Source organism: Vicia villosa, linkage group LG5, assembly GCF_029867415.1.
Source record: "Vicia villosa cultivar HV-30 ecotype Madison, WI linkage group LG5, Vvil1.0, whole genome shotgun sequence".
NCBI classification, from domain to species: Eukaryota; Viridiplantae; Streptophyta; class Magnoliopsida; order Fabales; family Fabaceae; genus Vicia; species Vicia villosa.
This window is the reverse complement of record NC_081184.1, coordinates 118,029,400-118,090,347: the sequence shown is the minus strand read 5'-3', so window position 1 is coordinate 118,090,347 and position 60,948 is coordinate 118,029,400. Positions and strand designations below refer to the sequence as shown.

General features: G+C 34.8%; 5 protein-coding genes across 8 annotated transcripts; 4 read left to right on the top strand and 1 right to left on the bottom strand.

The window, feature by feature from the left end:
• Positions 1 to 1,245: 1,245 nt before the first annotated feature.
• On the top strand, positions 1,246 to 5,731 carry LOC131602180 (pentatricopeptide repeat-containing protein At1g50270). Of its 2 annotated transcripts, XM_058874203.1 has the most exons (3): positions 1,246 to 4,626; positions 4,832 to 5,111; positions 5,207 to 5,731. In XM_058874203.1, exon 1 carries the CDS (start codon positions 1,325 to 1,327, stop codon positions 3,155 to 3,157), a length of 1,833 nt encoding a protein of 610 aa, XP_058730186.1. In that variant the 5' UTR covers positions 1,246 to 1,324; the 3' UTR covers positions 3,158 to 4,626; positions 4,832 to 5,111; positions 5,207 to 5,731. The 2 variants fall into 2 exon arrangements, with proteins under 2 accessions (XP_058730186.1, XP_058730185.1); XM_058874202.1 differs by having other exon boundaries at positions 1,246 to 5,111.
• A 464-nt stretch (positions 5,732 to 6,195) lies between these two features.
• Positions 6,196 to 8,521, top strand: LOC131602179 (H/ACA ribonucleoprotein complex subunit 4). Its single transcript, XM_058874201.1, has 2 exons — positions 6,196 to 8,078; positions 8,386 to 8,521. Exon 1 carries the CDS (start codon positions 6,291 to 6,293, stop codon positions 8,043 to 8,045), a length of 1,755 nt encoding a protein of 584 aa, XP_058730184.1. The 5' UTR covers positions 6,196 to 6,290; the 3' UTR covers positions 8,046 to 8,078; positions 8,386 to 8,521.
• Positions 8,522 to 28,282: 19,761 nt separating this feature from the next.
• Positions 28,283 to 40,207, top strand: LOC131602178 (ADP-ribosylation factor GTPase-activating protein AGD4-like). 3 transcript variants are annotated; one of them, XM_058874199.1, is made up of 20 exons: positions 28,335 to 28,485; positions 28,649 to 28,787; positions 29,453 to 29,529; positions 30,259 to 30,359; positions 30,891 to 30,961; positions 31,617 to 31,679; positions 31,805 to 31,849; positions 32,700 to 32,765; positions 33,600 to 33,647; positions 33,740 to 33,835; positions 33,924 to 33,965; positions 36,508 to 36,702; positions 36,825 to 36,956; positions 37,030 to 37,248; positions 37,515 to 37,601; positions 37,689 to 37,961; positions 38,322 to 38,443; positions 38,551 to 38,629; positions 39,314 to 39,732; positions 39,800 to 40,207. In XM_058874199.1, exons 3-20 carry the CDS (start codon positions 29,462 to 29,464, stop codon positions 39,912 to 39,914), a joined length of 2,241 nt encoding a protein of 746 aa, XP_058730182.1. In that variant the 5' UTR covers positions 28,335 to 28,485; positions 28,649 to 28,787; positions 29,453 to 29,461; the 3' UTR covers positions 39,915 to 40,207. The 3 variants fall into 3 exon arrangements, with proteins under 3 accessions (XP_058730183.1, XP_058730181.1, XP_058730182.1); XM_058874200.1 differs by lacking the exons at positions 28,649 to 28,787; positions 39,800 to 40,207 and adding an exon at positions 39,060 to 39,129 and having other exon boundaries at positions 28,283 to 28,485; positions 39,314 to 39,422; XM_058874198.1 differs by lacking the exon at positions 28,649 to 28,787 and having other exon boundaries at positions 28,287 to 28,485.
• Positions 40,208 to 42,001: 1,794 nt separating this feature from the next.
• On the top strand, positions 42,002 to 43,920 carry LOC131602177 (uncharacterized). Its single transcript, XM_058874197.1, has 3 exons — positions 42,002 to 42,202; positions 42,470 to 42,906; positions 43,109 to 43,920. Exons 2-3 carry the CDS (start codon positions 42,472 to 42,474, stop codon positions 43,412 to 43,414), a joined length of 741 nt encoding a protein of 246 aa, XP_058730180.1. The 5' UTR covers positions 42,002 to 42,202; positions 42,470 to 42,471; the 3' UTR covers positions 43,415 to 43,920.
• A 509-nt stretch (positions 43,921 to 44,429) lies between these two features.
• On the bottom strand, positions 44,430 to 47,263 carry LOC131602176 (gibberellin 2-beta-dioxygenase 6-like). Its single transcript, XM_058874196.1, has 3 exons — positions 46,678 to 47,263; positions 45,490 to 45,814; positions 44,430 to 44,897 (listed from the first exon to the last, which is right to left on the bottom strand). The coding sequence occupies exons 1-3, from the start codon at positions 47,139 to 47,141 to the stop codon at positions 44,640 to 44,642; spliced, it is 1,047 nt and encodes a 348-aa protein (XP_058730179.1). The 5' UTR covers positions 47,142 to 47,263; the 3' UTR covers positions 44,430 to 44,639.
• Between the last annotated feature and the right edge of the window lie 13,685 nt (positions 47,264 to 60,948).

Below are 60,948 nucleotides of genomic sequence, written 5' to 3'. Positions count from 1 at the left end.
TTGCTTGCCAATCACTATCTTACTCCTTACTAGAATTATGAAGAATAGTAAGATCAAGCCACATCTGCAAACTCAGGTGAAAGAAACAGTCCCAATAGTTCACCTTTATTGATGAGCACCAAACATGTTTTGCATTTCTGCAGTCCCTCGATGCATGAATTGTTGTCTCTATTTGTCTAGGGCAGAACAATAAGGCTAGTTGAGTTTAATATGATGCAAAAAAAGAGGTTTTTAGGTGATAATTCTCTACCTATCTCTAAAATTTAGTTAGTGTATCTCCAACAAATTGCTTATGTTATTTAATTATTTATAATTTTTTTAAAATTTGGGAGGTTTTCAAGACAATGTACACTATAGGTAATATGAGACCCTTCTCAATTCCCTTTCAATCACTACATCGATGAAAACTCTATTACTTAGAAAGATTCAGAAGTTATACTTCAAGAACACACAATCACTTTATACTTAAAAACTTAAGAATGATTGACAACACTTACAACTCAAAGAGACAATCCTACTCTTATATCAAGATGATATTAGAGAGGCTCACAATTCACAAGACACAAACCCTAAAAGATTACAGTATAACTCAATACGTTCCACACGATATTTAGGTTTGCAACTTTCTTTTTATACATGTCTGGTTAGATTTGAGCTTTAAAAACGCAGCAAATCAGTTGCTGAAAATCTACAGAAACTTCTGCATAAAAATAGGACTTCACTCAAATGTTTTCTAAAATATCTCAACATTTAGAAAAACAAATTAATCTTCTAAATTCAAATAGAATCTCTAATTCCTCATTCTTGAACGCCACACAGGATAATAAATATTCCCATAATATTCTGAATTTGTTATCTATTAAATATAATTGATTTTACATTTGCCGCAGACACAATGTCGGATCACTCTGATAGGACATCTTGTTCAACATGTATCTTACATGTTAGAACATTTTGATTGACATGCTGCTGTCAAGTTAGTTTTACCAAAATTAATGTCAGTAATAAAAATAGAGAAATAACAAGCTCTAATTGTTTTTGTTTAGACGATGTTGAGCGGTTCAATCTAAATTATTTTTTTTTTTACTCCAATTTTTTGAATCGGATGGTACTGGTTTTTAAAACATTGCACAAATACTTATTTGTGTTTTGAATTTTGTTGAATTTTTAATTTGTGTATTTTAACATAATTTAAGAAAGAGAGAAAGAGAGGTAACATTTATGTTTATAAAACGAAAGGTTTTTGAAAGACAAGTGTTCTCGCTCTTTCTTGGGTGCTATGTTTCCGTGAAAGACCAAGACCGGTACTACAACAAACGACGCTATGCTTATTGTTCATTTGCGCAATGCAATTGTTTCTCTATCAAACAAACACCAGAACTTGAAGCAATGGAAGCAGGTTCAATCCATCATCATCACATCCTCTCTCTATTCATTCCAAGACGCCATTTTCCTCACCAAACTCGTCCAATGCGCTCCATTTTCTCAAACACAAACTTCCTCTCTCCGCCTTCTACTCAACACCATCCACACTCCCAACACTCGCTTATTCAATAAAGTTATTACATCTTTCTCTATTAGCTCTCACCCGGAAACAACACTTCTTTGTTATGCGAAAATGAGAGAAAAGGGTGTAGAGCCAGATAAACACACGTTCCCTTTGCTTCTCAAGATGTTTTCGAAGGGTGTTATTGTTCATGATCATGACCCTTTTATGGTTTATGCTCAAATTTTTAAACTTGGGTTTGATCGTGATCGTTTTGTTGGTAATGCTTTGATTTCGGCTTTTGGGTGTTCTGGGTTTATGGAAAGTGCGTGCCGTGTGTTTGATGAAAGTCCTGAGAAGGATGTTGTTGCTTGGACTGCATTGATTAATGGGTATGTTAAAAATGGTCTTCCTGGTGAGGCGTTGAAGTGTTTTGTGGAGATGAGATCAAATGGTGCTGTGATTGATGGTGTCACTGTTGCTAGCATTTTGCGTGCTGCTGCGATGGTGTGTGATGATTATTTTGGAAAGTGTGTTCATGGGTTTTATGTGGCAGCGGGGAGAGTGAGTTTGGATGGTTCGGTTTATTGTGCCCTTGTGGATATGTACTTCAAGTGCGGTCAATGTGAAGATGCCTGCAAAGTGTTTGATGAGATGCCTTACAGGGATGTGGTTGCTTGGACAGTGCTGGTGGCTGGTTTTGTGCAATGTAACAAGTATCAAGATGCACTCTGTGTCTTCCAGAGTATGTTGTTAGATAATGTTATACCGAATGAATTTACATTGACTAGTGTTCTTAGTGCTTGTGCTCATGTAGGGGCATTGGACCAAGGAAGGTCGGTGCATAGATACTTAGACTGTAACAAGGTGAAGCTGAATGTAGTTCTAGGGATGGCATTGGTAGATATGTATGCAAAATGTGGGTGCATAGATGAAGCTTTAAGGGTATTTGAAAACTTGCAAGTCAAGAATGTGCACACTTGGACGGCAATGATTAATGGGTTAGCTGTGCATGGGGACGCCTTAGGAGCATTGAATGTCTTTTCACGCATGTTGGAAGGTGGTATTCAACCTAATGAAGTTACCTTCCTCGGTGTTCTTGGTGCGTGCTCTCATGGAGGCTTTGTAGAGGAGGGCAAGCAGTTATTTGAATTGATGAGACATACTTATCATTTGAAGCCAAACATGGAGCACTATGGATGCATGGTTGATCTCCTTGGTCGAGCGGGATATTTGGAAGAAGCAAAACAAATTATTGATAATATGCCAATGAAGCCTAGCCCTGGGGTCTTGGTAGCTTTATTAGGTGCCTGCGTGAGCCACAAAGATTTCCTAATGGGTAAACATATAGGGAACATTTTGGTTAATCTACAGCTGAACCACAACTCTGGATATGCACTCCTGACAAACTTGTATTCAATGTGTCAAAACTGGGAAGCAGCGGCGCAGGTCAGGAAGCTCATGAAAGGAATGCAGGTGGAAAAGACTCCAGGATATAGTTGGATAGAAGTGGCCGGCTCAGTTCACGAGTTTAAAGCATTTGATCATTCACACAGCAAATTATCTGGTGTTTATTTGATGCTGGAGAATTTAATATTGCAACTGAAACTGGTCGACCCAGATCCATGGAACGGAGACCTTGACCTTGCATTTAACACTAACACAGGTTGAGACCAACAAGACTACAATACCTCTAGTGATTTAATATTACAGCTCTCAGTGTGTAATTGCCTTGACTGTGAAAGAGCTATTATTTCAAAAGAGGATGAGCATGTAGAGGGTGTTGTGAACTGGCAATGTATGTGACTAGTTCCTAATGATTAAACAGCTCTGCATTCCTATGCATCTGGCTAGTTGCATCTGAGCAGTTGGCTGAAATTCGCTTGTACAGTTAAAAGTAACATTAATGACTGATTCACATTAAGTGTCCCTGATCTTTTGCATAACTTCTTGTGAGATTTTGAAGCCAGAAATCATCAAGCTAATCAACCCTTAACTCACCCCGAAGGAAGTTATAGTTAAATGTTTTGGTGTGAAACCTGTGTGTTCTCTTTATCATCAAGCCAAACTAGAATAAAATTGTATTTGATCCTTTCTTGAGATTTGGCTCCAAGAATATCGCGGAACATGCTTTATTCATTATCGCAGTTCAAGTATGTCTTCTATTTTCTGGTATGGAAATCTTCCCTGTCTCTGACATCTCATTCTGCATGGTTGTGTTTGCATGTTGATTTCAGCGTATCATAAATGACTAGCAGAAATGACAGGTGGTTTCCAAAAGGCAATGTTCTTATCTGTCTCCTCTATCGTGAAGATGCGATTCAGGATTAAAAAGATGAAACACTTAACAATAAGAGCTATTATGTAATCATGTCATGTTGAGTAGTATTAGAACTTAGAAGATATGAAAATATCTTATATCTTAATATTATCTTAGAGTATCTTTGATTATACTGTAGGATTGATTTCTGAGATTAGATTATCTAAGACTAATTTCATATTTTGTTTGTAGTAATTATCGTTATTTGTTTCTCTATTTAATTAGGATTTTGAGTCTTGTATTGGTATACATAAGAGTTAGTATGTAGTCATGCTATATCATCAAATAATTATCAACCATATTAAAGCATAATTATATTTCAAAGTTTATTATTTCTCCCAACTTAACAAAGAGGTAAGGATGCTGTCAGTTTCAACCCTATATTATTTGTATTGATGGGTTAACTAAAAGTATCTAAAGCTGTGTTTACTTTTAGATACTCAATGATATTTTCGGAGATGTATATCTGAAAATATCTAGCGGAAAATTGAATATATGACCATCTTGCATGATCATCTTCCTCACTCTTCAAACTCTTCAAACTCCTCCATTACAAGAAAACCCTTGAAAAAAACTCATTATCAATCAACTTTTCGATTCCACACTAGATTTCATGCATTTTATCACATCAAAGAGAGCATAATAAGTTACAATTTAAGGTAAAGTTCTCTCATTTCATCCCTCATTGCTTGCATTGATCTTCAATTTGTGCTGAAAAAATGTTCGCTTTGTCTGTAAATAAATATCTGAACTCACCTACATTCTCAAGAGGATTGGGCATTGTTGCTTAAAGCTAGAGCTTTGAAGAATGGGATCCCATGTAAGTACCACATTCATTCTTTCATCTGGTGCAACTTAAAGAAAGAGTTTGAGGTTATAATGTCTAATTCTTCCAGTCTGATTGGCAATGGTTATTTAACCCACTTCTAGTTGGACTCTTTGTGTGGGCCCCCATTGATTAATCATATTCATAATCATATGCAGATTTCCATCAATACTAAGTATGATGATTTTATTGTGGATAGGGCCTGGAGTTTTCCTGAAACCATTTTGAATTTGGTACTTGACCTATTTCATCTTTCCAGCAAGGTAATTATTCCCATTGATCATACTAAGGATGCTAGAGTTGGGAATCACAACTCTTTAGGACATCTTACTATGAAAGAAGCTTATCTGTTCAAAGATGGTCCAACCAATCTCATTCCCTAGCTCAAGCATGTTTGGAATATCGACATTTCCCCTTCAAAGGCTTTTATGGTTTGGAGACTTTTCCATAATAAAATGTCGACTGATGACAATCTAAGTGTAAGAGGTCGTTGCTTAGCCTATATGTGCAATCTCTATAACAAAGAAATTGAATCTTCCTCCTATTTATTCTTTCTGTGTGATTTTTGTGACAGAAGGTGGAGTCCCTAGTGTAAGGTGGTTATTCAAGCGGACATTGTGTCAATTATTAACTACATTTGGTTTTCCAGAAACTCTTGCAATTTTGAAGACAAGCATATCAATTGGGACAAAAATCTAAATTGGATCAAGACTGAGTTAAGGTCATTACTGAGTTGTCAAAATGTGTTTTTTGGGCTTGGAGACTCACACCCCGTTGGTTTGGAACAATGTTCCTCCCTTATTGATCCCTCTTGTAATTTATGATAAGTTAGACCTACCTAATTTTAGGTTTTGTTCTATTGTGAAGCAAGTTCTTTGTCTTCTTTTTTATTTATGAAAGTTCTTGCTTAAAATAAATAAATACTCTTAACACATTTTTAAATTTTTAAATACGATGCAAGTTTGAAATTGTTCTAAATAATACACACATATTTAACATAACACAAATTAATAGAATAAAAATTATGAAGTAAACAATGAAATAATTAAATATTACTAAATTAATTATATTGATTGAAAAGATAAAAAGAGATAAAAGTTAATGAAGTGAAACACTCAATAATTTTTTAGTGAAACAACATAAAGATTAGAATAATTTATAAAAAATTTAGTTATGCAGTCCAAACGGGCTACTTGCGGCTCATACGAGCTATTCTTAATAGGTAGTGAATTTTTTCGAGTCGGACTATATAAGCCGACATCAATTATAGGGCCCAAATCATATAAATTATTGAATTTAACGGGTCAGCCCATATAGACAAACCCATTTTGACAATCTAACTCATTTTGACAGCTCTATTTTTGACAATAAATTTAACTTTATACTACTAGAAAAATCCTCTATATTCCAAACAAGACTAAACCCTAAATAGAACTTAAGTTGTAGTACCAAAACACAAGGGTGCAAAACATCATTTTGAGAGAGAAAAAATGAAGCCCAAATTAGTTGAAACCCTAAACCCAACAAAAACTAGGGTTTCATTTCCAAAAACAAAAATGAGCGCTATTATTTGTAGCTATTAAAACGCACACTCTCGTCGTGCCTCTTCCCTAAAACCCTAGCTCACTGCTAAACCCCATTTCAACAACGGCGAGGCCATGACGCTATCCACCGCGATATCTCCCTCCCTCACCGACTCCAAGAAGAAGAAGAACCGCAACAAAAATGGAGGAGCAGAAGAAGACGAATCAACGGAGCAACAAAAACAACCAGACTTCATGATCAAACCAACCTCAGGAGGTTCATCAATCGACACTTCAGAGTGGCCGATACTCCTCAAGAACTACGACCGCCTCAACATCCGTACCGGTCACTACACTCCTCTTCCCGCCGGTCACTCTCCGCTCAAACGGCCACTCAACGATTACCTCAAATACGGTGTCCTCAACCTTGATAAGCCAGCTAACCCTTCTTCTCACGAAGTTGTTGCTTGGATCAAGCGGATTCTCCGTGTCGAGAAGACCGGTCACAGTGGTACTCTCGATCCTAAGGTTACTGGGAATTTGATTGTTTGCATTGACAGAGCAACGAGGCTTGTGAAGTCTCAACAAGGTGCTGGGAAAGAGTATGTTTGTATCGCGAGACTTCATTCGGCTGTTCCTGATGTTGCTAAGGTAGCTCGTGCTCTTGAAACCCTAACTGGTGCTGTTTTTCAAAGGCCACCTTTGATTTCTGCTGTTAAGCGTCAACTTAGGATTAGAACTGTTTATGAGAGTAAGTTGCTTGAATATGATGCTGAGAGGCATTTAGTTGTGTTTTGGATTTCGTGTGAGGCTGGTACTTATGTTAGGACTATGTGTGTTCATTTGGGTTTATTGCTTGGTGTTGGTAGTCATATGCAAGAGCTTAGGAGGGTTAGGTCTGGGATTATGGGTGAGAAAGATAATATGGTTTCTATGCATGATGTAATGGATGCTCAATGGGTTTATGATAATAATCGTGACGAGACTTATTTGAGGAGGGTTGTTATGCCTTTGGAAGTTCTTTTGACTAGTTATAAGAGAGTGGTTGTTAAGGATTCGGCTGTTAATGCTATTTGTTATGGGGCTAAGTTGATGATTCCGGGTTTGCTTAGGTTTGAGAATGATATTGATGCTGGTGAGGAGGTTGTGCTTATGACAACCAAGGGTGAAGCTATTGCTCTAGGGATTGCTGAGATGACTACTGCTGTTATGGCCAGTTGTGATCATGGGGTTGTTGCTAAGATCAAGAGGGTGGTTATGGATAGGGATACTTATCCGAGGAAATGGGGTTTGGGTCCTAGGGCTTCTACGAAGAAGAAGCTGATTGCTCTAGGGAAGCTTGATAAGCACGGGAAGCCAAATGAGCATACTCCTGAAGAGTGGGTGAGGAATGTGGAGGTTGCATTGCCTGCTGGTTGGGACAGAGCGATTGCTGCAAAGGCTGCTGCTGCCACCGAAGCTGTCGAGGTGAAGAAAGAGGTTGCTGAAGATGGGGAAGGGCGTAAGAGAAAGAAAGATGAAACTGTTGATAGTCCTGCTCCTGCTAAGAAGGTCAAAGTTGAAGATGAAGAAAAATTGAAGACCATAAAGGTAGAAGAAGCTGATGCGGATGTTGAAGACGAGAAGAAAGAAAAGAAGAAAAAGAAAAAGAAGAAGGATAAGGAGAATGTAGATGCGGCATCTTCTGATGAGGAGAAAGTTGTAAAGGAGAAGAAAAAGAAGAACAAGGAAAAGAGTGAAGATGAGAAGTCTGAGAAGAAGAAAAAGAAGAAAGATAAAGAAGCCAAAGACAGTGCTGCGGATATCGGTAACGGAAAGGACGAAGGCAGCGCCGATAAAAGTGAAAAGAAGCACAAGAAAAAGAAAAACAAAGATGCCCAAGATGAATAGATGATGGTGTCATTTTATGATTTTGGTTGACATGTAATGCCATTTCTTCTTCATTCATAGTTTACTTTATTTAGTTTGCTGTTTTTTCTTTAATGTTTAATAGTTTTCTTGCACCTTTTATATCCCTCTAATTATCAAGTTTTGGGCACCTTGTAGTACGTTATATCTTATGAAAGACCTTTGCTTAAGATTGTTCTATTAGTTTTAATGTAAAACTCTATTACCTACTTGGTTGAAGTTTATCTTATGATCATTACCATTTTCAAGCAATTTCGTAAATTCATGCTGATAATGGAATGGATGAAGATGAAGATAATTAACTTCACTTCTGATTATGCAGTTGATTTTTCATTTTCTGTCGAAAACCAGAGGGCTGGTTGCTGCCTGGAAATACTTCAACTGTCTTCCACTTCCTCTGGCGGGTAACTATTTGTAGGCAAGGCATTGCCTCATTTTTGATAGAATGGATGAATTTAGTTATGTGACTTAATTTTTATTTTTGAATGATTGGTATGAACATATTAAACTTTGCCATGCTTCTGACTAAAATATAATTATGGTTATTTATCATTTATTCGGTCATTTCAATTTAATTTTGTAATTATTCTGTTAAATTGGAGTTGTGCTGGTGGATAACAATATAGTTGTGCTGGTCGATAACAATATTATGTGGCACCTGGAAAATGAAATGTCATAAACATTGCTGACGGGACACCATTATTTTTCTTTCATAATTTTAAAAATTAAAAATCTAGAAATTTGATTGATAACTTGATAATGGAGGAAACAAAAGTTGGAAAAAACGAGAAATAAAAAAAAAAGGTATGGATTTGAAGTTTGTTATTTTATGGGTTAAATAAGTTTTTAGTCTTTATAAATATTGCACTTTTCGTTTTTAGTCCCTCTAAATATTTCCTTCAAACAATAGTCCCTGTAAACATTTCCGTCCACAAATTTAGTCCCTCCCGTTAAAAAAAACTAACGGCTGCATACGTGTCATTTTACATGTGGCATTGTTTATTAAAATTTTACCTACGTGGCGTGTACTAACATTGAATCAGAACCAATCTGTTTAGTCTATCCACACTTAGGGAAATCTTCATCCTTACCACAAAATCTGAGCTCTCACTTAGGTTTTTCAACACTAACCATTTTCGCCCTAATCCCCAAATCAATCTTCTTTCTTCGTGGCCCCAAATCCCCAAATCCACAGAATCTGCCTTTTTAAATCGCCGGTCCCAGTGGTGGTCCCTGTGCGCCTTGGATTCTCTGAAAGCAACATTGTTTAATCGGTGGTGGTCCCTCTTCTTCGTTTACTGCATTCAAAGGTTTGTCTCTTTTGCTCCGTTTTTGGTTTGTTTAACAATATTTGTGGTCCCAATGTTTTTCTCTGTGCCCTAAATTTGTCCCAATTTTTATTTCTGTGCCCTAACTATGTCCCCCATGTCCCCTTCACGTTGTTGCCCTAACTTTGTTTTTTCTGCATTATTAATGACCCCACAGACTTCAATGGGCAATTTTAAAGTGATATTCTTCACAAAGGGTTCATTTGTAAAAGATCCCAAGATACGATACGAGGGTGGAAATGTGTTTGCCGTTACTGGTCAAGATCCAGATATTTGGTCATATTTCGAAGCTATAGGTTTAGTTAAAGGGATTACTCCTGATTTTGATGCTAGCAAAGTCACGATGTGGTGGAAACATGATGGTGGCAGCTTTGAAGCAGATTTGAAACCATTTAGGGATGATGGAGATGCTGTTAAGCTGGGTGTGTGTGCGTATGCAAACGATGTTGATGTTGAAATATATAGTGAGGAAAAACCAGAGACAGGAGAGGCAACATTCATGGAGAAGGTTATAGATAAAGGAAAGGGAAGAAAGAGAGATGAGGTTGAGTATGAATCTAGTGATGAATCAGTCAAGGATGTACACTTTGAAGACAGTGAGGAGGAAAAGATGAAGGAATCTGATGATGGGATTGAAGTTGAAGATGATGGTGTAGATGAAGGTATTCATGGAGGTGATGATGGGCAGGCAGAAGGAGCTGATGATGGGCAGGCTAGTGAAAAGCCAGCTAACATTTTTATCACAGATGAGATGGGTAAAGAGCATGTAATTGATGAAGAATACCTCACTGATGAACTGGATAGTGGGGCAGATGATGACAGTTGTGATGATAGACCAACTACAATTAGGTTCAAAGAAGATGATGGTTTGAGTAAGAACTTCAAATTCAAGGTTGGGATGGAATTCTCTTCACTCAAACAGTTTAAGAAAGTAGTCCTAGAGCACAATGTGTTGAATGGGAGAGAAGTGAAGTTTGAAAAGAATGATGCTGATAGGTGTAGGGTGGTATGTAATGAAAAGAAGATATGTAACTATACTGTCTTGTGTAGTAGGGTTTTGAAGACTACCACTTTTAGGATCAAGACTTTGTTTCACAAGCACAAGTGTGGAAGGCATTTCTTTAACAAAAGTGCCAAAGTTGAATGGGTTGCAAAGGTGATAGTTGATGGTTTGAAGAACAATACAAAAATGAAGTTGAATGAGGTTGTGGCAGATGTAAGGCTTAAGTATGCAACTGAAATTCCTGGATGTAGAGCTTTCAAAGCAAGACAGTTGGCTAGAAGAATAGTGGAAGGTGACTCTAGCAAGCAGTATAGTTTATTATGGTCATATGGTGCTGAGTTGAGAAGAGCATCATCAGGAAATACTTTCAAGTTAAACACTATGACACCTGCTCCTGGGCTGCAACCTAGATTTGAGAGATGTTACATGTGCTTTGATGGAAGCAAAAAGGCTCTGATAAAAGCTTGCAGACCTTTCATTGGTTTAGATGGCTGTCACTTGAAAAACAAGTATGGTGGTATACTACTAATTGCAGTTGGACGTGACCCTAATGATCAATACCTGCCTATTGCTTTTGGTGTTGTGGAGACAGAATCAAAGGACACTTGGAGTTGGTTTATGAAGTTGCTCATTGAAGACATTGGAGAACAAAGTTGGTGTTTTATTTCTGATCAGCAAAAGGCAAGTGTGTTTTACTATGTTCAATGATTTATACATGTGTTTTACTGTGATCAATGCTTTATACATGTGTTTTACTTTGTTCAATGATTTATACATGTGTTTTACTGTGATCAATGCTTTATACATGTGTTTTACTTTGTTCAATGATTTATACTTGTTGTTTACTAGGGCCTGGTAAATGTATTTGAAGAAGAGTACCCAGGGCTGGAACACAGGTTTTGCCTACGTCATTTGTATGCAAACTTCAAGAAGAAGTTTGGAGGAGGTACCTTATTTAGAGACTTAATGATGGCTGCTGCTAAGTCCACTTATTATGAAGCACATGAAGCTAAAATGCTTGAAATCAAGAATGCAAGCTTGGAAGCATATGAATGGTTAGAAGCTATCCCCAAGTCCAAATGGTGTAAGCATGCCTTTCCTTTTTATTCTAAATGTGATGTCCTCATGAACATAATGTATTTGACAAGTATTGTGACTGGGATGCTGAAACTTTGGAAGCTATTTTGAGTTGTGAAGGTGTGTTGGACATTCCACCAATTAGAGTTGACACCACACCTGTCAAAAAAGCTAAGTCAGTTCCAATCCCTGTGGAAAAAAATCATACAAATGCAACTTCATCTACAACAGATCAGTCAAAGAATAGCCCATCAAAAGCAACTCAGTCAAGGCTTAAGGTGTTCTTTGGTAAAAAACCACCAGCTTCTAAACAAGTGCCAAGCAAAAGTGATCCTGTGAGCATAACATTTTCTTCATAGTTTTGGTTATTTCACTATTCCATTTTTGGTGTGTATTTAATTATTCTTAAACTTCTTGTTTTAGGTTAAAATTTTGAGTCCCACTAAAAAGGCAAAGAACAAGACTGGATTGGCTGCCACACAATCAAAGAGACAGAGTGAGAGACTTAAGACACTCAAAGTAAGGGACATTCCTGGCCCAGGTCGAGAACCTAATAATCCAGTGGTCATCAATGAAGATGATGGTGATGAAACCAACTCCAAAAACTGGGAAGATATTTGCAAGAGTATGACACAGTGAATGTGGAACTGTCATGTTTTATGCCTTGTCTGGTCTTTTAGTTAATGTAATGTAAACTTACTCTTTTGGTCAAACTGAGAAGATATGTGTACTACAAGCATCTTTTGGTCATGTGTTTTGGTTAAACATCATATTTTGGTTAATTTCATATTGTAATATTGACAATATTATGTACTGTGACAATATTTTGGTTAATCTACTTTTTTTCATAACATACTACTTGTCTTCAATACAACATAAACAAACATATACAACATGTCTTCAACATGTATTCAAAACAACTTTAACAACAATATAACCATAGTTTTATAACAAAGACAATATTACAAGTCTTCAAAACAACTTTTATAACAATACTTAAACCAGAATATTAAACATCATTACATGTCTTCAACATCATTCATTGTTTCAAGTAAACTAAAACCAACATTCAAAACAACATTGATAACAATATTCATAACAATATTACATAGAACTAAACCTATTACATAGAACTAAATCAAAAACAGCCTCAGCAATTACATTTCCCTAACAAGTAAATATTGATCAACATTGATACTACAAGTAACATTAGCTTCAATTTTCCAGAAAAAGCCTCAGCCTTCATCTTCATGTTCAACTACTTATTCTTCTTCAGTGAAGATTCATAGAGTTCCTTCAACATTGCTTGCATTTCTTTCAGTTTGTTCACATCGTCATGAATCTCTTCTTCTTTACCCAGGTCTTCATCCCAGATGAACAAATTGCAGGTTTCTTCTTCACTTTGCCATAGAGGGCATCTCCAGAAAAGCTTCCCTTTGTTAAATCCTTGCTTGCAACGGTACGAAATCAAACGAAGGTTGCAAGCACACTTTCTCCCTTGAACGAAATTCCTTCCTGTTGTGTCCTGGGATGAGGCCGCCTTGCTACGTCTGGTTGAAGAAGCCATGAACTGAAAGAGAAGAAGAAGACTTTGGGAAAGAAGAAGAACACGGGGAGAGCAGAATAAATTGGGAAGAAATAAGTTTGGGGAAAAAATTAGGGTTACTATTTTATGTACACAAAAAAAATAATTAGTTACGTGGCAGCAACACTAAGCATTACGTGGACAACAAAAATAACTTAAGCGCTGCCACGTCTGCAGCCGTTTGCGTTTTTTAACGGGAAGGACCAAGTTTATGGACGGAAAAGTTTACAGGGACCATTGTTTGAAGGAAATATTTACAGGGACTAAAAACGAAAACCAAGATATTTAGGAGGACGTCAAACATATTTAACCCTTATTTTATTTATAGAAGCAAATGTTGGAATGGTTGATCCGGTAGGTATGAATATAAGAACGACAATTTATACTTTTTTTGGGCGATATCTCTCTCATTCCTCGTGTGTGTTGTTTCTGAAACTTAAACTATAGAACATTCTTAAATGGAAAACTTGTCCAACCCAACTCAAATTTCTAGTTATTCATCAAGAGAATTTCTTTATTGACCCCCTATGGGGTCACGCCAGCGAAATTCCCAACTTGCCCCTATTTCGGAGATGTATTTTTGAAGTATTTTTTTTTAGATTTTTTCAGACTTCGGAAATGCAACTCCGAAATCTCCAAAAAATTGGTGTTTTCGGAGATGCATTTCCGAAATGCATAAAATTTCAAAAAATACGTTGGTTTTAACAGTCAGCTATTATTTCAGAAGTACATTTCCGAAATAATGTGTTCATATACCATTTCCCCTCCTTCACTATTTCATATTTTTCTCTAAAACAAACTCAAACCCTCTCCAAAACTTTCATCAATATCAATCCATTTTTCGTCTCAAAATCAAGTTTCAAACCGTTATCACGTTAAAGGGAGCATAGAAAGCTACAATTTGAGGTAAACATATATCATTTCATCCCCTATTTCACTACATTGTTGCTGATTTCTGTGATGGAAACTCCGTCAGTTCGGAAGTTCATTTTCGAAATAAGTCACCTAACAAATTTCGGAAATGTACTTCCGAAATAATGCCTGACAGTATTAAAAAAACAGTTTTGACCATTTTTGCTAATTTTTGCATATGTTAGGTATGGTGCATCCGGAAAACATTGTCGCCGATGACGTAGTAGTTTCGAAAGATGTCAACGTTAATAACGATCTGGTTAACGATGTTAAATCCATGATCGATGCAGTGGATGTACGACAACAATTTATAAATGATTCGAGCTTCGCTTGTCGTGAACAATTGCTTGATTGGGTTCGTAGTGAAGCTAGTAAACTTGGATTTGGCATTGTTATTTTAAGGTCCGACAATGGAAATAGTAGACGGAAAGCTTTTGTCGTTTTGAATTGCGAGAGGGGTGGGAGGTATGTACCAACAAATCGGGTGTTAAAACACGAAGACACGGGATCGAGAAAGTGTGGGTGTTTGTTTAAGTTGCGCGTGACTCGGAGGATTAATGATTTGTGGCGTTTAAGCGTCATTTGTGGAATTCATAATCATGCATTAGATGCCAAGCTACACGGGCATCCAACAGCGTGTCGGTTTATCGATAATCAAAGTGGCGCCGAGAAACATACTTGCCGATTTGAAGCAAAAAAACCCGGATAGTGTTTCAAATATCAAGCAAGTATACAATGAACGACACAATCTTAAAGTCTTGAAAATGGGCCCTCGGTCGGAAATGCAACAACTTTTGAAACTATTAGGCAATAACCAATACGTGTCAAGCTTCCGAACGTGCGAGGACAAAGTTATGGTGCGTGCCATTTTTTGGACTCATCCCGAAAGTATCAAATTGTTCAACACATTTCCAACCGTTCTTGTGATGGATTCGACGTACAAGACCAACAAGTATAGGCTTCTGCTTCTAGAGATTGTCGGTGTGACCTCGACGGACAAGACATTTTCGGTCGGATTTGCTTTTTTGGAATGTGAAAAAGAAGATAACTTTACATGGGCTTTGGGAATATGCAAGTCTTTGTTGGTTGATCAAAAGAATATGCCAAGTGTGCTTTGATGAATACGGTCGATACCGTCTTCCCGACATCGACCGCATTACTTTGCCGGTATCACATAACGTGCAACGTGAGAAGTAAGCTCAAACTCGCGGTTGGCACGAAAAATAGGCTGGATGAAAATGGTAAAGTCATCAAAGTCGGTGTTGTGGTGGATAGGATTATGGTCGCATGGAGGGAGATTTTAGATGCACATTCCGAAGAGTTGTATACCGAGAAGTTGGTACACTTTAGGTCTTTGTGCGTTTCTATTAAGACTTTTTGTCATTATGTCGAATCCACAATCCTTGACAAAGTAAAGGAAAAAGTTATTTGTGCTTGGATGGATCGAGTAAGACATCTTGGTTGCACTACAACTAACCGAGTTGAATCCGCACATGCGGCGTTGAAGAGATGGTTTGGTGATAGCAAGGGGGATTTGTGTCGGGGATGGGACACCGTGAACCAAATGCTCGAAAATCAACACAATAAAATTCAAACATCTTTCGGTCGGAGCAAGACGGTTATAGAACACCGGTTTAAGGGCCAAAATCTATTCTCGCAATTGATTTACATCATATCCTGTTCGGGATTGAATTTTATATTTCATGAAGCGAAGCGGGCGGAGACAACGGGTCCGGATAGTTCTAAATGCGGGTGCACAATTAGAAAAACATACGGGCTTCCATGTGCTTGTATACTTTCTAAAAAGATGAAGTTGAATTCACCGATATGCATGGATGAAGTAATCGACCATTGGAAGAAGCTCCGTTTTGATGATTTCGAGCCGCCGAAAGAAAATGATTCCAAAATCACCATCTCCGACGAGTTGGAAGTGATAATGGATAAGTTTGCTAAAGCGGATGACACAATGAAAATGCACATAAAAGAACAATTGCGAAAAATTGCATTTCCGGAGACCACCGATTTGAAATCGCCATCTCAACCGGTTAAAACGAAAGGTGCACCGAAAAAATCGAAAAATACCTAAGAAGATACATCAACCAAACGATCTCCTTCCTACTTTAAACATGTTGATGCATTGATCCCGGATTCACCAACACCAAAGTCCAAGTGTAGTGGTAACAAAGGAGCGCGTATTTCGTAGCCGCCTCGCACACCTCCGATCAAAAAATCTCCCGTGATCTACATTGATGAGATGTCGCTTTTTATGCACAAATATATTGATAACATAGTTGATGTTGGCACCGACAACAATTATGGATATCGGGCCGTTGCGGGTTTGCTCGGGAAAGGAGAAGAAAATCACACTCTTATTCGACGGGCACTTATTTCGGAGTTGATTTCGCATAGGGACATCTACGCCTGACTCTATGAAAATCAAGAAAACTTTGAGAAACTTCATGATTCACTTGTTCCATCACTAAGCGGTATCGCCCCGGTTTCGAAGTGGATGTCATTCCCCTATGTGGGTCATCTCATAGCAAGTGTGTACGATTGGGTGTGTGTCAATTTGACGAGATTTGGATTATGTGAGACATTCTTTCCACTTCATAGTCGACCTCCTTTGGACGCGTCGAGCCGCATCATATGTATCGGGTATATAAGATCGCGCCACTTTGTGCAAGTTTTTTTGAAACCGGGGTGTCCTATACCGCATCATAGCCGACCGCCTTTCGATCGATTTTCTTCGAAGGATCCGATCGAGTTGGATGCGAAACTTCAAAGATCGGGGGCCGACATTATCAAAATGTTGACTCATCCTCACCTACCCGTGTTTAACAATATGTAACTTTAATTTTATATAATATAATCTTTGTAATCTTCATCCTTTAAATAAATCGAATTGTTGTTGTTTGTTATTTTTCTTCTGTATCAGACCTTATTTCGGAAGTAAATTTCCGAATTCTTCCAAGGGGGTGAATTCGGAGATGCACTTCCGAATTCACCTATTTTCTAAAGAAAAAAAACATTATTTCGGATGTACATTTTCGAAATCAGTTTTTTTCATCAAAAAAAATATGTTTTCGGAAGTGCATTTCCAAAACCACATTTTTTATCATAAAAAAGTGACTTCAGAATTGCATTTCCGAAATAAAGGGGCATTTTGGGGTTTTCGCCACGGGTGACCAAGAAGGTAAGAGGGTCAATAAAGAAATTCTCTTCATCAAAAATCAACTTTTAAAACATCACAATTTGGTAGCTTACAATTGGAGAATTCTACTTCCACCCCCCAAATTAGCCATGGCACCCCCAAAATACATGAAAAGACCAAAATGTTCATCCAAACTCATTTATCATATTTTTCCAAATTTGTGGAGAGCACCGATTTTTTCAAATTCTTGGGAGATACCGGAAATTTGAGGAGCTTATCAGAAATTTTGTGAATACTTGTAAGTTTCCGGTATTTTTATGCATTTTCCGGTTATTTTTACCGGAAATTTTGAAATTTACGGTATTTTGTACTGGGAATTTCACAACTTTTGGTAACTTAATAAATTCTTAAAATACCGTAAAATTTGAAATTTTCGGTATTTTGTCCAGTACCAGAAATTTTGAAATATTTGAAATTTCTGGTATTTTTATTTTTTAAAAAATTTTATTTTTCTTATATTTTTAATTTTTGTTGAAGAGAAGAACGTTAGGTCATTTTGTTGCTGTATCTACGGAATATAGAAAAATATTTTTTCGTTTTTCTAATTTAATTGTATCTAATTCGACTTTATTTGTACTACGCAGACTTTATGGCCGACCAGGAGGATTGCACAACATGCATCAACAGCAAAACATAAGTTTCATATTCAAACAAAATAAGACCCCCAAAAGCCTAGCCAACATCAACAGTAAAACATAACTTATTTGACGTTATCTAAGATAGCTGAACTCTTCTGGAGCATAGTCGACCAACATTACCATGTGTTGTATGATGAAATTAGATTCAGTGTAGATCAGCTACAAAGTTTTACTAATAACTTATGCTAAACGTAATTTAAAACAACTAAAACTTTAGAGTTGTTCTCCACTGAATCTATTCTCATCATACAACACATGGTAATGTGTTGGTCGACTATGCTCCGGGAGAGTTCAATTATCTTGGATAACGTCAACAAAGTTATGTTTCACAGTTGATGTTGGTTAGGCTTTTTGGGGGTCTTATTTTGTTTGAATATGGATTAGAACTACTAGTCTCATCGATGTCAGTTTGAGACACTTTTGATGTCTGTGTTTTTATTAGGTTGATGTAATTTTATTTTTACTATGTTTAACACTATTTGTAAGATTTATTTGATGTTTTCTTTACGTGTACTATATATACGATTACATTTACATTACACTACTATGATATACTGTGGAAAAATCATGATTCTTATGTGTGAACATCTTATTTATTGCATAATCTTTTTAACGAACATCAAATGACAAATAACAAACAAACATAGTTAAAAAACATCAGATGACAAACAAGCATAAACAATACTCCAAATACATGAAAACCTAGGCATTACCGGAAGATGGCAAAGGATTCAGGCCCATATAGAATCTTGATTTGAACAGCAAGGTTGCGGCCATTGAAATACACTTCTACATTGATAAATACTGAGGAATAGGCATTTTGTTGAAATGATGTGTAATCACATAACCCTAACAACCCTATTTATACAAACGGTGGTGCATTCTAGACCACACAAATGCGTCGGTGCAATCAGGACCCTCTAAAAGTATCGGCAAAATCTCAACCGTTTAAAAAACAAAAAATTGAAACATACCGGAAATTTAGGAATATTGAAATTTCCGGTATGTCGAAAATTTGAAAATTCTGGTATACCTGAAATTTCAATATTCCAGTATACCAAAAATTTCAAATAAACTAAATATCTTGTATGTTGTACCGAAAATTTAAAATTAACTGAACTTTCGGTATTTCGGACCAGAAATTTTGTGATGCATACCGGAAATTTATTTCAAAAATTCTTTGTTTTTCACATTTTTTAATCAGGGGTAAAATTGAATTAAAATAAATTGGGAGGTGACAAGTACAATTTAGGGGGTGACAAGTTAATTTCTCGTACAATTGCCAAAGAGGGTAAGTGTTGATTTTTTTCGTTGTCATTTTTCATTGGTGCTTTTTTTCACGTCTGGTGTTGTCTAGTGTTAGAGGGAGGAAACTACCCGATATCCTCTGTCTTGTATTTGGCACCCTCACATAATCCTTCATTTGAGGAAATTATCAAGTCTAAAAAATCAAATTTTAAACTTAATTTTGGTTTTTTTTATTTTTGCAAAAAACTTAGTTTTATAGCGAATATTTGTTAAAAGTATAAGATATTTACAAGTTTTGTTTTTCATTAAATTTGTGTATTTTTATCGAATTATTTATAGAATACCGGAAATTAGTGGGGGAAATATGCATTTATATTTAATTTTTTAAATTATCAGTATCAGATTTATGGTTTTATACTGGCAATTTAGAAATATCTGATAAAAATGTAATATGTTGGTTGCATTCTTTTAAAAAAATTCTGAAAATTTGGTATGAACATGGTTTGTTTTTATCGACAATTTTGAAATATTTGATAAAAATGCATATATTCATATTGGATATTTACAAAATGTCGGTAACATGACATACATGCATACCAAAATTTTAAAATTATTGGGAGATGTGAGTGATTCATTGAATATTTCAAAAAAATTGGTAGGTTTTTTTTAATTTAATTTTTAGGTCTATTTTTCTATAGTGAGGAGAAGAAGAAGACATGACAGGATCATTCATAGATTGAGCGAGAGAGCAATTGCAGAGAGCTCTGGTGGAGGCGACAAAGATGACAGATACAATCACCATATGGCAGATAAAGTAGTCCCCACTAACTCTCTTTATAGGAGGATTGAGCAGTCACACATAACGTGTACTCTCCAGCATAAAGGAGGTAGAATTGGTGGTTGTGGAGGACAATAATGCATATGAGCTTCCATTGTAGAGGAGGAGAGGTTGGCCTTCAAGGTTAGCACATCAGCGCCTAAGTTAGTATGTGAAGGAAAATAGTATATGAGATTTGAATTTGAAATTTTCTACCTGAATTTTTCGTGTGTATCCTTTATATAATGGGGGCATTTATAACAACCGTTATATGCTAGGTGTGTGATGTGGAGGGTTGTTGGATGTATCTTGGATTTTGGATCGCCTGTACTCATCTTCAGAGTAGCTCTCTTGCATTGCGAACAATCTAGACAAATGGTAACTCTCTTTGAGTGGTCAACTGATGGTCATTGCGGTCAGTCAGGAATAGTTTCCCCTCAAGCCCTTCTCTTTGTATGACTACACATGGGTTTGTCGTATCTCTCTCGTTCGCCTAAAAAACCAAGAGAATATGTTACTGTTTCTTAGGAATTTGTGCTTTGAATTAACCTCATGCTTCAAATATCTTTTCGAATGTACACTCAAAATGAACTTGAGTGTTTCACATAGGTGGTCTGAAGTGTTGATAGGTTTTACTTCCTTTAGTAAGCCATCATATGATTATTGAGGACTTACTTTCACATTTCTTTGAGACATTCTTTCTGCTTCATTCATTGTCATCTGCACTTTCACTTACTATACTCGAAGAAAGTAATGCTTATCATGAGTAAAAAATTAAAAGAAGACACTTGTGCTTCATAGGCGATAATGCCATAACATAACATTATTTTTTGATGAAACCATTTAAGCACCCTTAGTGGGTCCAACTTCATCATCTTATACTCCAAGAAGTTAGAGCCCTGCACATTCCTTAGCATTGTCAATCTTCCTCCCCGAATCCAAATCCTGAAATTCACATATGTGAGTAAAAAATTTAATAACAATTTGAATCCTCAGTCAACTTACTAATTGACAGCAACTTGCAATCTAAATTTGGGACATTGTTTACCCTGAATTTTAGTAAACAACCGCTAGTTTCTTATTAAAGTTTACTTTGCAGGATCAACTAGTAAATCCTATAACTTTATTTTGCTATATTGTGTTTCCATTGTTTTTTGACTTGTATTTAATACGTGAAAAGATGATTTGTAAATAAAGAGTGTGCACCGAATTTAAGAAATGACAAGAAGTAAAAGCATGAAAAAAGAAAACGGCAGGAAATGAAAAGCATTGAAAGCCATAAATCATATGTAAAGTTTTAGGAGAAAACTATTACATAATAATTAAAATGGTACGCATACGTACATTTCTAAAAAGTGACACTCGTTTCTCATTTTTGCACAGAGATTTAGAGTGTTCTTTTTGTAACATAAAAATGCGGACCCCTAAAACCTACAAACAACACTACTTATATAGATTTCTAAAATAAAATTGTCCTAACGGTCGACTAAGCATCCGTCAACACGTGTCTCGGCCATGCAACCTTCATCTAGGGAAACTCCACGTGTCATGAAAATAACTGTCTAGTCTTATCCATTTCTTTCGACCTCGACTAGCCTTTGAGAAAAACGAATACTTATAAGTTCTTTCTTCTTAAGTAATGCACAAACGAGAGCTTACTTTCGACCATATGCCTTTTTTGAAGTCGAACGCTCCTCGACTCAAATGCCTTATCTGAAGTCGAACGACTCTTGACTCAAAAAAGATCTCAACACCTCTCTTTTGATCAATGTGCTTTCACAATCATATTTTAAATAGTAAGTCGAAATTCCTAGGTAACAGACATATAACACAAATTGAGGCGTAGTATCTTTAGATATAATTACAAAACCTTTACCAACCACTTTGGAAGTGGTCCTATCTGCTATGAAAACAACATAATCCTTATGATAGGGATTGTAATTGTGAAATACATTAATGTCCCCTGTCATATGATCACAGGCTCCAGAATCAACAATCCAGGAGCTTGGTTTTTGGTGATTGACATTGAGAGCAGTAGAAGAATCACCTTTTTGGGCAAAAGTAGCAGTAAAAGAATGTGTACTAGTATTTATAAGAGTTTGTTGGAGCATCTTCTGAAGTGTATCCATCTACTCTTTACTGAATGGACTGGACTCAAATGTATTTCCATATTTAATTTCACTTGAAGTTGCTGCATGAGTGTGACGATCCTTGTAGCGAGGCTTCCAATTAGCTGGTTTTCCATGTAGTACCCAAAATATCTCCTTTGTATGTCCTGGCCTATTGTAGTGATCATACTAGCTTCTAGTCTTGATATTTTCTTGAGGCTCTCTTATTGCTAGAATAGAAATTTCTATAGTGGTACTTAGATTATGGTATCCCAATATAATGTTTCTTCTAGTTTCTTATCTCCTCACTTTAGCAAAAGCTTCACGAATATTGGGAAGAGGTTTAGTTGTAATTATTCTTTCTTTTACCTCATCTAGATTCTTATTCAATCCCAATAGAAACTGATAAACACGATCTTTCTCTATCAATTATTTGTACAGTTTTCCATATTCAAGATTCTTCCAAGTTATGTCCTCGTAAGAATCAAGTTGCTGCCAGTACCTTGTGAGAGAGTGATAATACTCTATAATAGACACTTCTCATTGTCGCAAGTTATATAGGAGACTTTTTATTTCAAATATGGCCGAGGTGTTGTCCATATTTAAGTAGGTTTCTTTTGCTGCATTTCAGATCTCTGCAATAGTAGCATAATACATGAAGTTTTATCCAGCTTCATTTGTCATGGAGTTTAGCAGCCAAGACATGACCAGGCTGTTTTCGCGCTTCCACGTCTGATGGGTTTGGTCTTCTTTCTCCAATTTTTTTCCATCATTGCTGATGTAGTCTTCCTTCCTTTTTCCTTGTAGGAAGATACATACTGATCTAACCCATTGTAAATAATTCTTGCCATTAAGTTTATGGCCAGTAACTGGGAGAATTATTTCAGTCAGTCTGGTGATGCTATTGCTAGGCATCCCAACTGAGACGTTTTGTTTTGAATATGTGGTAGATTTGTGCTGGTTAGCCATGGGAATTTTTCTTGGATCAGAATGGTGCTCAGATACCATGTGAATGTTATTTTTTCCCTTGCTTTCAAATGTATTACAAAGTGTGTGTGTGTGTGTATATATACACATTATAGGAAAAAGACATACTAATATAATAATTAATTCATATATATACAAAAAGAAATATTTATGAATGTTGTGGTAAATAAACGGGATATTAATCCATAAATTACTCCCGAATCATTGACAGTTGGCTGCCATGATATGTCATAAAAGGACACAAATCTGTAGAGGATATGAAATTAATATTCTATCCATATTCAACACTTAGTGTCTTGTCAGGCATGATTCTATAGGCGCCTCACCCGAAAGACTATGAGTCTCATTTTATAGGGTCAACGTATAATCTCTTCCGAGGGACTTAGATTCCCATCAAACAGGCTTATATAACACCTCGCCTGAGGAGCATAGAGTTTCATCATACAAGTTCTAGCCTGAAGTCTTGCCTAAGGAACTCGACCAAAGTCGGCCCCGAGAGACTTAACTTTAAGTCTTGCCTGAGAGTTTCGATCGAAGTTTTGTCTGAGAGACTCAATGCGTGGCATAGACATTAAAATAAATTTTTGTAATTTTTAGGTATTAAAGGTGCAGTGTCAGTGAGTCTGTCCTACCTCTCCATACCACCATTATTTTTGTAGGACGACCCAAGGTTTTAGGCTCATGCCCTCGACTATGTTCGCCCCGTTTTTGTGCGGGACGGGCATGCCCATTTAATACCCCTACCCACATGGCCTCATACTATCACATGTTCCAAAATCAATAAAATGATAATAAGGTTTAACTTATTTTTGTTTATCATTTCCTTCCCGTGACCAACAAAAAAAACACAGTGAGTAAGTGAGTGAAAAACCATGCTTCTTAAATTGTGCGTGTGTGTGTGTGAGAGAGAGAGAGAGATAGATAGATAGAGAGAGAGAGAGAGAGAGAGAGAGAGAGAGAGAGAGAGAGAGAGAGTTGCTTCAAATTGAAACACACAACAAAGCATAGAGAAATTGATGAACTCATGAACTGGAAGTTATGAAGTGGTGAATAAAAATATTGAAGCAAAAGCAAGTCAAAGACAAATTGTTCATGGAATCTTTTAGCAATACAAATAAATAACATAAATTAATGTTAACTAAACATGATATTCTTATTCTAAAGTCTCTGATTCTTTTGTTTGTGTCTGAGATTCTTCTGCTTGGGCCTAAGATTCTTCTGCTTTAGTCGTATAGAATATAAATTTGTATTGAATATTAACAATTGGCTGTTGCAGTTGAAACACCGTTATAATTTGTTACTTACTATTCAATTGATGTGGTAATGCAGGTGTTGTAAGTAATTTCCTTTTACACTACAATTGCAGTTTATTGCCAATGTGTTGTCGACTGCAACCACAATATTGCGCTCATATAATGTGACACGGTTTATACAACTTCAAAGGGAAGATTATGCAGACCTTGGGGGTTATGCTTTGAAAGTGGCTAGAATGTTGCAAAATTGAGGCTATTTAGTCTCCTTTAATACTTCAAGTATCCCATTATTTATTGTATTTTATGTCAAATTTATTTTCGACTTTATTGATCTAACTATCTTGTGATAATTGAAAGATATCTTGAAAATGATCTCTAGGTATCAAAATGTTTAATTCAAAAGAGGCGTCCCCAAAATCTTTCATCCCTAAACTTTTGCTAGAGATTTATCGGTTTCACGTACTAATTAAGCTCATATCATTGTTGACTGAATAAAATAAAATCGTCATATATTATTATGAATATATACTTACTAATGACTTTACCCATAATTTCCCTCATATTTATATCTCTAAACCAAATAAGACATCTAACTCCATAATATTCACCTCAAAACAAAACAATCAACAACACAATATTAATTTCAAAATCAAATGAGATAATTAAATGTAATAAAATACAATCACTTACGTAAAGTCGCAAACTCGAAAAATACATCTAAAATGATACACTCATTTACATAATCTATGTAAATTCGATAAATAAAGAATTTATCTAAAATTAAAACAATGTATATAAATAATATACTATTGAAACAATATGTATGACTTAATTGCAACTCCGGTTCTCCCTATTTTCCTTTTTTTCTCTTTAATTTAAGTCCATCCATTTTAAAATTAGTTTTTAGTCCAATTGTTTAGTTTTTTTTCCAGGATTTTAATCTTCACCCATTTTGAGACCAAGTTTAATGACATGACACTGGATGTGATAATGTGTCATTTTCACATTTACCAAATTTAAATCCAGATCATTTTTATTTATAATAATAATAATAAGTTATTAATATTAACAATTACTTATTACTTTAATACTTTAAGATTACCCGTTTATGCAAAATGTGTTCTTTCCAGAATATGAAACCATAACCTATTGTGATTTCCAATTTTGCGTTTGTTGACAATGAATCATAAATCTTACATTTTTATAGTCTTCAACAACTCCATTCAATCTCGTGTTAGGGATTTCCTCTTGTGTTTGCTAAAGAAGTTGCTCAGTGAAGCAAACGTTCGTCCATTTTTGTGTTTTTCTTCAAAAGTGCCATGCCCGTCGTACGTTTCAAGGTATGTAGTTTTGCAGATGTTGTTTCAAAGTTTTTCTTATGTCTATTATGAAGTTTTGCTTATATTTTGTAATGAGGGGAATAAGGGTTGTTGTTGTCCCACTTACTAAAATCAATGCTCGTGGTCCTTAATGTCTGTTATGCTTGTGGTTATTTTATTATTTTATTGTGGTCCCAGTTTTGTTGTGGTCTCTATTTTATTACTAAGTTGTGGTTATTTTTCTGCTTTGTTTTGTATATACTAGGAGAAAAACAAGTTGTTAGACTTAGAATACACCAAAGGGGTCAATTTGTCTATAATTTCGTGAAGTGGTATGTTGATGGGACAATTTCTGAAATAGATTGGGATTGGAATATGGACTTAATGTCTTATATGCAAATTGTAAGTATGATAAAAAAGGAGGGGTATGGTAATATAAAGGGGTCCATGATATTGGAACCCTAAGTTTTCTTTTGCTTGTTGACTTAGGCCATTGAGTAATGACCAAGATGTGATAAGGTTCATTGAAGATGTTAGAGGAAATAAGGTCATTATTGTTTATATCGAACACAATGTTGACATACATGAAGTCACCAATGATAAGGTTGAAAAAGTAAATGTTGAAGAAGTAAATGATATGAATGAAGATGTTAATGATGTTGATTTTTATGTTAATGTGTATGTTAATGAAGAAAGTGATATTGATCCTGATTATAACAGGAGCAATGAGAAAGATGAGTATGGTGGGAATGATGATAGTGACGAGTGTGATTTAGATCCTGATGTTGATATAGATTGAACGACACTTCTTTTTAATAAGCCAACAAATCAAACTTCAAAACATAATGTTATTTTTTATAATGATAATTGCAATTCAGATGACCTGCATACTCTACTAGAGAATGGCATTGAGTATATATTGTGTGTTAAAAATTTATATGACAGTTGGAGGAAGAAATATCATGGGATAGAAATGAAGGAAGTTTTATAGAGTGCCCCTAGGGCCAACGATACCTGGATAGGAAAGAAAAATGAATCAAATGTAAGAGCATAATACGAAGGCTTATAAAGACATGATGGATGTACCTGCTGCATGTTGGAGTAGAAGAGGGCAACTAAAGGATGAAGTGCAACATGGAATTATGAAAGCGGCTTTGCAATATTTTGGGTGTCAAAATGACATGGAAACATATGCTATTAATTTAATGCAAAATAACTATGCTCGTAGGAGGTGAGATTTCACAAGGATACCATGTTGTCATGTTATCACATGCACATGATATAACAAGAAGGAATCAAAAGATTATGTTTCATCTGACTATAAGTAACACATTGTAATATTGTATGTATTTCTTAATTATGCAAAATTTGTATGTTAGCTCACTAATGTATTTGTATGTTCAAGATATCTAATGTACTGACTACTTATAGCTATATCATTCCGTCAACAAATATTCCACAACTATAGCCCAATGACAAAACTGAACCAACCAACCATCCAGTCATGAAGAGAACAATTGGTCAACCACTATCCATAATATCTCCACCTTATCCATACTATCTCCACTATCCCTTCATCCACTATCCCTTCATCCACCGCTCATCACATCACACACAACCCGATTCAATTCCCTTCTTCCCAATTTTATCCATAAGCCACCGTTTGTTTTCTCTGCGTTCACATTACTTAAGTACATGTGTTGCAACTAATGCAAACACAAGTAACACTAAAAACACCAATGACAAATCCATAAAATAACCTATAAATCTATTCTTCATCTTCAACAATTCTTCATTTTTTATCACTCATTATGTTTAAAAGTTTATCATTATCGTCCTTCAATGATCTAATCACATCCTTTACTCGATTGCTCATTTCTTCATCAAACCATTAAAAAATTACACCCTTTTTTCTCACCATCTTAAAATGATCACAACCATTAAACCTTCTTCCAGAGTTCTCCTAAGCTTATAATGTCATCAATGACAACTCAGAGTCAAACAAACATCAATTCTTTATTCTTCTTAGACCGCCACAAGAGAATCTTGATTCAATAATGAAAACAAAAAACATGAAGCTTATATGACACAACTAACAAATAAAAGAGGAGAATATGTAAACGATGCAGAAAAAGAATCATGGTTTAATATTATTTAATTGATTTTTGAATTTTAATAATATTAAATTATTTTTAATAAATAACATGATTAATATTACTAATGAAAATGAAGTAATTTTAATTTGATAAATGTGACAAGGATAGATGATCACACATAATTTCATGTCATTAAAATTTAGTTTTAAATGGGGAGGAGATTAAAATCTTAAAAAAAACTTAAAAATGAGATAAAAAAATAAGACAATCTAAAGGTTCTAACTTTTGAGGTTTCTTACGCACTATGTGTATTTCCAAAAATATTCTGTTTTTAGAGATGTATTTTCGAAAACACTTTTTTTATTTAACGTTGATTTGTTCAGTATGTGCATCTACGAAACCTTTATTTAACGTTGGATTTTGTAGATAAACCTACAGAATAACTCAACATTAAATAAAAAAGATATTTTCGAAAATAAATCTCCAAAAACAAAAGACAAAAATAAAATTTCGATAAACGCATAAAAGTATTATGTTGTCAAAATGAAATGGCAGAATAAAAATATACAAAATAAAGGGTGTACCTAACAACAACACTAATAATGCAAAATTACCTTTTAGATCTATTGCAACACAAAATAAATAATTACCAAATATTGTTAACATTTACCAAAATTTATATGTATGTTTGGGTTCTTCATATGATCTAAACTCAAACCGAGCTTGACACAACCAACCACACGCAAATCGAGAGCAAGAGATCACACACAGAGTGCGCACAGAGTAGCAATGGCATCTTCTTTCGTCAAGCTTGACGATTCTCCAATGTTCCAGAAGCAGGTTCGCATCTTCACATCGCAATCTACTTTTCTGCTCAATCTAACTATCCAGTTTCAATCCAGATTTACTTTACTCTCACAACATTATTGTAATATTATGCTATCCATTCACTTTCTCACCATAGCCACCTTTTGGATTTCCATTTTCCTTGATTTTGAATCAGAAATAAGCAATTTTGCAAGTGTGCCAGGATTTAGGAACAATTTGCTACCATTACCAGTTTTATAGGATGCATAGAGTTCTCTTAATGGCTACTTTAAAATGATGATCATTTTCCCCTCCTTTGAGGTGTACTTACTTGTGTGAGTGTCCTATTTAATATCTATAGGTTTTGCTGTTTTCCCCTGAAATAGGCATGTGCATTTCCGTTATTTATACTTTTGGATACTATATCATAGGAATCAACTGGGTAGCTTATCTAGCAAAAGGATTGGAACTATGGATTCTTGCGCAATGCATTTTTTGTGTATGAATTTAGTAATTTGTCGAGATCTATCTGTTAAAATACTTCCAGCAAATACAAAATCCAAAAATTAGATTCACACCCTTTTCCGAACTGTGTTTAATAACTTTAAGTCTATCCAGATGTGGTAAAAGTAAACAAGTTTTACTTTTACACATACACATCTAATCAGATTTCACCATCTTTTCACTTTGTAAATGGGTTTCTAGAAGCTGTATTATGATTTTGGCCAGAAGGTGAGATTTAGCTGTATATCTACACAAAATTGTTTATATTGTTTTTCTAAGTAGTGATGTTTATATCAATCATTTTTCTTGGATTTGTAGTTTTTTTTGAAAGAAAAAAACGGGCCTTTACCTGGTTAAGAGTGATGGTACTTTACAGTGATTTATTTATATTGATCATGTTTCTTGGATTCGTAGTTTTTTATATAGAAAAAACAGTCATTTACCAGATTAAGAGTGATGGTACCTTGCAGTGAGTTATTTATTTTCCATGGAACAGTTATTTTTTATGGAAGACACAGCAGATGAGTTAAAGGATCGGTGCCAGAATCTATTCAAAGGGTGTAAGAAGTTTATGTGAGTGCTCGATGGTATTCCTATATAGAGTATTATATGTTATTTTTTAACTTGCTAAAGCAATCCTAGATTTTGATTTTATGAATATTTTACTTTAGTACAACAGAAAGAAGTACACGGATTATTTTTTTGTTGGCTACTCATGGTTGTTTCAAGGGGATTTATATTATCGTTAATATGTGGAAAGAAAAGGACAACCCTGTTGCATTTGTGAGCTATTGGCTCGCGCTTACCTTTTTTATTATTCTTTTTAGGATAATTTCTTATTCCACTCCAGTTGTAGTCTCTCCCCTTCTTTCTAATAGTATTCTTTCATGATTTTTTAAATTTATTTTAATAAGGTTTTCAAATAAATTAATTTTTTTAATCAAATGCAAATGTTTTTAAATGTAAAATGATGTTAGTGCCAGTGTGCCACCAAATTTGGTCCTGAAATGGTGTATGTGGAGTATCTAAATACTAGTTTTCTTCAAGTTTGATCAAATGAAAATAAAGCAGAATTGGTTTTTAATGATAATAGTTATTTTTTGGGTCTAACCGTTGAACTGGAAGATTATTGGTGAATGACTATGTGGTGTTTGTTAAAAGACACGGCTTTAAAGTTTAAACACAGAAGCACCGTGTTTTAGTTGAAAATTTCACCAATCAAATTAGCCTGTTATTGCTTAAACCATTTTCTGGAACCACACCAGGGGCATTTTATTGACGCTTTCTTCTATATCTCCTCAGGACAGCTTTGGGGGAAGCACATAATGGAGAAAACGCCTTTGCTGATTCATTAGAAGCATTTGGAGGTGGCTACGACGACCCTGTTAGTGTATCAGTTGGAGGTTGTTGAAATTTATTAATATATTGTTTTACTTCATCTTCCTCGTACAAGTTAAGGATTTCACGTGGCAGTTCTTTTGTACTTACAGAAGAACTATATTTTTGTTTAGTGTTAAAATTTGTTAATTACTTAGTTTAGCATGTTAAAACACTGAGTTTGTTTATCAACATGGTCCTTTTTAGCAATCTACAGCTTAATTTATTTTTCCTTGTAAAAGGTTTTTACTTCACAGAACTTTGCCCTAATTAGTGAAGGACTTTTATATCTTTTTTTACAGCAAAGGCAAAATGAAAATATTAAACAACCGCTCCAATGTATTTTCATCTAGTTCTTGATCACGCCTTTTCTTTTGATGATTACATAATGCTGTAGTCTATTTTTATACCATTTGACTTACTTGAGGACATCTTTGTCACCATTCAAGCTATGCATAAGCTGGCTTTGTTATTTGATGATAAGTGGGATATCTGATATCCACCAAAGATAGCCCTGACCATTGCTAAGAGTTAATTGTATTTGGCTTTCTAACCAGGACCCGTCATATCTAAGTTTATCACTGCACTACGTGAATTAGCGACTTTTAAAGAGCTTCTTCGCTCACAGGTGAGTCCTTGAACCAAAATGCTGCACTTTTTTCTTTGAGTTTCAATAGATAGTAGTGACTGCGAGACTTGCCTTACTTAAGATGTGTTTACCTTGAAAGAATTTTGTTTAGCCTGCTTATTCAGCTTGTTCAAATTTACTAAAACAAAGATCAAGAAAACAATCCTTTTGATTTCTCTTTCATAGTAAGTTTGATGAGTTAGATTTATGTATTCCTGTCTTTTTCTGCTGAATATATTTTACACTTATCATTCATGTAGTAATTAAATGAAAATCATGCAACTGGTTCTGTTTAACCCCATTGTGCATGAGTTGTGTTTGTCAAAAGACCTAAGTTGAACAGGCAAAAACATATTCAGTTTTCCATTCCTCTAATCCACATAAAAATAAAGTGGAACCCCAACTACAATTTCCTCATCCAAAAAATTTGAAGCAGTGTAAGCGATGACTTAACCTGTAGAGGTTCCTAGTTTATGGTAGAAGGAAAGTTTTGAAGGCTCCAATTTTGTAAAATAAAAATTGAATAATAGTTGAAAACTCCTTCCCTGTTTAAGATCTTCTTTTCACGAATCTTTGCTGGACAAGATAGATCTATTAGGTTGTATTCTTAGTTTTTTTTTTTTTTGAGAAATTACTTGACATATTTCTTTTATAGGTAGAGCATGTATTGATTGACCGGTTGTCAGAGTTTCTAAATGTTGATTTGCAAAATGCAAAGGTATTTACTTTTTTTTCCACTCTCAAGTTGATGTTTCTACTGTAAAGGTTTTATGTACCTCATCTGTTTAGTGAAATTTCTTAGACTTTCTCTCTTCTGTTTCCATCCATTTTTGCTTATATCAGGAATCTCGTCGTCGTTTTGACAAGTCTGTTCAATCGTATGATCAGGTATTGAGAAATTATAAGCTCTATACTCAAACTGTAAAGTGAGTTTTTAACATTATTCTATTTGCAAATACATTCAGTAATTTTGGTAAAGCAAACTGGCATTCATAAGTGAATGTTATATTTTCTTGTGTTGTTTACTTGATTAGATATTCTTCTTACAAATCAGTTCTTGTGTTGAATATAAGCTAATTGGTAACTTTTGTTTGTGACATCTATTTTTGGGTATTCACCCTGTTTATTTTACTCTTTTCCTTCTTTAAGCCATTATTTACTGTTTAAAAAACCTCAAAAGAGTTACTGGGTGTCTTTTAATCTTTTGATGTGATTGTTAAATTGTGTTGTTGGTGCATAAGAATTTTATCTTTTATCGTAATTGACTGTTGTTTGTGCGTTATTTTTGCAATTTATATTTATCACTTCATTTTATTTGTCTCTTAACTGAACTGGCAGTTGTTTATGAAAAATTATATTTTGGTTAGAGTTTAGTTATTCTTACAGTAGTAATCCTTGATATTTTGAGGTAAAATGAATTTTAGAAAATACACCTAACTGCTATTTTAGCAATCAAAGTACTCTTGTAACCATCGTGATAAGGCTTGCATAAGTTCAAAATGGCCTAATTGCTAATTTAAATTATTTAGTTTCGTCTATTAATGCATTTCTACTTTGTACATGTATGGCACTTTTGAAAGCAGGAACTTGCATGCATCCTTGACTTCAACGTTATAAGTCTTCCATTTATCTGATGTTTATTTTATTTTTATTTTTATTATATTGCACCCAGATACCCAATTGCTTACCGTCGATATCAGTATTGGTTTCTAACAGTTTGTGTATCTCTTTTCTACAGTCACGAGAAAAGTTTGTTTCTTTGAAGAAGAATACTCCTGAAGATATTGTTGCTGAATTAGAAGAGGTTTGCCGTATCAATTAGTAAATGATCAGCTGCTTCTCCCTTATATTATGATGTGCCAATGATTACAGATTGCAGTGAAAAGTTTGCCGGTTCAAGGGTTATGCATGTGCACTTATTTTACTTGCTGGAGTTTATATTTGAGACCTAGTTTAGAATATATTTCATCACATTCCTGCTTAAATATAAATTTTGTTACTGTTATGGTAGTAAATATTGAAGTGATTTGTGTTCTTTGTCTTGCTGACTCCTTAGTTTTGTATTTAGGGGTAAAAGGTTAAAAGAGTTTCACCATATTTATATTCTTCATCATCCGTCCTTTAGAATTAAAAAACAACCTCAATCTACGATAGTTCATTATTTTTTCTTTATTAAGTAAATTGAAAAGAGACAACCTAAAAATGGTATTGCTGAGATTTGTCTTGTGAAACCTTGGAGCAATGATTGGCGCCGCTTCTGTGTGAGAAATAGTTCATAAGTTTGAGTTATGGAGTTAACTTCTTACAATTGCAGGCTAAGACTATGTATAATAGATTTACAGTGAGTTTGATCCTTTCGCGGGCCTTGCCATTGCAGGAGCTTTATAGCTCTAGGTTTCCCTTTTCACATATCTTATGAATTCAGCAATACCGCTTGGTCCATGTAACAAACTCACCTAGTGGAATAAGGCTTGGTTGATTGGTTCTTCTTGTTATTGTTGATATTGATTCATAGACGACTCTGCACTTTTGCTCACATTTATAATCCACTGCGTTCTCTGTTTGTTTGTCATATTCTTTCACGACTATTGGTAAGTCCAATATTTAATCAATTATATGATACTTTGATCAATGGCAGGGTCTACAAAATTCGAAGTCATCATTTGAGAAAAGCCGCTTCAATCTAGTATGTCTTTTACAGTTATGGATGTTTTTTGCTGATATTTCAACAACCTTATTTATGGTATGAATTTGGCTATTGGGTTTTAAGGAGTGCAGGTACACTCTCTCATGAATATTGAAGTGAAAAAGAAGTACGAGTTCTTGGAGTCAATAAGTGCAATAATGGACGCTCATCTGAGATACTTTAAACTGGTCCGTAAATTGGTTCCTTATTCACGTGTGAACTTTCATTGTTTTTATTATTATTCTTTTGTACTTAACATGTCACCTTATGCTTTAGGGTTATGACTTACTGAGCCAAATGGAGCCTTATATTCACCAGGTAACTAGTGTTTTTGTTCATTTCTTACAAGGGAAGATATTTTCAAAATATGATTATGAGCACATTCGATCATGTTACGATATGGTATAAAACTATTCATGCCTCTAAACCTAGTAACGTAAGCTTTTAGGTTCTGGCATTGTATTAAAAATAAAGTTTCTATTATTCATTCCTACAAATAACAGAAGAAATAGCCGGTAAAAGTGATAAAACAGTAACAGAATTAGAGCCGAGTGTATTATTTGTATTAATAAAAATGAGCTCAGCGGTGTGTACTATAGAATGTAATGGAATATCAGGGAGCCTAAGCTCCTAACCAAGAATGATTTGCTTCTAATAGACTTAAATAAAATGTCATAATTGCATCTCTCATTCTGTCTCATATTTCAACTGTGAGCAAAAGAGCACATGAAAAATAATCCTCTCCTACATGTTATAATAGATCCCTCAGTTTAGATGATCTATAAGTTACTCCCTTCTCCATCAAACAAATTGCTTCCTTACCTTTTAGAGTATCTTAGATTATCTTCTAGGATTAGTTTCAACATTACTAAACTATTATCACTTTTTCTAAGCAAGGAGATAAAGTGCAACGACATCCATGGCAGAGAAGGCATCTCAACTATATTGGCACCCCTAAACCACCACCTATTATTTGCAGCCTATGAAACATGGACACCTCGAATATGACATTGAAACTAACACAGCGATACCGGTAATAATTTTAAAAAAATGATAAAATTAAACGTAATCACAAGTATGAGTGCCGGTGTCTGACACAGACAAAGACACACAGCTTTTTCTAGATGTGTCAGTGCTACCTAGCTTGCAGCACTCTAAATATATTAAAATAAAAATAACTAAAAAAGTGTTTGAGGGTACTAGGCTAAAACTTAAGGAAACAAGATAGTGGACAAATAACAACCACCAACAACAACAACCAAGCTTTATCCTACTAATGGTGTTGGCTACATGGATCAAATGACGACGCTAAGACCTTATTTTTATCCAACTCGTTAATCTCGGGATCTTTTTTAATAGTTTGGCTTATAGTTTTTCTAGGTCTATCTCTACCTCTAGTTGTTTAACTACTCTCCATTTAGTCTACTCTCTCCATTTAAATTTGTCAAGAAAGAAGTCTGCATTGGAAAACTGAGGCACAAGATTCCACCTGATAGAGCAGAGTATCAATTTACAGGAGCAATCAAGAAATAATGGAAATGATGAAGTACTTATTAATATGAAATGGTTAAAGCTGAATGCTAAGAGTTCCAGAGCTAATAGCTCCTCAGCAGAGTAAACAATTCCCTATTTGCCTAAATGTAAGGTAAAAATGCAAATAATTGGATAGAGTTTTCCTCCCCTTACTCTCATTTTATTAGGGGAATATTCGAATTAACGAGACATGATTCAATTCAAGATGTGAGTTGATAGAGATGTCTCTGGATGAATCTAGATTTAAAAGTCATGTTTTTTATGGATGATGTTAATGGAAGAGAAGAGACTCAATCAATTAATATTAGACAAATTTTTTGAGTTCTTTTAATGATGCTTTTGTTGATATCCTAATAGGGATGAAAATAGATTATAATTTATACGAAAACTCTACACTATCTTTTGATCACAAGTATTATTTTTTGTAAATTGTGATCTTTATGATTATATACTAATGAAGAATGATCAATACATATTTTATTTAATTATTTTACATGCACGAGTCTTATTCAATTTTTTTTAAACATATCTTAGTCGTATCATATCCCGAATTTAATATTTTTTGCGTAACCACATCCGTATCGTAACCATACTACGTATCCGGGCTTCATCTGAATGACCAATTCATAAATTCAGTTTATACTTGAATGGCATAAAGAGATTTCACCTCCTGATTTCTCCACCACTTCTAATAAAGTACTTTTCCCATATTAACTACTCAACACTGGGAACAATCATATATGTGGATCATGCTGTGTATCCTATATTCCTGTTATATGATCCAAACAAAATGATTTTTGAAGGCTAGTGATTACCTCTAATGTTTCATTTGATATTTACTTTCAATGTTACTTGTGGGTAGCAAAAAGTGATGATTAATCCTTGCCCAAATAAAATTTATTATATATTTTATTAAAGAAGTTAGTGGATGTACTAAATCAAGGGATCATCATTATAGGGGCCAAGTGTTTTTTCTGAGTTTGAATTTCATGTATCATGTATGTAATTTGAATTCCTTGCAGCTTGAGAAGATATCTCCTGCGAGTTATTATCTTATACTTTTACTCGGAATGCATTATTCTGCTCTTGTTTTGTTTATTATATGCTGTTGATTCTTCAAACTGGCTTGGGGGGCACAGTATAAATAATATGTTGTAATTGTACATTGTGACTGTTGAATATATAAGCTTTGAGGAATTTTATTTTATAATAATCAAGTTTGACGTAATCTCTTTAATATTTGATGCTGGTGGCTTTGAAAACTCAACTAGACAGCTTCATTCAAAATCACTATCTATTTTACATTTGGTGACTGTCCTTAACTTAGGTGCTAACGTATGCTCAACAATCTAAAGAAGTGGCTAATATTGAGCAAGATAAGCTTGCAAAACGGATCCAGGAATACAGGACGCAGACAGAGGTTGAAAATATACCCATGCCAGGTGCTGATGGCACCCAACCTGTAGGTTTGAATTCTTATAAAAACTTTGAAGCAGGGATGCAGTCTGCAACCAAAGGCGAGGCAAGTAATTCACATTTTCTGGTTAATATTGATAATTCTCCAGTTGACGATAGATATATTGTTTTTTATCTTTACCTTGATGTTTTATTCTTGCAGTGTAATTTTTTTCTTCCTGTTTTTAGATTCAAACAGTTAAACAAGGCTATCTGTTAAAACGATCATCAAGGATGCGAGGAGATTGGAAAAGGAGGTTTTTTGTACTTGATAACCATGGGAGTTTATATTATTACAGATCAAAAGGACCCAAACCCGCGGTAGGAATACTTTTTTCATATCTGTTTCACCTCAAGCGATCTACTAATGTTTTTCTTTGAAATCTGTTTACAGGGATTTCAGTCATATAATTATAGTCGTTCTTCTGAACAAAATAGTGGCATGTTTGGTAGATTCCGTTCAAGGCATAGTAGGGCAGCGTCACTAAATGAGGATATTTTGGGTTGTTGTACAGTTGATCTGTGCACATCCACTATAAAGATGGATGCAGAGGATACAGATCTACGACTTTGCTTCCGTATTATTTCTCCCTCAAAAACATATACACTGCAGGTGACCAAGAAAATTATTTCATAGTTTTGAATAAGTCATATAATCACTGTAATGTTTAAAATTATCTTGGTGACAACCAAAAAAGTTCTTTGTACCTTACCTCTCATTTGTTTGATTTTTTTTTTCAAACGTAAATATTAAAAATGGACATACTGTTTGTTAAATTTGTCAAAGTTTCATAGATCTTTTATCAATATATGTATCCTAGTCTGTTTTACTTTTGGATTGATTTCTTTGTTAGTTTACTTTTAAAGTGATTTCATCAGGCTGAAAATGAAGCTGATAGGATGGACTGGGTAAACAAAATTACTGGAGCTATCACCACGCTTTTTAATTTTCAGTTTCTTCAACAGGTTATCCACTCAACTTTTTTGAAACATATACCAATATGTCCATAATATGATGTGATTTCAACATTTTTCCATTTCTAATTGCTGCAGCCTCATTATGGTAAATTGCAATTACAAAATAAAAACTCACCAACTGGTTCTTCCTTGACAAGTCAACAAGAGGATAGTAATAAATCTTTGATGGATGATGTATATTCCAAAGAAGTGGGTAGTGTCTCTAAAATTTTAAGGGGAGTTCCTGGGAATGACAAGTGTGCTGAGTGCAGTACTCCTGAACCAGACTGGGCATCTCTAAACCTTGGTATACTGCTGTGTATTGAATGCTCTGGAGTGCATCGCAATCTTGGAGTTCATATCTCAAAGGTGCATTCTTTCAGACAAATGCAAACCATTTATTTTGCTTCTGCGTACTGGATTGAAATTTTTAATCTCTAACATTGAAATCCATGGGTTGAGATTTTAAAATTCTAGTTATTGATTCATTGTTCTAGTATATTTATATAGTATTGAAGTGCTTACAGATTTTTTCAAATCTTGGGTAAAAAGCTCTCACCTTTAGAATCTTATTAGTTTTAACTTTTGAGAAATAATCTACACTTTTGTTTGTCTTTATAGTTTAACTGAACCATTTTTCATATATAACGTGATTTCTGACTTAGTATTTATGAATCATGATCGATAACCATTTCCTAAAGGTCATTAAATTTTGTTTACCAACTGCAGGTGAGATCTATAACGTTAGATGTGAAGGTTTGGGAACCTACCATTTTGGAGTTATTCAATAACTTAGGTAATACTTTTTGTAATTCTATTTGGGAGGGCTTGCTTCTGCTTGGTGATGAAAGGTATACTTTTGTTTCTCTTTAATGCAATGTAGTGCTTTAATTTTCGTTGAGTTATTTTCATTAGCTGAGCTTGTCATCCTTTCTTTTTTGGGAATAATTATCTGCAGAGTAGGTGAATCAAATGTGCCTTTGAAACCACGTTCCACAGACCCCTCTCAATATAAAGAAAAGTACATCCAAGCAAAGGTAAGCAATTTCAGTTCAATTTCACTTTTATGTAGGTAAGTTTTCATAGTTTACTGTAATAGGGACAGCTTGATTATTGGTATTTTAGATATAGTTAAATAGTGTGATTATGATGAATTTTTAATTTGTTTGTTAAATAAGGATTTTTTTCCGTTATATAATGACTCTTTTGGCCACTGAGGAATAAAACTTATAAAAATAATTTTGTTGTGAATTCAATAATATATTTACTTATACCCACAAAAACCAGCACTCACGATTATTACCAACGTTTCTATAATTATCAAAAGTCTTATGGATATAATTATTATTTATCAACTATGTATAGTTTGGCCTTCCATTGGAATTGAATAGTGTTTTGTGGATTTGACTCCACCTTTCTGGACATAATTACTGGTTTCATTACTAATAGAAATAGGACATTTGACAGTGTTACTTTTATGGAGAGATTATGTACCCAGATCACTGCTCTTAGGGAAAATAGTTCTAGAATCAGATTGGTAATCTCTATAATCTAATTTCCACTTTTGTTCTTATTTTTATTGTTCTCTGATCTCATACATTATTTCTACTAATCATATGCCAGTTTATAATTTCTGTGCCATGTTATCTGATTAAAGCCTCTTTTTTCTTCAATATTTATACCGAGGTAAATATTGTTGTAACTTATGTTTTGTTAATCAGTATGCAGAGAAATCACTAGTCATCCGGGAAGAGGACATACCCGAAAATCCTTCAGTTTCCACAAAAATCTGGCAAGCAGTTCAGTCTTTAAATGTAAAAGAAGTGTATCGCCTTATTGTAACATCAACTTCAAATCCAATAAACACAAAATTTGAAGAAGCGGTTTCCCATGCCGAGACTGAAAATCATCAGCATGATCCTGAAGCCTGTCTGAGGATTAAAGAGGCTAGTGAAACAGAGAGTTGTTTCCGCGGTTGGTCTTTATTACACCTAGCATGTCATTCTGGCAGTACATTAATGGTTGAGCTGTTGCTCCAATTTGGTGCTGATATAAACATGCGCGATTATCATGGAAGGACTCCGTTGCACCGCTGCATTTCTAGTGGGAAAAATTCATTGGCTAAGTTTTTACTAAGAAGGTAATGCTATATTTATGTCTAATACACACTTCCAATTTAAGCATAAACTAACATGCGAATTTACCAGGGGTGCAAAACCATCAATTAAAGACGCTGGAGGACATACTGTACTTGAAAGAGCAATGGAGTTGGGAGCAATAACTGACGAACAGCTATTTATCTTGCTTGTTGAGTGCCAGTAAAGATTGAACTGGTATATATATTATACTAGTATTTAAAACCCATACAAAGCACAAGAAAAGTTACTGTCGACTGAAAGTTTATAGCATGTCTCAGAAACGGAGATTAATGTCTGTTTCTACTGTCACACATGGTTGGTTACACTTGTATTAAATAGATTTTTAGAAAGAAATATTTGGATAAAGTGCAGAATTTGAATGAGTTTATTAGTGTTATTATTATGGGTTGTCGTGGATAAGCTGTTGTTCAACAATATTAAATTTGATGTATTGATTCTTGATTGTTTCATGACCAACTAACCAAAAGGTACTTCGTTGGCTTTTTAATTTATCTGCGTTCATATTTCTCTGTTATAAGCTAACTTAGCTAAGTCCTTGTATTACATATTTCTAACCAACAATGAGTGGAATAACTCGAACTTAAGTCGTTGAAGTATCCGAATGGAATGTTTTTATATTTCAACCACTGAATATTTTTATATTACTCTAGTAATTATGAATTTAAAAAATTAAATATGTATCGCTATAAAAGTTTCTAGTCAATATTTTATTTGTATTTAAAAAATATATGATATGTTGAATTGAATTTTCTTAATAAAAGATAAAATAATTTTAAAATTTATAAACTTGATCTAATAAAAAAATTTATTAATTTGACAATTAAATTGATCTAAAAAAAAAATTAATCGGAGTAACCCAAACAAAATTAAGCCTGTAGGATTTAGGGACTCATTCTTGATATATGGAGGTCAGGAAGATTTTGATTGATTAAATTGATGTTAACTTCTAGACAGATAATGATGACTTCATATCATAATTTGGTTATATATTTTGATTAAATGACATTGTTGTAAGCTATAAAAGTTCAAAGCAAGATACATTTGATGATTCTACAACCAAGTCAGAGTATATTCCTACCTCAAATGCAACAAAGGAATATGTTTGGATCAAGAAGTTCATTAGTGAACTTGACATAGTCTCTAGCATTGTGGATCCCATTAATCTTTATTGTGATAACAATAGGGCTATCGCATAAGTTAAGGAGCTTAAATCTCACAAATGATCCAAACACATACTTATGCGATATCACAACATTCGAGAGATAATAAATAAAGGATACGTGAAGATATGCAGAATACCAACGCTTGACAATGTCGATACCCACTGACAAAACCTCTTGCGCAGCAGAAGTATGATGGACATACTTGATCTATGCGTATTATGTGTATGCCAGATTGCCTCTAGTTCTAGTAGTAGATTGTTGGTATAAGCACTATAGGCCAATAATTTTGGTAATTGTATCAAATTATTTATTAATAATAAAATACATTTTTTTGTTATGTTTATTTTTTCAAAATAATAAAAAGTTGATATGGTAGTCCGTTTAATGAGACATTAAGTGTGAATTAATCATGAGACATTATTCTTAAAATATCCATAATGAAGCTTTATTGTGAAGTGAAATAACATTAAAACATTGAGACTATTATATAGATAGATTGATTATCACATCTCATGAATCATTGATAAAAAGTTATAAAGTCTTAGGTATGAATCTTAGGAGTAATTATACTAGAGTGACACACCATGAGAATACTATATAGAATGTTATGCAAGTATCATAAGTTGTTCTCAAGGTGATAGTAGTGTATTCCACTCTTCGACCTGAAACCATTATGGACCATAGATGTGGAGTCGACTATTTTATTTCCAATCAAAAGTTTTCATTAACAGGATGACCATAAAAATGGTTGATAGGTACTCCACAAATCATGTTGAGGGACATGAGTAACCTAAATAGAATTTTTCTATCCCTCATAATATGCTATATGTCTAAGGGCTCAATATTAAACTAGACAATGATGACACGATTTATGTCTTATGTTCAATATAGACATGAGAGAAAAAGAATAATCGCACATACAAACATTATCATGAAAGTATTTTGTCAGATCACATGACATTTTTGTGACTTCAATAGCAATGATGTGTTGCTAAATACCACTCATTGCTTTTAATATTAAATATGTATGATTTAATATAATTGACAATATCAAAAACCTACCTAGTCACACACCTAACAATATATTGATAAGAGAGAGAATGAATAAGAGGAATAAGGAACACCGAAAGGGTAAATTGGTCAATTTTCCTTCATCACCAACGTTCATCCTCCTCTACCACGTTCGCTCCGATCACATAATTTAAAATTTCAATTTACATTTCTTCGCCCTTCTGATCTGAAAGCCCCATTATATCTAACCCTTGATTTTGTACCCCAACAATTCTCGGTATGATTCCAAATTTCTATTTTCTCCATCTCTTAACGCTAATTACAGTTTCCACAATTCTCGAATTTCCTTTCTCTTTTCTGCAATTCAACCCTCTTCTGTGAAACCCTAATTTCAACCATATATATCTATATTTATTTAATTTTTATTCCAATTGTTGAAATAAAATCAACCTTGTTATGTAATTCAAAATTTATTGTTATATGTATACATGATGATTTCACTTGACTGTAACTTAGCTTAAAAATTGATTGATATTATCAATAGGAATGAAACGTCAGTTACCACCATGGATGATGCCAAAAGTTGCTGCTGCAAGCCATGTAAGTAACTCTGGCAATCTTGTTGAAGCTAATTGTTCTACAGAAAATGGTGACGTTAGTGCGGTCACTGCGGGGAAAATTGATCATAAGAAGGTAGCGTCGAGGAGGAAGTTAAATTCCAAAGCAAAATGTGAGGCTAAGGGAGAAATAGATTTAGATGAACGGAATGAAAGTGGCGATAATGTTAATGAAAAGAAGAAGAAGAAGCAAAAAAGCAATGTATCTAGGGATAGTGGTGATAGACGTTCTACTAAGAAACGCAGAAATTTAGAAAATGTCAGCCGTGGTGGTAGTGATTGTGATCATGAATGTCAAGTTAAAGCGTCTAGTGACGATGACGTGGAGTTGACAGTTGAAGATTTGATGGCCATTGCAGAACAGGTAGTTTTCTTTTTTTGAGAACGAGAAATTTAGGGTTTACTTTGCTTGAGTAATCTGAATAGAAATGTTTGCTACTTTAGCATTTCTTTGTATCGTGATATGATCGAGTGAATTTAGAATATAGATTCCCAATACTAAGGTTGTGATGGAGATTCTAATTTCGCCCTATATCTGCTTGAACATTTTTGTCGTATGTCTGCAGTATGTCAAAGATTACAAGGACAAGGAGACGTGGGAAACGGTAGATAACTTGTGCGAGCCAAAACGGCGATTTCCGGCCACAACGGAAGCCGAAACTACTCTTGATTCTTCGCGTGAGAACAAAAAATCATCTAGTTTGGAAAGGGACGTTTTAGATACTTTTGCTTCAACAGCTGGCAGGGTAATTCCTACAGGCTCATCTCAAATAGATCATCCTGCTCAAAACATGCTGGACGTGTTCTTGGGTCCATTGTTGAGAACAACCTTGGAGAAGGAGGAGAACTGGAGAAGAGAAAATCTGTCTTAGATAGTTTAGAGATTGCCCATGAGTTCACTAGGCAAAGTCAAAATGAACATGTTGGGGAAATGATCCCCTTGATGAAGAAATGAAACACATTGAAAGACTGGGTGGCTATTTTCTTGAGTGAGATATGTAGATTCAAGAAACACATACATGCCATGGCAAGGCAATGAATTAGTTATTGCATGACATTTAATGGTAGCTGCATTTGAAGGAACTAATGTAGATGGTTGCATTCTTCACTCTAGTTGATCAAAATTCGTCTACAATATAGCTATAGTTGATTTGTTCAGTTAGTTGTAGATTGAATTCGACGCACTAAAATTGGATGTCAATCACCCCATTACCAGAGGAGTAGCAAAGGCTTGAGAAATCTCATCTTTTGATGCTAGCTCAGTGGTTAGAGCTTCTTAGTTTTGTAACCTCAAGGTACTGAGCTCGAATCCCATTGGGAACAGATGTAAAATGGTCATTAATGACACTCTAATTAATAAAGAATTCCCCCTTTCCCATTTTATTTGTAAAAATAGCTCATCTTTTTCACAATAGTATGTGATTATTTTACTGACCAATCATAGTGTAAAAGGTTATCGAAGGCTGCTACTTTTGTAAGCATGATCAAGTCAACCAGGTCATCTGCTGCTGGAATTTTGTCCGACCTTTTGGTATAAAGGTTCTGTTTAGTAATCTAATTGTATGTATTAGCTTCACAATATTGGGATCATCTTTGTTTTTTGGGTTAATAGTAGTTTACCCCCTTGTAATATGAGCGAATTTCGGTTTACCCCCCCACCGTTGCCAAAGGCAGGGAGGGGGGAAAAGCAAAATTCGCTAACATTACAGGGCTGAATTACTATTAACCCTTGTTTTTTTGAGCAACCTTGTGATGAATTTGCATTTTGTGAGGAACGTTATAGTAATTGGTAAAATGAACATTGATAGTTGTATAAAATCTATTTTACCATTGGAGCGAAAATCATAATAGTAGCAAAAAAGGAAAGGAGAAAACTCCACTGGGGGAAGGTAGGATAAAATCCTTTTAAATTGTGCTGCTTTTAAGTTGGTGCATGGTAAAGCCCACCTTCATTTTTTATATTTATCTCTTAGTCTTACATATAATTCGAGTGACTTTTACATATTATATCTGAACTGGTAAAAAACTTTCTTTAGAATAAAGAATATCAATATAGTGTTAACTATTAATTCCTCCAGTTGAACAACGTTCAATGCACTAAACGGTGGTCGTCGTGTACGTGCCTTTACGAAGAAACTTTGATAGCCCTATTTTGTGTCCGATTTTCTTGACATCTTCTTGAATTTGGTGTCGATATTCTCCAAAGGTGAAATTCCTATATGTTGAAGGTTCCTTGCAGCCACTTATCATAGTAGTGTAAGAAGGACATAGGAAGTATGCAATGGAGTATCTTTCCACTTTGTCATTAGCCACAACCTTGTGCTCTACACTTTTGTACTCATCATTACTCCAGGCCTGTAATTTTCCAAAAGGAAAAACCTTGTTAGCGAATGAACTCTGGTATTTTGTTAAATGTAACAGATAGTTAATAATTATTTCTATAGCCAAAGAGTTTTTTTAGTAAAAATATGATGTGATGATCTGTGCATATCTGGTTATGAGGTTAAGTCAATAATTGATGCTGCAACACTCACTTTGATAATCACTTTTCTATTCATTTTTATAATACTAGATACTGAAAAAAGGGGCCTGTGCTTTTGGCATTTGTAGTCAACGAAAAGAGCCTTAGTTCTAGTTGAAGGATGCTACAAATAACCACTTTATGCAATTCTAAAGATGGAATATTGTTTCCTGGACTCATCTGCTTATATATATTCCTTTGAAAAAAAAATAATAATATGGCATGCTGCTTGCATCATATTGTTGTTAGTTTAAATTATTCCCTTCTTTTAATGATTTGTTTAAACAGATTCTTTTAATGGTTGGCATGCTGCATGCATCATATTATTTTAGTAATGCGGTTAATTTCCTCAATTATAGGCTGTAGATGTTAGTATTGATACATTCATGGTGAATTAATTTTCTGTTGTAATCAACTAACTTTTACCTGGAAAAGATCTCCAATGTTAACAATAAGAGCATCTGGATTCGGTTTTACAGCGACCCATTTGGAATCTTTCATCAGTTGGAGTCCACCGACTTGATCTTGATAAAGGATTGTAAGAAAATCACTGTCAGTGTGAGGTACTAATCCAAAAATTTCTTCTTTAGATTTTGGGCAGGAAGGATAGTGATTCAATCTCAGAAAGCATGTGCTTGCATCGCAGAGTTTTTCAACTGCATCTGTCGGGTGGCCCAAGTTTTCTGCTAGAATACCTGCCAGTAGCCTGGACACTTCTAGCATAGCTGGTGCAAACTCATTTATTGCTTCTCTGCAGCAAAGGGTTAGAAACATATTAACTTGCTGTTTTTTTTAAGGGTGAAATCATGCATGCACAACATAACTATTTTCTCCTATGAAGCAGGTTGGTTCTAGAGACAACTATATTTTGCTCAGAAGCACTAGCCTGTGCTTGTCTGAGCATAAATTCTAGAAGCCAACCTGTCAAGATCTGTAATAAACTAACAAGTGGTCTTTTTGTCTATATTCAAATAATTTAATGTATTTCTTCAGTGCAAAGTAACTGGACAGTTGATGAAACAAATCAGATGTCGGTATTACATTACTTACAAGACAATTATGGATTCTTGATGACTTGGTTTTACTTAAATCATCAAACTCACTTTAGAGGAGACGATTACTAAATAATTATTTAGCTTGATTCTTATTTTAGTGATGCAAAAGTTGATAATTATTTAGTTCGAAAACCTGTACGCGCGTGCCGTACACGGATCTTCTACAGCTGCTGCATGGTGCAGCGATTGCAGGAACCATTAGTCTAATGAAAAATCTAAGTTATACGGAAATCTTAGGGGAGTCAAGTTTGATTTTCTTCAAACATAAAACAGGATCATTATGTTTCGAATCATGGTTAGTATCGTGCCTAGAAATCGGGTTATTTTGTCAGTGTAAGTGAAGTGGCTTGAATGTGATTCAACAAGGGACCTAATGCGCGCAAATCAAGTTATATTTTGAATCACTTCCTCAAATAAATGTCATTTTTCTTTGTTCTGCATCATTTGATTTTGTCTTTGTTCTGTTTTCATGTTGTAGAGTTATTTATTAAAATATTTCAATGAAGTAAACTATGTAAAAACTTATATATAAGACTGAGATATAGATATAGATATGTACCTTAGAGAACTGAATTCACCCCAGCAAGCTGCTTCTGAAATCATGGTGAGAGGAATGTGGAAAGCTTCTGACCATGAAAAGTGATTTGAGCTAGTAGCTGTTGGTGTCCCCCACCTGTATGGATTGTTTAGAAGTCCACAAGTGACCTTCTTCTCAAAGGGTACCCTAAACAGCTTCATTTGCTCCTCCCTCATATTTCTTAGTAGGTCAGGGTTTATACCATGGTTTATCACTTGGAAAAATCCCCATTCTGATGCTGCTTTGCATATTGCTGCAGTGCAAGCCATTCTTTCTCTAACATTACAGCTTTTAAGACCATTAAGGTCTATCAATGGTAGTTCACATGTATCCACCACAGTATTATTATTATCTTGATCATTGAAGCTTCTAGACTTTTGAGGTTCATTTGAATTTCTCAAAAGTGCTCCATAATGGTTCAAGAGTGGTGGATTTGAGTCAATCATTGTTGGACCTAGTTAGAAAGAAAGAGCTATAGCTATGAACTATGAAGTAAGTATGAAGTGTTTAAAGTTTTGGTTTTGGTAAGTAGAGAGAAAGGTGTTGAAGATTGAGGTTGAGAGTGCATTTATAAGGCTGGATTTGGAGAATGGATGGTCTATATGAAATGGACAATCAGTTAGGACAATCAAGGCTGTCCAAAAATTGACAAATGTCAGAGGGATAGTGATTTGGAGCTCTCTTTTTAGACCATGTTTTAAAAAGGATGCTAAAAATAGTGTGAAAGGGTCATCATCACTAGGGAAGTTGTCAAATAAGAACGAAAAAGGCTTCAAACATGTTTTCTTCTTTTGACTTTGCTAATTACAAATCTTAAAATATTAAATAATGGTTCCAGCCAGGGAGAATGGTTGTAGTGAACATTGGTCTGAATCATAATCAAGGTTAATGACTCAGTGAATATACTATATGAAGTAAGATTAAATTAAACTGGTGTAACATTTGGATGTTATAACATTGTTCAATAGATTTTTATTGGATACAATAAATCACATGTTGGTCAAAATCAACCAGACATATGACTAATCAACAAGACATATTGTTTACTTTAGTTTATTTTTAGCATTTTGATGCTTCAACATATCTAACATTCTCTAAAGTAAGTTAGGAAACTCACAAGAATCATATAGGCTATTTTAAAAATTGCTTTATGTTTTAATTGTGTCTAGTGTTCTTTTATAAAAAAAACATTAATCTTAATTTATATCAAATAATTTCAGTTTGAAGCAAAATTTCATAAAGTTAGTGTTTACACTTGAAAAAACAAGAATATTAGCCGAGAGTGAAAAAATAGACGAGTTTGGATTTACTCAAATTCCTCTCGTAAAAGATTTGAGAAATGTAAAATGGTTGAATACGACATAGTCCAATGTTTTTTATGTTTATAGAATTTCAGAAATATCGTGAGAGTATTAGAATCAATCAAATCATAGTAGAATTGGACAATAAATTTATAGAACTTCACGTAGGTCGTGAGAGGATTAGAATCAATGAAATCACGGAAGTATTGGATAATTTAGTACTATTTTATATGTGTTTCATGTTTATAGAGATACTTACTAAAGTTGTGTCATGTTCTAAGGAAATAGTACTCTAATAGAGAGAACGTAAAATGTCATGAATGATAGAAGATCAAGTTAAATATGAGAACGTAAAATGTCATGAATGATAGAAGATCAAGTTAAACATGAGATATTCACAATAATAACAGAAGAAGCATCTATTAATCTTCGAGCAATGCTAAACTATGTAAGCTACATTATTTTGGCCGGTAGAAGTAGTATGCATTTCTTAGTTCATTGATTTAGTCTAATTGCTTGAGATAAAAAGGAATACATTAACATGTTCTAAAAAAATTAGTAAAAATACCTTTCCCATTTATTTTTAATTTTTGTGTATCATTTTAAAACATGGAATATAAGCTTAAGTATTATGCCACATTAAGCTCTTCCTTTCTTATATTATACTATTTGATTTTTATTTACACTTTTTAAGTTTGACTGTTTAGGAGCAACTAAAGAAAACAAGAATTTTTCAAAGAATATTCTCTCAAAAATGCACAAAGATAGTTGCAATAGCCTTTAGTAGGTGCAACATTTGTTACTATCTTAATGACATTATTATCTCCTAACTCGTGCATATGCAGAATCGGCTGATAAATGACAATATTTCTGTTACTTACTCCCCCCGGCTAATAAATGATAATTAATTTTGTTTGAAATGCAAATAATATGTATATAAATAAAATAGTCATTAGGTACAACTAATCAAAAAGTCATTATTCACAAACTTCTAATAATTTGTTTTCAATTTATGAGCTAGAAATGCACGTGGAGACAAGTTATACGTGTGCATTAGTCAAAAGTTGAAGCAGGCCAAGACGAGTTCATCAGTTTGTCTAGTCAAATCACATGAAACAAGAATAGCCTATCAAACAAAAGTAAACCGCAGCCTGTCAAACAAAAGTAAACCGCTAATTAAATATTACACGTAAAAGTTTGGGCTGAAAATTTGTTTGATTAGTAAAAAGATGTCTCACACAAATGACATTGTAGAAATAAAGTGTGAGATAAGATTATCATAAAATAATTGATGAACAATGAAATAAATAACAAACATATAATTGAGTTTGTGTAATCGTCACTTATGTAAGAAGAGTTGTAGTCTAAAGAATTTTTTTTTACTAATTAAATGTAATTAATAGTATATGGCAGTTTTATCTGAACTCTCCCAATTCAATGTTATTTTCTAAATATTACTATTATTATTGAATTTCAACTCAGACTCTTCTGAATCTTAGATCTCATCACTTTTACTGAAGCACTATTTCAAATATTTGTATGAACAAATTATTTAAGGTGTGAAACACTTACAAAACCCAAACCAAAAAACTCTAACCATCTTATTAACAAGAACAACTAAAAATGATAGAGTTTTAGAAAAACATAATACAAAAGGAATCAAATCAATAAACTTATAATGCATGTCAATTTTCTCTTCAAACATATCTTCAAATACGGAGTTCAAATACGGAGGTGGATCTCTTTATATAGATGACTTGATCCATCTAAAAAGTCCATAAGGTACAACCACTAACCAACATATTTGGATTGACTTTTGAAAGAGCTAAAAGTAATTTTAGAAATGTAGAATTGATTCTGGAGAAATTTTAAGATGTTTGATTATTGTAAAGTAGAATTGATTTTGGCTCTAAAATTGATTCTACTTGAAGCTAAAATGTGTAGCATCTGAATTTAAACGTGTTTTTTACACTAAAATTTGTTGTTTAACTCACTTTTACATAAACGTATCAAAACATAAATCAATACTGCTAAACTTAATGTTGTTAAAATCAATTCTATCAAACTTAATTCTATCAAAATCAAATTTGCTCACCGCCAATCCAAACACACACATAATCCAATTTAATATTCAATAAACCAAATATTTTCCAATTAAATCTTCTTCATACACATTTTGTTTTAATTACATATTTTTCAAGCGTAATCTTTGTAAAACTACCCATAATAAACATGAACCAAATCATTTGACTACTCAAAAGACCAAAGATTAAGGAAGGAAAATCGATTTCCAGTTTGACAACATACAACTCAATATGTTTAAAAAAATTATTCAAAGACATATTCTCCACAATCAAATGCAACACGAGTTTCTATTTGATACACAAGATTAGCAAGGCTAGGAGTGATACTTGTTCCATGAGATGAGGAAGCCCAGTTAGCCGCTATAATCTTATACATGATGGAATAATTCACACTTAGATTTGAGGCCACCGAAAGTCCTTTTGAAGGCTAGGTTCCATGTACGTTTCCAGTAATCTCTCTAGTAATGGTCTTCGATAGATGAAGACACTCAATAATGAATAGTCTTTCACGCCTAAGATTATTATTAATCATAGTTGGAAAAAAGATAAATAAATATCCTCTAACATGCACCTTTCTGTATTCACAACTCTCAGTATCATTGAACCCACTAGGAAGAAAAATATCAAATTTCGTCACCAACTTAGGATACTATGGTCTAACATTCACCACTATCTTTAAGAATTGGGTGTCACCAAGGAATTCCATAATTTCATTGCACTTTTGTGCTTTAACATAAAATTCCCTTTCAAAATCCAACCTTCGGCGAAAATAATATTTCACTTGGCTACACTTTCTTTAGAATGGAAAGAAATATCTTCAAAGGGTAACGAGATGAATGTTCTCAGGAAGTTTCTTCCCTCCAATAGGAATTTTGACTCGATTTGTGTAAAACCTAGGATTGAAGAGGGTATAGAGTGGTCACATGTAACACCCGAGGCCGAAGAGGGCAAGGAGTAGTAGCCGAATTCACATCAAAATGAGAGGGATCCTGAGGCTATGTAGAGAGGAACTACATGGTTAAAGGAAGGCTTATAAGAATTGATTGATACTACCTATACCAACAAGATACATCTTCGTTTTGGTAACCTAACATATAAGAACTTCATAGTTAAGGACGCCTGACTTGTAGTAGTATTTGGATGGGTGACCTTCTAAGAGGTTTTCCGGAAAGCGTGTGAGTGAAGACAAAGCATGCTGAAAAGATCCGTGTTGGTTTGTGGGGTGATTCGGTAATTCTGAAAGCAGTCTGGAGCGTTACACTTTGCACCCTAATCAACAAATTTTTCTTCATTTTCAATTTCATTTGTGATGCCATTGACATGATCTTCAACATTATGCTCCACAATGCTAAGAGAAGGCTTCTTTATTTTCACTCCTTTATTCTTGTCATACTTCTTCTAACCCTAGTCAACAATTTTATTCTTCTCATTATTTGATCCAAGTTACCAGACTCGGCTATCTCATCATTTATGACCTCACTTTGCTCATCTAAAACCTGACACTCATTACTAGAAATAATAGTATTGTTAGGTATAATAATTTTTTAGGTCTTTCCTTGAACAATATTGGGAGGAACAATATTAATAAGAACGACATTAAGGGGATTTCAATGTCGATATCAGTTGTAGAAGGAGTGAGAGTCGCTTCAAATTCCTTGTAGCCTTTAAGTTCCCTTTAGGATCAAATACAACACAACACTAGTTAGATCAGACAAAGAAAATGGAATGTGATCAACTACCTTCCTCAAAGTCTTGAGCTTAAACTCCTTAGGCTTTGATCAGTGCATTTTGATGCAAATTCCTCTATGGTTGTACTTATACATTTCCATGGTTTGCTTGTCTTATTTTTGTATTTTATAAAGTTTTTATATTTTAATTGGTTTTTATTGTTATTTGATTTTCGTATTTAATTTTCAGCTTTAGAAATCTGCACGGAAACGATCATAACTGGAGTTCCAGGAGTCCGATTGAGGCGTTCTAATAATCGACAGAAAGCTAAGAGAAAGAGCTACAATTCTTATGTTGGAGTCAAAGTCAGAATCGGACTGTAGAAGGGCCAGAAAATTCGTTGAAGTTGCAGCACTAGTTTTAGTTAAGTTTCGGGTCAATTAGTTTTGGGCCTGAGTCGTATGTTTGACCCAGTTAGATTGTAAAACGGGTTGTAGTCTTTCCCCTTAGGGTAGCAGCTGCGGTACTGTAGCAATCATCTTCCATTCACGAAATTTTGAAGCTTGTACGATTGACTATGGAGAACTAAACCTTCCGGACGGATTTACTGTATTCAGGTTCAATACTTTGAGATTGTTATAACTACAAATAGAATTTTATTCCTTTCAATAATATTATATGATCATTGTTTGCTTAATTCGATTTCCTTATAATATTGTTGATTAAATTTGAATTGATACATGTTCTTGACTTTTGATCGCAATTCGACTCTGCTTAACCGTTGAATTGCGATATCTTTAACCGTATGCTTAATCCGGCAATAGGAATATATATCTTACGATGTCGATCACGCTTGTTGAATGATATTGTGTTCAAATAGGATAGAGATCGTAGTTGTATCAATCGATGATAAGTAGAACCCGAAGCAGTGAATTCGTTTGCATTTTAATCACTTATTTCAAAACAGCTTATTTTCAGAATCACTTTTTTTAAGCACTTTTTCTGATTCGAACCCAAACCAACCCCCCTAATTTCGACTTTGTTTTTAGTTAATAAAATCAATAATCCTTGCGATACGACTCGAGCCATTGTCGCCGTACTACGTTTTACAAAATACTCGTTTTTTGACCCGCGCGCGACAGCGGATCAAATTGGCGTCGTTGCCGGGGACCGAAGTGTCCGCTGACTTGAGATGCATGAGAAAATTTCAAAATAGATTCAATCTCATTGTCGGGGACACATCTCCTGATTACCTGATCACTGCCAAACTTCCATAGATATGGATCATCCCAAACATAATATTTGGCGTCACTCTTGAGCTTGTGAACCTGTGATCTAGATGCACCTGTAGGAAAAACACCAGCAACAAGAAAATTAACAATGTCAGCAAACCAAGGTGTAATCCCATGCAAAAGAAACAGCTGCTCATCAGGAAAGTTATCCTTAATAGGAAAAGGATCTTCATCTCTCTCTATCCTGCTCAAGTGGTCAGCCACTAAGTTCTCAACTCCACTTTTGTCTTTAATCTCAACATTAAACTCTTGGAGCAGCAACATCTACCGAATCAATCTCGGTTTTGCATTCGGCTTCTTCAGCAAGTACTTTAAAGCTGCATGGTCAGTAAAAACAACAACCTTGGAACCTAGCAAATAAGATCTGAATTTGTCAAGAGCAAAAACAATAGCTAGCAGTTCTTTTTCAGTGGTAGTGTAATTTGACTGTGCAGAATCTAAAGTCCTAGAAGCATAGTAAATAACATGGGCAGCCTTGTCAACTCTTGTGCAAGGACAGCCCCAACAGCATAATTCGAAGCATCACACATAAGCTCAAAAGAAAGTGTCCAGTCAGGGGGCTGAATGATGGGATCGGAGGTCAATGCTTTCTTCAAGAAGTCAAACGCTTGTATGTATTTGTCATCAAAATCGAAAGTGACGTCATTCTTCAACAAGTTCGACAGCGGAAGAGCTATCTTGCTGAAATCCTTGATGAAACGCCTGCAAAAAACTGCATGACCAAGAAAAGAACGAATCTCGCGAATGCAAGAAGGGTAAGGCAGTGTAGAAATCACATCAATCTTAGTAGGGTCAACAGAAATTCCTTTTTTAGAAATAATGTGACCAAGAACAATTCCCTGCTCAACCATAAAATGATACTTTTCATAATTCAACACAAGGTTAGTCTCGATGCATCTTTCTAAAATCAAGCTTAAACTGTTTAAGCATGCATCAAAAGAAGAACCATAGACAGTAAAGTCATCCATAAACACTTCCATGCAATTTTCAATAAAATCAGAGAAAATACTCATCATGCATCGTTGGAAAGTGCCTGGAGCATTGCAAAGGCCAAAAGGCATCTTCCTGTAAGCAAATGTACCGAATGGGCAGGTGAAAGTGGTCTTTTCTTGATCTTCAGGTGCAATATGAATCTGAAAGTAACCTGAAAAACCATCAAGAAAACAATAATGTGATTTACCAGCTAGCCGTTCAAGCATCTGGTCAATGAACGGCAAAGGAAAGTGATCCTTTCTAGTAGCCTGGTTCAGTCTCCTGTAATCAATACAAACTCTCCAGCTGTTCTGGACTCTAGTGGGAACAAGTTCATTCTTTTCATTTTTTACCACTGTGAGTCCAGATTTCTTAGGTACAACCTGCACTGGACTTACCCACTTACTGTCAGAGATAGGGTAAATGATACTTGCTTGCAAGAGTTTGGTTACCTCTTTCTTTACAACATCAAGAATCAAAGGATTAAGCCTCCTTTGGGGCTGCCTTACTGTTTTCGCTCCATCCTCAAGTAAAATCCTGTGCATGCACATCGAAGGACTAATACCTGAAAGGTCGGCTAATGTCTACCCGATTGCTTTCTTGTGCCTCTTCAATACCTGCAAAAGTCTGTCTTCTTGATTGAAATCAAGGTTAGAAGAGATAATAACAGGAAGTTTTTCATTATGCTCCAAGTAAGCATATTTCAGGTTCCCAGGGAGCTCTTTTAGCTCTAAGGACGGGGGCTGCTCGATGGATGGAAGGATTGGGGCAGTCGGGATGTCAAGAGCATCGACGACAAAAACAGCCTCATCGGTAACAACTTCACCTGTAGGAAATGTATCAGGCTGCAAGGAAGCATCAATCTCAGCACAAAGAACACAAACATTAGTGTCAGTGCAGTCAGGACATGAATAATTATCATCAAAATCAGAGAGAGATGGAAAATCAAGTGCAAATAATTCAGAACAACTCTCATCAACTAGTTCAGAAATCAACTCAATGTGAAAAACGGAATGCTCCTCCAAGGGATGTTTTATGGCGTCAAAAATGTTGAATTTTGCGACAATGTCACCAAATTCCATGGACATGGTTCCATCGTCAACATCAATCTTCGTTTTTTCCATTTTCATGAACGGTTTGCCTAAAATTATGGGAGCTCTGCTTGTCTTTGTTTCGCCTTCCATGTCTAGAATATAAAAATCTGCAGGAAAAATCAAATCGTTAACTTGAATAAGGACATCTTCGACAACCCCGGTGGGTCGAGCGTTGCTTTTGTTTGCCAATTGAATGATCAAACCTGTATGCTGCAAAGGGCCAAGACAAAGGTTATTATAAACAGAAGTAGGCATGACATTAATGCCCGCTCCCAAATCAAGCATGCAATTCTCAAATTTACTATCCCCGATGGTACAAGGAATAGCAAATGTTCCCGGATCCTTCTGCTTTTGTGGCAGCACCTGAGTAGTGAGGGGTGAAACATTTTGCTCACTTACAGCCTTGTCAGATGATTGTTTGGGCTGAATAAAGGCAGAAATATTTCGTCCTAAGTTCACTCTTTCACTTCCCTTAATCCTCCTCTTGTTAGTACACAAATCTTTCAGAAACTTTGCATACTTAGGAACCTGTTTTATAACATCAAGTAGCGGAATATTTACCGCCACCTTTCGAAACACATCCAAAATCTCTCTTTCTTTGTCTCCCTCCTCAATTCTTTTATTTTTCAGAACTCTATGTGGGAAGGGGACTGGTGGCACATACTCCTTTTCTTTAATTTTTTCAGTTTCGACCATAACAGAAGAAGGAGAAGAAAGTGCAGCAGGGGAAGGTTCAGATGGAGAAAGTTCAGAAGTTACCTCAATGACTTTTTTATTTTTTTCAAGGGATGGTTCTGTAACCTTTCCGGATCTCAAAGAAATAACGCTCACATTAGCATTACCATTCGGATTGACAACAGTTTGTGCTGGAAGTTGGTTCGAACCTTGAGCTTGCATATTATTTATTTGAGTAGCAAGTTGTCCCATCTGTGTGGTCAAGGTCTGAATGCTAGTATTGGTTCTTTGTTGAAACTGAAGATTGTTCATGGCCATTTGTTTAACAAGATCTTCCAAGGATGGTCCGGAAGTAGTAGCTGGAGGGGTGTGATGTGGCTTGGGTAATGGAACGGTGAGCTGTTGTTGTGAGGGCTGCTGATTTCCATATCGAAGGTTGGGATGATTCCTCCAATTGGGGTGATATTTGTTGGTGGACAAGTCAGGGGTGTTGTTGTACCTGTTCTGGTTGTAAAGGTTGACTGCATAAGCTTGAGGCAGCTCGGTAACAGTATCATCTTTCAGAAGAGGACAAGTATCAGTGGGATGATCATGAGCTGTACAAATGCCACATACAGTTGTTGTTTGAGGTTTTGCTACTGCAAGTTGTTTGACTAAAGCGGTCAGCTAATCAATTCTGGTTTCTAAAGCTCTATTTGAGGAACCTTGAATTTGATGTACACCCTTGGTCTGGACACTTCGGTCCTCAAAGAACTGCAAGAAAAGTTCTTGATTCAACCAATAAAGAATGCATCTTCTTGAAAGTTTTAGGCTATAGACTGATTTGAGTCGGGTTTGTGGAGACTTGGGAAAAATTCACAAGATCGGTATCGTTCTAACACTGTAAGTCTCCTGCATATGGAAATCGATTTGAATTATTTATTATGTTTTAGCCTTAAATTCTCATTCTCTGACAGCTCTTGAGTAGTTTATTTCAGCAGTCGACACCATCTCTCACACACTTTACGCAGGGAAACTGATGAATATAAGTGAATGTTCCGAAAAGAAAAAAAAAAGAGAAAAGAAAAAGAGAATACACCTTCTAAGTTTGGTGACCCTCACCCGATCACTTAACCCAACGGTTGTGTAATCTTCAAAAAAAAAAGTTTTCAAAACTCTTTGTTAGTTGGTTCAGCGGTTTCTGGTGCTGAACTTGGTAGGGAGGATTACGGTCCGATCCCCCGCAACTACATCTGAGTAAACAAAGGGTTATGCCACGTAAGTACCGGAACCCCGTGAAAAAGGATCAGAGTCACTAACCGGTCGTCCTGTTATAAGTGTGTGGAGATAACGGGCTTAATGTGATTGCGCCTGAATGAAACAGAGCAAAAAGGATGAGTAAGTTAGGCTATGGTATAATAATATGATTTGAATTGGTTTGTGTATTTAGGAGGCTTATGTCTGCATATCTGTGGTTAGTGTTCTTACGATGTCCTTAGTGTGCAAGATTAGTACCTGTCGATGCAAACTTACCCAAAGAAGATTTGTAGCCTAGGATGAGTAACTGTTGATGTATTTGTGCTTTCTTTGTTTTGTTTTTCATTTTGCTCGGAGTGCAAAAGTTCAAGTGTGGGGGAATTTGATCAGTGCATTTTGATGCACATTCCTCTACGGTTGTACTTATACATTTCCATGTTTGCTTGTCTTATTTTTGTATTTTATAAAGTTTTTATATTTTAATTGGTTTTTATTGTTATTTGATTTTCGTATTTAATTTTCAGCTTTAGCAGTCTGCACAGAAATGATCATAACTGGAGTTCCAGGAGTCCGATTGAGGCGTTCTAATAATCGAGGGAAATCTAAGAGAAAGAGCTACAATTCTTATGTTGGAGTCGAAGTCAGAATCGGACTGTAGAAGGGCCAGAAAATTCGTTGAAGTTGCAGCACTAGTTTTAGTTAAGTTTCGGGTCAATTAGTTTTGGGCCTGGGTCGTATGTTTGACCCAGTTGGATTGTAAAACGGGTTGTACTCTTTCCCCTTAGGGTAGAAGCCGCGTTACTGTAGCAATCATATTACATTCACGAAATTTTGAAGCTTGTACGATTGACTATGAAGAACTAAACCTTCCGGACGGATTTACTGTATTCAGGTTCAATACTTTGAGATTGTTATAACTACAAATAGAATTCTATTCCTTTCAATAATATTATATGATCATTGTTTTCTTAATTCGATTTCCTTATAATATTGTTGATTAAATTTGAATTTATACATGTTCTTGACTTTTGATCGCAATTCGACTCTGCTTAACCGTTGAATTGCGATATCTTTAACAGTATGCTTAATCCGGCAATAGGAATATATATCTTACGATGTCGATCACGCTTGTTGAATGATATTGTGTTCAAATAGGATAGAGATCGTAGTTGTATCAATCGATGATAAGTAGAACCCGAAGCAGTGAATTCGTTTGCATTTTAATCACTTATTTCAAAACAGCTTATTTTCAGAATCACTTTTTTTAAGCGCTTTTTCTGATTCGAACCCAAACCAACCCCCCCTAATTTCGACTTTGCTTTTAGTTAATAAAATCAAGAATCCTTGCGATACGACTCGAGCCATTGTCGCTGTACTACGTTTTACAAAATACTCGTTTTTGACCCGCGCGCGACAGCGGATCAGGCTTCATGAGAGGAGAAACACCTCCGGACTTACCATTGGCCTTCTTCTTTGAAGTCTTCTTGTCCTTCACATACGTGTTTGTTCCTTGTCTTGTTCCTACCATGTTGTTTAAGAGATTTACAGAGTTCGCAGAGGAAGATAAAAGGATAGAGAAAGATTGGAGGTGCAAAAGAAAAATATTAAAAATGTGGTCTTTTTGAATTTTCATAAAATAATCTGTTTATGTGATGGTTGAAGGATATAAGTGACATTATTTATGATACAAGTGGACCAATAAGAAATCTATGGGCCCGACTATTCTTCAGCCACGCGTGAACTAATTATTTAAATTAATAATATAAAGACCTAAGGTTGATTGTAGATTTTCAAATTAGATAGCTTGAAGAGATTTTGTGAATATGCCAGCCAATTGTTTGTCTATTCTAACATCTTCAAGGGTGAGTTTCCTTTCTTCAATTAGTTCTCTAATGAAATGATGACGAATACCTATGTGCTTGGTTCTATTGCGCTGGACAGGATTTTTAAAGATGTTGGTAGCACTCACGTTGTCACAATACAATGTCATGATATCTTATGTCACATTATATTTTGAGCATTTGTTTTATCCAAAATAGTGTAGTTCAACTTCTTCCACAAAAAATATACTCTACCTCTGATGTTGAAAGGGACACACAACTTTACTTTTTATTGAACAAAGAGATAAAATTGTTTCCTAGAAATAAAGATTCACCAGATGTGTTTTTTCTATCTTCAACACTGCATGCCCAGTCAACATCACAATATCCAAGAAGAGAGGAATTTGTATCAAACAAGTGTAAAAATCCATATTCGAATGTCCCACTTATATACTTAATAACCCGCTTGAGTTAAGTGAGAGACTAATCTCGTGATTGCTTTGATAGCAATCACAAACGCCAACATAGAAGGTGATGTAAAGATGAATGGCAGTGAGATGCCAGAGACTATCAATCATTCTCTTGTAAAGGTTTTGATCAACAACTACTCGTTGTTCATCCTTTAATAATTTTATATGAGTGGCAGTAAGAGTGTGTTTGTGTCGAGCATTCTACATTCCAAATTTCTTCACAATGTTCTTAGCATATTTGCTTTGGGAAATACACATGCCATATTTCATTTGTTTCACTTGGAACCCTAGAAAATAAGTAAGCTGATCAACCACGCTCATTTAAAAATCAGCATGCATTTGTTTGACAAAATTATCTACCATCTTGTGTGACATCCTTCCAAACACAATATTTTCAACATATATTTGAGCGATCAATATATTTCTATTGACCTTCTTCACGAATAATGTTTTGTCAGTTCCCCGTCTTACATAGAGATATATAGTAGGAGATTCTGTTAGCCTCTCATACCAAGTATTTAGAGCTTGTTTAAGGCCATAAAGAGTCTTTCTTAGTTTGTAGACATGATTGAGAAAGTGAGGATCAGTAAATCCCTTAGGCTAATAAACATAGACTTCTTCATTTAAGTATCTATTAAGGAAGGAACATTTTATGTCCATTTGATAAAGTTTAAATTTAAGGAGACAAGACAATCTAAGTGATAGTCTAATATCTTAAAGCTTGACGATATAGACAAATGTTTCATCAAAGTCAACCCCTTAAATATGAGTGTATCCATGGGCCATAAGGAGACCTTTATTTATGGTAACAACCTCATTTTCATCATATTTATTCTTGTAAATCCATTTAGTGCCACTAATGTTTGCATAGTCAGGTCTAGAATTTTTTTACCAAACTTCATTTCTTTCAAACTAAACTAGCTCTTCCCGCATAACATTGACCTAGAATTCATCATTGAGGGCTTCTTTTACATTCCCGGGTTCATATTTTTTTTGAAATAAAACACATGTTCAATATCATCGCTCTACTATTAATTGGTTCTTTCCTTCGTGTAATGACTCCTTTATCTAGATTTCCTATAATATTCTTAATAGGATGATTCTTCATGATCCTTAAAGTATATTATTTTTATTTCAAAAGTGTTATCATCATCTGAATCTCCATCTTCAGCAGACTATAAGTTGTTCTCTACATTCTATGGTACATATTGCGAGTCGTTTTGGTCACAAGGACCAAATTCTTCATTTTTGTGGGAGATCCCTTCAAATTAATAGTCATTGATAATGAAATTTATGGATTCTTCATAGATTTGTGTGCTTGTTAAACGCCATATATACCCTTCTATTAATGGAATATAAAAAATATGCCTCTGTCACTCCTTGGATCAAGCTTCCTTCTTTATTCACAAATAGTAAGAATATAGCAAGTACTGTAAAACACATGAAAATATTTAATGTTGGGGTTCGTCCCCCTCCATAGTTCAAAATGAGTATTATTGGTGCTTGGGAAAATTGTTTCTCGATTATGAATATGACATATAGTATTCATTGCTTATGCCCAAAAGTGATATGGAAGTCGTTGGGCATGGATTGTGACTCTTGTTATTTCTTTCAGGATATGATTATTCCTTTCGACAATCC

Bases quoted from the DNA above. Each gene is read 5' to 3' on its own strand.
- LOC131602177 (XM_058874197.1), top strand. From the start codon at position 42,472: ATGAAACGTCAGTTACCACCATGGATGATGCCAAAAGTTGCTGCTGCA. The intron at 42,907-43,108 runs GTAGTTTTCTTT...GTATGTCTGCAG, and splicing joins TGATGGCCATTGCAGAACAG to TATGTCAAAGATTACAAGGA.
- LOC131602179 (XM_058874201.1), top strand. From the start codon at position 6,291: ATGACGCTATCCACCGCGATATCTCCCTCCCTCACCGACTCCAAGAAG.
- LOC131602178 (XM_058874198.1), top strand. From the start codon at position 28,435: ATGGCATCTTCTTTCGTCAAGCTTGACGATTCTCCAATGTTCCAGAAG. The intron at 28,486-29,452 runs GTTCGCATCTTC...TCCATGGAACAG, and splicing joins CTCCAATGTTCCAGAAGCAG to TTATTTTTTATGGAAGACAC. The intron at 37,602-37,688 runs GTTATCCACTCA...TAATTGCTGCAG, and splicing joins ATTTTCAGTTTCTTCAACAG to CCTCATTATGGTAAATTGCA.
- LOC131602180 (XM_058874203.1), top strand. From the start codon at position 1,325: ATGCTTATTGTTCATTTGCGCAATGCAATTGTTTCTCTATCAAACAAA.
- LOC131602176 (XM_058874196.1), bottom strand. From the start codon at position 47,141: ATGATTGACTCAAATCCACCACTCTTGAACCATTATGGAGCACTTTTG. The intron at 45,815-46,677 runs GTACATATCTAT...CCTTTGCTGCAG, and splicing joins GGTGAATTCAGTTCTCTAAG to AGAAGCAATAAATGAGTTTG. The intron at 44,898-45,489 runs GTAAAAGTTAGT...GGAAAATTACAG, and splicing joins ACATTGGAGATCTTTTCCAG to GCCTGGAGTAATGATGAGTA.